Source organism: Dermochelys coriacea, chromosome 3, assembly GCF_009764565.3.
Source record: "Dermochelys coriacea isolate rDerCor1 chromosome 3, rDerCor1.pri.v4, whole genome shotgun sequence".
NCBI lineage: Eukaryota > Metazoa > Chordata > Testudines > Dermochelyidae > Dermochelys > Dermochelys coriacea.
In genome coordinates this window covers 82,719,377-82,780,324 of record NC_050070.1, presented here as the reverse complement: position 1 = coordinate 82,780,324, position 60,948 = coordinate 82,719,377, and the positions used below count along the sequence as shown (strand labels likewise).

The 60,948-nt window shown below is 41.6% G+C and overlaps 2 protein-coding genes and 2 long non-coding RNA genes across 12 annotated transcripts in view; 2 read left to right on the top strand and 2 right to left on the bottom strand.

Moving 5' to 3' along the window:
• Positions 1-1,947: 1,947 nt before the first annotated feature.
• BEND3 (BEN domain containing 3) lies at positions 1,948-24,517 on the top strand. 8 transcript variants are annotated; one of them, XM_043510760.1, is made up of 6 exons: positions 2,508-2,848; positions 4,301-4,708; positions 9,258-9,507; positions 13,348-13,392; positions 13,865-14,088; positions 17,973-24,517. In XM_043510760.1, exons 4-6 carry the CDS (start codon positions 13,359-13,361, stop codon positions 20,220-20,222), a joined length of 2,508 nt encoding a protein of 835 aa, XP_043366695.1. In that variant the 5' UTR covers positions 2,508-2,848; positions 4,301-4,708; positions 9,258-9,507; positions 13,348-13,358; the 3' UTR covers positions 20,223-24,517. The 8 variants fall into 8 exon arrangements, 7 of the variants coding, with proteins under 7 accessions (XP_038253106.1, XP_038253104.1, XP_038253111.1 ...); XM_043510759.1 differs by lacking the exon at positions 2,508-2,848 and adding an exon at positions 2,855-4,196; XM_038397178.2 differs by lacking the exons at positions 2,508-2,848; positions 9,258-9,507 and adding an exon at positions 1,948-2,328.
• Positions 11,505-19,888, bottom strand: LOC122459303. The gene is made up of 2 exons (XR_006279896.1): positions 19,751-19,888; positions 11,505-19,394 (listed from the first exon to the last, which is right to left on the bottom strand). It is a non-coding gene; the product is annotated as an uncharacterized LOC122459303 (long non-coding RNA).
• A 2,955-nt stretch (positions 24,518-27,472) lies between the features above and the next one.
• MTRES1 (mitochondrial transcription rescue factor 1) lies at positions 27,473-38,437 on the bottom strand. Of its 2 annotated transcripts, none has more exons than XM_043510762.1 (4): positions 38,201-38,437; positions 34,002-34,434; positions 33,057-33,129; positions 27,473-28,974 (listed from the first exon to the last, which is right to left on the bottom strand). In XM_043510762.1, exons 2-4 carry the CDS (start codon positions 34,424-34,426, stop codon positions 28,798-28,800), a joined length of 675 nt encoding a protein of 224 aa, XP_043366697.1. In that variant the 5' UTR covers positions 34,427-34,434; positions 38,201-38,437; the 3' UTR covers positions 27,473-28,797. The 2 variants fall into 2 exon arrangements, with proteins under 2 accessions (XP_043366697.1, XP_038253115.1); XM_038397187.2 differs by lacking the exon at positions 38,201-38,437 and adding an exon at positions 37,898-38,169.
• Positions 38,438-56,215: 17,778 nt separating this feature from the next.
• Positions 56,216-60,948, top strand: part of LOC119853335 — a 15,008-nt gene continuing 10,275 nt past the window's right edge. Inside the window, exon 1 of the long non-coding RNA XR_005292044.2 lies at positions 56,216-56,836. This is a non-coding gene — a long non-coding RNA (uncharacterized LOC119853335). The remainder of the gene's footprint in view (positions 56,837-60,948) is intronic.

The window sequence follows — 60,948 nt, the reverse complement described above, 5'->3', positions numbered from 1 at the left end:
TTCATCGGATGCATTTGAGTGCCATAAGTACTCCTTTTCTTTTTGCGAATACAGACTATCACGGCTCGCTACTCTGAAACCTGTCATATAAAAGGTGTCAGGCTTGATATCTTACTAAGTGAGCTGTAGCTCACGAAGCTTTATTGCTCATAATAAATTTGTTAGTCTCTAAGGTGCCACAAGTATTCCTTTTCTTTTTACTAATTTCAGAGGGTCACTAAATAGTGGAAGGCATTTCACAAAGACAGCCCTTTCACTCTAACTTCAATAGCTAACAGTTCTGCAGGGCTGGAAATTTGCATTTTACACACATTAAATGAGAATACTTTTTTTGGACAGTGAGAAATTATTTGCTCTCTGCCCCCCCCCCCCCGCCCCCCAATAGCATAGGAACAGTAAGAATTGCTGGAGTAATATCGGAACATGTTCAAGATACTGCAAATGTCTCTTTGTCAATACTTTTTAAAAAAAAGTTAGGATTCCTGGCAATGTGTAGTTAAGTTCGGGAAAAATTATAATATACCCAGGTACTTAACATAGAAACGATGCGATTTCCATTAACTGTAAGTCATTGCAGCCCCCTTCCGACCAAACCTGAAGCAATTGAAAAGATCCTAGTTCAAACGACGAATGCTTGATGGTATTAAGTGATTAAACTGCTGAACACTTCAGCTTGAAAGTGAACCAGACAGCATATAAAGTGAATAAATGTAAATATTTTTAAATAAGCGTTTTAAATGAAATTGCACAAGTCCGAAACTAAACTGAATGAATAGCCTTCTAAACTGGCAGTAGAAAAGTCAGAATATACCTGTTCTCTGAGGTTCTTCACAGAAGTGAGGCATACTAAGTGTAGCTTTTCTATAATTTCAAGACATCGTTAAAACTGGTTTCTTTAACTAGGTGATTTCCTTTCCACAACTTGTCCGAAATGCGATTTTTGTGGGCTTTGGCTGTGTCTATAATGTATTGTATACGAATGTCATTAAGTTCAGAGCCGGTGCAGCCCTGTATGAATCTCTTCGTATTTTTCTTATGGATTTTTCAAACAATCATAATTGGATCTGGATGTTAGTCACAGTTACTATGACTTGGCAGAGGGAGCTTATTTAAATATTTTAATCGCATGTTCTGTGCCAAACTAAATATATCCATTCTTACTTCTTAAAATAGGAGGCATGAAAGTGACCCTGATCTCTGAATACCGTTAAATGAACCAAGTTCATACAAATTTTACATTTTCACCCGGTTTCGGTGTTTAAACTGAGACAATCCCGTTGTGATGTTCACGGATGACCCCAGAACAGGGCCACTGCCTTAAAGTGCAGAGCTCGCGCCATATCAAAATGCTTGTGGGTGTTTTACTGGACTGTAACTTAGGGTAGGGGCTGCGGCCAGCCGTGGCTTTGTGCTGCACCTAACAAAGGAGGCCTCTAGTTGCTCCCGTAACATGATGAGGATGAGCATGTTACAGAACTGCCAGCAGAGCGGGCTTCCCGAGTCAGGTGTGAAGTGGGGGCGGGGGGAGCCTCCGCCGACCCACCAAGACTGAGGAGGTGGGGGAAAGTTGTTACAAATGACCGTTCAGGGAGGCGGGGAGGGAGACGTGCGGTTTCGCCTGGGAGGCTCGGGCGCAGTTTCCACCCGCCAAGCAGCGTGGAGCTGCGCGCAGCAGCCAGGCACCGACCCCGCCGTTTGTGGCCCAAGCTGCTCCCTAGCCCACTAGTGCCCCTGTTCACTGCATGTGCATCAAGCTGGGGCCGGCCGGCCCGCCCGCCCGGGCTCCCACCCGCGGTAGCCGGGGCTCGGTCCCGCCGACGCTGGCTCCTTGCAGAGCAGGGGCCGGGTTTTGTCGCTGGGGCTGGCCCGGGCTGAGGCCGGCAGGGGCAGGCTGCCAGCCCCGCTCCGGGGGGGTGGATCCCCACCCGCCGCGAACGGTGTCGCTGCCCTTTGCTCCGGACGGGGAGAAGCGGCTTGGCCCCTGCCTGGCCGCTCCGCCGCCCGCCTCTGCACAGAGACCCGGAGGGCTCGGCGGCTCCCCCGGGCTACAGGCAGCGGGGACGAGGCGGCCGTCGCGCGGGGGCGGGTATTTCCACGGGCGGTGCCGCCCCCCCCCCCCGAGGCAGGAGCCCGCGGGCGGGGCGCGGGGTCCCCAGTGGGAGCGGGCGGCGCTGGCCGCGGCTCGGGGCGCTGTGTCCTTGTGCGGAAATGACACACGGTCCCGTCACGTCACGCGAGAGCGCAGCGCGCGGACCCTCGCACACAAAGAGCGGGGGGGGAACCCGGGCGCCAGCGCTGCCGCCGCTCCCGGCCCCGCCACCACCCCAGGTGAGTGTCCCCGGGCCCGGCCCGCTCCTTGCTGCCCCCGGGCCCCTCCGCCCCGCTCGGGCCCCGGCCGCTTCTCCCCGCCCCCCGGGGCCCTTTGTTGACTGCGCTCGGGACAGGGCGAGAGCGCGATGGCTCGTGGCGCGCGGCGGCCTGGGCGACTCCATCTCCCGAGCGGGGGGGTGTGGGACGGTCACGCCGCCACCCCGCCTTCCCCGGACTTATGGATCCGCCCGGGCGGCGGTCGCACCGGAAGCCGCCGCTGCCGCGCCGCGCGCGCTGGGCTCGTCGTGGGTTTTCACCGCCGCGTGCGCAGGGGGAGCGAACGGGGCTGCCGCTGCCTCCGCCCCGGGGCGGGGTTTCCCCACAGCCCGCCCTGCGGGGCGGCGCGCACGTGGCGGGAGGTGAAGCCCCGAGGAACCGGAGTCCCTCGCGCCGGCAGCTTCCCCCCACCCCTCCCCAACCCATGGGCGCGTGCAGGGAGCCGGTTCCCCAGGCCGGAGACCCGGGGCTGCCCCTGCAGGTACCACCCCGCCCTCCTGCCGGCGCTCGGGGCCAGGCCGGATTCACACCCCGCCCTCCCCTGCGTCCCCCGGTGCCCGCAGCCGGGCCTGGCTCGCCGCCGCCCCAGGCTGCCCCCTCCCTGCTGGGCGCCAGGCCTCCTCCCTGCGTCTCCCGCTGCCGCTGAGCCAACTCGCTCCGGCCGTGCGGCCCCCGACAGCCCGGCTCGGGCTCTGCGCTTTGTCCTGCGCCCTCCCTCGCCCGCGGTGGGGATTCCCGGCTCCAAGGCAGCCTGAGCCCCGCCGGTGAGCCTAGCTGCGCTGCCCACGTCCCTGGGGGTGCCCCAGCGCGGCTCCCTGGGTGGAGGAGGCCCTGCCCCCGTCCGCGCTGCGGGGCACGTGCCGGCGTAACCCCCGCGTGTAGACGCAGGCGGCCGCGATGGAAAGCGTTACCGGCCGTTGTAGGAGCCCCCATCCCAGAGCGATGGTAGCGGGGTCCACAGAAGAATTCTTCCATCGATCTTGCTGCCTCTGCACCAGGGCTAGGGTGCTGTAGATGCGCTCGAGGGTGTGGATTTTTCATACCCCTGAGCCTGGCCACTATGTCAATGTAGAATATTAAGTGTGGACCAGGACCCCTAGTCCAGTGGTTCTCAAAGCCCGTCCGCTGCTTGTTCAGGAAAAGCCCCTGGTGGGGGGGCTGGTTTGTTTACCTGCTGCCCCCGCAGGTTGGGCAGATCACGGCTCCCACCGGCCACGGTTTGCTGCTCCAGGCCAATGGGGGCTGCGGGAAGGGTGGTCAGCATGTCGCTCGGCCCTTGCTGCTTCCCGCTGCCCCCATTGGCTTGGAGTGGCGAACCACGGCCAGTGGGAGCCGTGATCTGCCCAACCTGTGGACGAAGCAGGTAAACAACCGGTCTGACCCGCCAGTGGCTTTCCCTGAACAAGCAGCAGACCGGCTTTGAGAACCACTGACCTAGTCTATCTACCCTCTCCTTCAAATTTTTTCTCAGGACCCATTTTTACGGTAGTGCCTGCAGTAAATTAACCAGCTACATTTAACGGGATCAAGAAGTAGCTGGGGGTTGCTGATAATTATTTGAAAAGGTCAGATTCAGTAAAACACTTAAAATATTTTATTTAATCCCTCTCCATCGTCCTCTGTATGTTTACTGTTTTAAATTGTTCATGTCAAGGTCTGTTTCTCCTCTGTGTGTGGATAGGACCCACCTCATTATTACCAAAATGGCAGTAGTAAATGTAAAATCCATACAAATAATATTTTGTTTCTTTGAGCTGTTTTGCACCGACTAAATTAGGTGCTAACATGCTGACAGTCATGAATGCTACTAGATTTCAAGGACTCAACATGTATATTGATTTATTTAGGTTCTGTATCATTGCTGATAAATACTATGAATGTGTTTTCATAATTAGACCCCTACAAATCGATGGATATCGCTTTATATCTGCAGATCATTTTTGAGGATTGTGGATCAGATGTGTATCTGTGCAGGGCTCTATTTGTAATTGTGCTCTGCAGGGCAAATCTAGTCATCTTCTCAATGACCACTTAGAACTCTTTAGCAATAGAATGGAAACTTCATCCCCTGGAAGAAGCAGAGATCCAGGGACAGTCCCTGAGCTGGTGTAGCTCCATTGAAGCCAACAGTGCTATGTTGACTTAAAGCAACTGATGATCTTGCTCCAGGTCTGTAATATGATGGAAATATGGCTAGAGGATCTGCTACTACATGGATCACACTCTTCTTCTCCTCCACCACCACCCTCCTTGGGGTGAAGAAATAAGGACCAGGGCAGATGATTTATCTTTTTCCCACTCCTCTCCACACATCTACGTAGTGCCTGGCCCAGCTTCTCAGGTTGGACAGTTGACTCTGAATTTGTCTGAGTGAATATGTGCTGACATATGTCTGTTTTGCAATGTGCGATCATATTTTTTTCATGTATTGTATCTATTACACAAGTATCTTGGTTTTAAAAAAATGTAAAACCAAGATTTTTTTAAAGTAGAATAAACTGTCCAGTACAGTGTTGGAAACTTTCTGATGCAACTGGTGCCTTTAACACCTTTGTAACTGCTGTTCCTGCGGTGGTGCTGAACATCATTTGTTCTTGTCTAATTAAACTATGTTGAGCACTGGTCTAGCTGTTTACCCATGTCATTAACAGGTCATTTTGATAGCATAGGCAAGTCCAGTGGGTAAAAAAGAGAACAATTAAATATAGTTTGAAGAAGACACCACAGCTCCTTTTATCAGGGAAGCAGGAATACCGAGGTTCAAGACAGAGATTAAAATAAAATTGGAGACACCTTGTCTAAAAGAATCTTGCTGCTTTTCTCAGAAAAAACACCTAAATGAAAAGCCAAATTGTGATTAGCATGTTGCTGGAAATAAATATGTCTAGCATATTGAGCGCTTGAAGATTTAGTTGTCATTTGACAACATTTTAGGAAGAGGCAATGCAACTTGTGGGGAAAATTTCACTGGTTGAGAGGACCGATTTTTTTTTTTTTAAACTGCATCTGTAGATGTAACTAAAAATAAAAACAATTTGAGAGCATGCCCTATAAGTCCTATTGGCAAGATGCCACTATTAGAGACCATCTTCTGTGGAGCCGTGAGGCTGCCAGTATTCCACCGGACAGCAAACGAGGCTTTAATCTGCAGAAAGTATTGGTACACTTTTTGTCCATGAAGTTAACACTTCGATTTTGTCTTCAGGGGTTTTAAAAACAAAAGGGGTTGTGAGTTAAAGTTTTTATCATGTACTTAATGTTCTAGTATTGGAATAGGTTTGTAATATGCAATATGTTGTCCAAGACATTTAATTTTAAGTAGCACTTTTAGATATTCAAAATAATTAAAAAAAAAAATCCAACATTGGATTATTAACTTCTTGGATTATTAAAAGTGATAGAATGTAAACATTATTTTATTGTACACTTTTATGCAGTCTGCTTACATGCAGTTTGCTCGGCTTTGGCAGTGAAGCTGTACTGGTTTGTTTCACATTTGTTTCAACTTAAAATCTTTTAATTCATTTTTAATAACTTAATAGTAGTTTCAGGTACCAGACCTGCCCTTGAAATCTCTTGCCTTTTAAAGTAATTTCACAGTCATATTTCCCTACATAGGTGGGGATGTTTTTTCCCCCTCCAGAAAGACCAACACAAACTTCAGGGGAAACTGACTATGTACAAAGTGCTGTCAAATGTACAAAGCAAACAAAATAAATATTTTTTTGTTTCCTTCTGGTATAATCATTTTAAGTGTTACTTGTAACACTAGCAGATGAAGACATTTCAGCCAGAAGTGTAATATGCTGACAATAACCCTTTATAGTCAAAAGAAAAGGAGTACTGTGGCTCCTTAGAGACTAACAAATTTATTTGAGCATAAGCTTTCGTGAGCTACAGCTCACTTCATCGGATGCATGTAGCTCGTAAAAGCTTATGCTCAAATAAATTTGTTAGTCTCTAAGGTGCCACAAGTACTCCTGTTCTTTTTTGCGGATACAGACTAACACGGCTGCTACTCTGAAACCTTTGTAGACAATTTCTCATGCTGGATGTCATGCAGAAAATTACAAAGCTGCTTTGCTTTGAGTTTCCAACAGTAGAGGAATGTTTAAATTAAAATATATATAGTCATTAAAATTCAAAAAAATCAGTTCAAAGTAGGTGTTTATTTAAGGCAATATTTAAATATGAAAATGTTTATGGCCAAATTAAGGTTCCACTGAAGTCAACAGCATAAGCTCTGACTATTTTCAATGGAACAAGGACTTAACATTTATGAGGACCAGCTCTTCTGCTAGTGTAACATTTCATAACTCTATTGACTTCCATTGAACCACAACTATTTACAGAAGTTGAGGAACTTGGCCTTTAATGAATAACCCATATGTGAAATTTATCTGCAAGTTAGTCATAACGGTAACTTTAGTTCCTATGTATACCTGCAAAAAGATAGGAGTAAACTAGCAACCTCCTTAAACAGAAGGTAAGATAAAGTATCTTAAGGGAATTACTAATCTTCCAGGAAAGAGAAGTTTTGCATATTAAATGCGTGTTCCGATTCATACGATCTTTGCAGAAAAGCAACAGATTTGGACTAAATATACAGGGTTCTTGTGAATACACAAAAGTTTTCATACAGCTGCAATATAAACATTAACCATCACTGAACATTAATATTTACACAAGATTTTTGGTTTGCTGGTGTTCCAGGTGTCAGTTCTCTAAAATAAATATCTAGTACAGCACTCTTCTTGTGGTGTTCTGATAAAACTGCTATAGGGATAGTGGAGGTAAAGGAGGGAAACACAAATTCTTTAGTATACCAGATCTGTTGAATTTAAGCAGTGGCATCTCCTCAGGCCATCAGCTATTCTAGCCACTAATTAAGCCCCAGTACATTATCTGATCCTTTGAAAAGAGAAAGTTTTCTCCCCTCTTCTTAAAACAAGTAAGGTGGAAAAATTTTTAAAATAATTTTCAAGAATCTTTATTATCACTGAGATATACTGGTACATCCCACCCTTTGATTGAAAAAATAGAGACTCAACTTCTTCACACACAAGTGAAGCTAAAATCAGAGACATAATACTTAGGGCAGCTTTCACTGAAAGGGATAAAGTGGTGTACCACCATGAGGCCATCAGAGGCACAAATCATTCATACAATAAAGTAATATATGAAAGCAGGGGTTTTATATCATGTTTTTACAGTTAATATGGAATTAGGGAAATATGAACTGCTGCAGATATTAGTCAAATGTTTGTGGTATGATCTGCATTGAAGGAAAAATAAGTATGCACTTAACATGCATTTGTGAGCTGAACAATACAGTCAGATGCAAGGATTTTAATTGTCAGTATCAAACCTTTTCTAGACAACTAGAAACATGAAGTCTTGTATATATTAGTATAGATACAGATAATGTTTTTAACTGGCAGAATAAATGATTCTGTGTTTTAATATAATACAAAAATCAGACCCTGTATATGCCTTTTAAACTACGGAACTCTTAAAGAATGAATTTTGAGACAGAACAGTCTTGATCTTGTTTTGGCAGGAAGATGTTCTATGTGACTTTACAGACGGTTGTCGTTACTAGTTTTACAACACGCTCAAATATGTTAGGCACTTTACAGTACAGATAGACCTGGTTACTGCTTTGAAGTGCTTACACATGGGGATAGCAAACAATGGTTAAGGGCTGGAGTGACAAGAGGCAGTATGATCACAGGATTATTCAGGTTAGGCTTGTACATCCTGGTGGGTAAACTGAATATATATATATATAAATAGTTACTGACTTACATATTAAAGGTGTCATGATGAAGTGAGAAGGAAGTGTTTGAGGTAGTGATGTAGCATACATATAGAAGAAGGCATCAAGGCTAGGTCTATAACATCTGTAAGTTCCATGATTCTAAGAATGCATGTAAGCACTTTCTGTCCAGAGGATTATTTTTTCATAAAATGGAAGGTACCTGACAGTGAATATGTCTCCTTGGTTGTAATGCAGTTGATGCTATGGGGCTAAAATACATTCAGAACTTGCTTTGCTGTTGCTTCTCTGTAACGTTTTATGGAAATATCATACCAAACTGTTGAGTGTTTGAGACTTATGTTTATTTCTGACATTTTTCATAGAATGGACATCTTAATAGCTTGTCTCTTGGACCACTTCTGTTCTTGATTGCATAGTTTCTCTTTTAACATTATAGGGGAGCAAATAGCAAAGCAAATTCTGAATGTATTTTTAGCCCCATAGCATCAACTGCATTACACCAAGGAGACATGTTTTCATATGGGAGAGTAACATTAAGAAGGTACTTAGTGCATATTTAACTTATTTTAACGCAGTTTAGTAGCTGGAACAAGGAGACCCAGTGCCATATGACCAGACCATTTTCTGTGGACAAGTGCTTCACAGACCAGTTTGAAAAGTACTGATTCATTTCATATCATATCCGTGTTTAAGATGCAAGAATTTTTTTCCCCGAGACAAATGGATAAAACTATTTAAACAACTATAGACTATCTCAATCAGAAGAATGGAAACTTTTTTTTTAACTTGTGTGTCTAAGTCTTTTCAGAAATCTGAAAATTTTGAAGTATGTCTTAGTCTTGAAGACTGAAATCGCAAGCTTAGGAAAAAGGAACGTTTGTCTCTTCGTATGTGAACGCCTACACAAACAGTGGCATCTCACAGGAACAATGGAAAGCAGTGTACATACTTTACATGATGCCACCTTCACCAACGCATAGTGCCAAGAGAAGCGTTATGTTAGTCGTAAAAGTGTGGGCACGTGCTATAACGTCAGTAAAATGTTTAGTTGTTTATGAGTTAAACATTAATTACATTAAAGTAAATGCTGCATATTGTTTTCAAAGAGAAGGTTCTGATGCAGGTATTAGGAAATCCTTTTCAATGACTTATTGCTTACATCCTGGGGATGGAGTCCACTGTCAAATGGTGAGACTGCTCTGCCTCTTTGTCCTTGAACATTGAATCCATCTGAATATTGCACCTCTTCGAGTTTCTCTTTGGATGGATAACTTGAGCTAGGGACCCCAATAGAAACAAACCCGCAGATGCCTTTAATAAAGGGCACTTTTGGGTGCAAATCTGAGGAAAGATCAAGAGTAAGTATACTTGCTTCATTTTCAGCATGCAAACCCACGATCACAGTTGTAAGAACTGATTGCCTTTCTGAATAATTTTCTTTATGCTAATAGTGGGTTCTTTGGGTAACACTGTGTTAGTATTTCTATTATAGGCCTATTTTTTAGACATTTATCAATAAAAATTCTCCAGAATGAAACTTTGCACGCAGCGTATAAACCCAGGAATAAACGTTTTTTAACCAAGAACAAACATTTACAATGCCTGAACCAAGTTATTGTTTTAAATGTGTTCTAACAAGCAAAAACCCTAAAAATTGAAGGTTACCAGTTTCAGTTGTTTTTTTGTTTGTTTTGTGTAACTCAAAATGGCTAGGTAATTATAAATTAAATGTAACAAGCAATTTCAGCTAAATTCTGATACCACTGAAGTCTATTGCAAAACTCCTGTTGATCTCAGTAGCAGCAGGATTTGGCCATTAGTGTAGAGTATGGTTTTCTTGAGGTGGGTATTTGGTATGCGAAATGGCTATTGTCTATCATGCTCCCAAACCCAGTTTCCTGGGAAACGAGAACACAAGCTGCAGCTCTGATCCTTTTCCCAGCAAGATACTGTAGCTAAGGGTGGATGGCCCTGAGTTCCCATCTCTGGTAGTCATGGCTACAAACCCAAATTCCCAGGCCACATTACATAAGTACTTCAGTACTAGTATTTTCTGCCCTGCATCTGTTTATTCTTCTCTAGAACTAGTTACTCTTTTAGAGACAAAAGGGTGAGGGAGAGAGATTTAATTTTATATTGAAACGAAGGATCAGGCAACATTTCAGCCCCTTCATACACTCAGTGCAATGAGAATCAATAACCAGGAACTCACTTACCTTCTCAGATGGATTTCTCAATTTGATTAAAAAGAAAAGGAGTACTTGTGGCATCTTAGAGATTAACAAATTTATTAGAGCATAAGCTTTCGTGAGCTACAGCTCACTTCATCGGATGCTTATGCTCTAATAAATTTGTTAGTCTCTAAGGTGCCACAAGTACTCCTTTTCTTTTTACGGATATAGACTAACATGGCTGCTACTCTGAAACCTGTCAATTTGATTACTTGTTGCACCATTTTTTCCTTTTTTCTGTTGTTTTCTGTCTTTTTCCCTAGCCCATTTCCCTCTGGCTAGCGCTGGTCCAGGATTCTTCTCAAAAAGAGGCTTTGCAACTACATACCCTCTTTCCATATTCCCAACTCCAACTATGATTCTCAAACCCTCACGTACCTCTTGCTTCCAACCCACTTGTCTCCAAGTGTTCTGCCTGTTGTTTGAACAGTAGTGACAGAAGAAAAATATCATTCCATGTGTATCACCCTACAGAAGGAGGTTGCACGCTGATTTTGTTTTCTTTCTCTTTTTTCTTTATATATATTTATATTCGTCAATTCTTTTCTGTCTCTGTTCTGTGTTTGCCGTCTTTCTCAGTCAGCATGATCCCTGACAGTGCTGCCCCAAGAAGCTGCCTGAAAAACCTAGGAAATCTGAGACTTCCTATATAGCATGTGATTGTTGTAAGGATGTCTGCGTGGTTGCTTACTTGGGCCTTCCAAAAAATAAAAAATTTTCAGCAACTACACTCCGCTGTCATCTTATTCCTTGCCCCTCCCACATTTTTGGCACTGTGCCGTGTCTTCCCAAAGCTGTGCGTTCTACAATAAAATGAAATGTAATAGTCACTGGGGGGCCTGGAAGTTTAATGTTGTATATGGGATATCAAGGCAAGTTCAATTCAATTTAACTTTCTCCTAGAGCACAAGCCACAGCGCTGTCCTTTCAGGATTTTGCAGAAAGGATTGTACAGCCCTTGCCTAAACTCATAAATTGCACTAGTTGAATGAAAATCCATTTTAGAATAGATTTAGTTAAATCAGCACAAACCCTGGGGCGGTACAATTTTAAATTGGTTTAATAATTGGCATAAGCCATTTATAAACCAATTTAAGTGTCTCCTCACAGATGATTTGCACCAGTTTAACTAAAGTGATGTAAAAAAACCTCATTTTAGTTAAACTGGCATAACTTGTATGTAGGCAAGTTAAGAGTCAAAACCAGGTTCATTGAATTTAAACACCAGGGGGCGGGGGGAGAAATATGCTGAGTAAAAGGGCCAAAGCAGAGTGCTCCCCTCCAAGGACCCCCTATTAAGGCCTTGTATAGGGAGTGTGCTGAGGACAGGAGGGGTCCTGGAATAGTTCAGAATAAAGAGAGCACAAAGGGGACTTAAAGGCACTTTAGCCCACCCTCCCTCACCATGGGCTGTGAGTTCTGTGTTGTGTCTGTTAGTCATATGTACAAAATCTCACATTGAATGTATTAATTATATTTACTATTAATAGCTACCAGCTGCTAACAAAGAGAAAGCATGCAGTTACACAGTATTCAAATGTTTGTATGCAAACATGCAATGCAAAGCATTTTAATAGTACTTGTGATTCTTTTAAAATCATTTTGTATACAACTATTAGATAATAAGACTACAATTGCAATTCTTTGTATATAGTCTTTCAAAATGTCTTTTGTTTTATAAGGAATATTCATGGGACATAAATGTGTGTGTGTGTGTGCATGTGTGTGAGTGTGTGTTTAACTAGAAAATCTCTGGTTATGGATGACTTGGGCAATATTGACCCATTCAGAGCTTGACCAGGGGAAGGGTATGATTTGGTGAAAGAAGTCTATTTGGAAAATCCATGTAGTTATGAAAGTTTTTATGTATTTCAAATAAGTTTTTTTGGGGCCAAGCGAGCCTATGAGGCTAGACATGTATCTGGATAATATGAACTATGTATGGCTCATTTAAAAGGTATCCAATTGTGGTTGCCACTGTTGGTGAATGTGTACTTCTAAATGGCTAGTGAGAGCTGGGTGAGGGTGCTTGCTTTGTCTATCCTCACTGGAGTCTGAAGCCTTCTTTTTTGAGACATGTCCAGAATTTGGAGTTTATAACAAATGACCTGTGATCTTAGGTTTAGGAAAATTGAAAAATGTAGCTTAGTGATAATGTGATAATTTTGGCATGAGAAGTAATATTAAATCATTTTAAGACAGTTGAAATGTTTTGTTTTTCCTTTTAAAAAGCATTCTGATGTTGTTTGGAGGCCACCAGTTAACAATTATAAAAATACTTGTTACTGTAAATCTATAGGTTGCTGGTTTTTCAATATCACAATCCACATCAAAATAGCCGTTTTTTAATAGAAATATATTCAGACAACCTTGGCATATTATAGAATCATAGGGAAGGGACAGCAAGGGTCATTGAGTCTAACCCTTAGTTATAAAATAGTTTGTGTTGCATTTTTCAGCTGTGCTGAACACTGGAAATTGACCTGCAATGAAACTTGTTGGACACCTTTAGGCCTCCAAAGTTTTTTGGCTCTTATAACTGGTGCCCACTTAATACAGTGTGACCAAAAAAACCCATTCAGAGAACTTTCATTTGTGCACTTCCAAGACACTTCTACTTATACAGAAAGTTAAAAGAACTGAACTAAGGTTCTTCAAATTAGAAAAAATCTTCAGTGTTAAATCATCTTACTTTTCTGGCCGTCTCAGGTTGTTTTCTGTTCAGTGTACACTGTGGGGCAGATCTGCAGGTGTCCAGGAAACACACAAGAAAAGTGGCTGCCTGCTATAATGTGAATAAAAATGGAGCAAATAGGAAATTGCCCAAGGACTGTTAATATTGTCCAAGGATAGCAAATAGTTGTAGATAGCAGGTTTTTGACTTTTTTTTAACGAAAGGCTGAAAACGCAACCCATGCCCTGTGTCTAGAAAACTACTGGTGATGTCTTTTTATCTTTTTTCTTTAGAGGGCTAGAAGATGAACTCAGCTGAATTCAATGATGATGACGAAGGTAAAATGCTATATCTTGTTTATTTTCTGGTCAGATTAAAAAATACTAGTTGTATGAAGACTTTGCTTTATCACAATGCATTCTTCATCTAAATATACAAAGATTATAACAATGACTGAAAAGTTAGCTGCTAAAACATCCTATTATTATTTTTGTTGCCCATCATCCTTCTCCCTCCCCCAAACTCCTGCCTACTTTACTACCTGCCTACTCACCTGATATGTATTGTCTTTAAGTCTGTAAGCTCTTTGGGGCACGAACTATCATTTACTATATGTTTGTACAGTTCCTACCACAATGGTGCCCCGACTTGGGGGCTTGAGGCTTCAAGGTGTTGCTATTATATAATGATAAATAATAATGACACTATTCAAAAGGCAGTTTCAGAAAAACAAACAAAGCATATTGTTGTAAGGGTATCATGAATTTCTGGAGGAAGTGCTTGATTGTTCTAAACCTTCTCTCTTTCTAGTTAAAATTATAAAAAATAATCTTGTGAAAGTAGAAACAGAAAATGAAGATGAAGCACTAGACTGCTCCGTGACATCCAGATCTCCTGAGAAACACTCACTGGATGGCTTAGTTACTTGCCTACACGATTCCAACAAACGGAAACAGATCTCACTTGGTTGTGATGGTTCAGGGAGCCAGCAAGAGGTTTTGCCCAGTGTGAAGAAAAGACGCTTTATTCAAGAGGTGATTTTTCTACATGTAGCTATGCATGATGTACTGTTCAGATTTTTTGGGCCAAATTTACTGCTGGTATAAGCAGAGCACAACTCTTTTAAATCAACTCACACCAGCAATTAATTTGTTTATAGTCAGACATGATTATAATCTTTGCCCAGTTTACCTATACTACTTATCTGGATATTTTTTAATGATGTAAGCAGTATCCCATTTTACAGCATAAATTCCACCATTAATTGTTTTTATCTGAAGCAATTATTTGTTTCTAATAATCTTATAAACATGGAATTCTCAAACTGGTTTGGATTAACTGGGTCTGACAGTGATCATAGACCCCCTCTCATGTCCCTAGAGTAAAGATTTTGTTAGTGTTTTCATTAGAAATTTAGGCCACAGTTCTGCAATCAGATCCCTATGGGTTAACCCAGTTGCCAGACCAGGGTTGTAATTTTTCCAGATTATGTACAGTGGGACAGATTCTGATCTCAGTGAAATTTCACCACTCCAACTCTATAAGTTATTTGAAGTTGATAGTTGCCTTGGATTTACTATGGGGCCAGAACCTAACCCAATAATTGTCGTGAAAATTTATTCTCAACTGACTCTAATGATGAATCAGCATGTTTAGAATAAATAACCAACCACAATCTTAGTCTGAAGTTCTAACAGAACCTTTGAGAGGCTAACTTTTTTTAATACTAATGTTTTTAGTTGTGTGCCTCTCTCTACTTTCCAATTCTGGCGGTGACCAAAAGTCAAGTTGTTAAAAACTTTGAGTAAGTCAGTGGCCTGAGCCACTTTTGAAAATGAGCCTTAAAACTTGCAATGCTGAATGGAGCAAAGCCTAAATACTTTTCAAAATCTGGGCCTGTGGTCCTAAAATATAATATGAAAGATTATTCCACAAAAGCAAAATACTGCATTTCATAAAAGGTCAGCAACAGTATGTAATACAGTAGCTTCCTATGGCAGTGTAGGCAGCATGGTATTATGTGCTTGTAGCGCAAATAGAACAATCTGCCTTGTAATTTTTTTGGTAGTACAGTAAACTGATAATCTTTTTAACTGTGTATAGCAGTGGTCCCCAACCTTTCTTGTGGGAATAGCATACTGCTATTCCAAGAAGACTGTGGCGGGCGCCGGACACCCCACTGCCGAAAAGCGGCAGCGGGAAGAAGCGTTGCCGCTGAAATGCCGCCAAGAAACGGCAACGCTTCTCGGCGGCATTTCAGTGGCGGGGAGTACTGCGGGCGCACAAAAATGCCCCGGCGGGCACCGCATTGGGGACCCCTGCTTATAGCATTATCTGAAGTACATACACACATCTGTGCTTAAAGTCCCGGGTCCTTATGGATAATACAAAAGAATGTTCCACAATAGATTATTCTGACGTTTCACCAAAAATAGTCCATGTGTGCTTCAGATAATGCTATACCCAGCTGGCAATATAATCTGTACAGATTATTACAGGAGGCAAGGAGAATGTTCTGAAGGCAGAACAAGGTATCCCAGATTAACAGAAAATGCTTAAATCTAGTCCCAGATGTGGCACTAGCTGTTAGCTGAACATTGACCGTGTGTTTCTGAAATGCAGATCTGCAAATTCCTCCCACAACCAGATCCAAACATCGTGAGCTGCATTAGTGAAAGGGCAGAAGTTCTGCTGCCCTTACAACATACAGAGATCTGCCATAATTCTCAGCGTAAGCACTTCTTTTCTTCCAGAGGGCCCCATCCAACCGCAAGAATGTTAACTTTTATGTGTTCATTTTAAAAGGGCAATAAGGCCCTTTAGATGATGGCTCCGTGCTGATTAATACACTTCCCTCGTACTGCCTTGTTCCTGCCTCTTCACTTGAGCTGAGCATTAATCAGGACTACCCTCAAATTGTCATGTTTTATTGCTTCATTGGACCTACACACACACAAAAAAAACTATGGTGAAACCTGAAAAGGACTAACAAATGATTTGCTTATCATAATGAGCCTTCTAACAAAGATGGAGCCAAATTGTGCTCTTTGTATATGAGGATAATTTGGGGCAGTATCTGAAGACATGAGGTTACCAGATAAGAGCAAGTTTCACTGTATGTTCAAATCTCTCTATAATGCTTTTTTTTTTTTTTTAATCTGAAAAGCCAGAGATCCCTGTTCTTAATTCTGTCTGTTGTGCTTAGGTATTACTGAATCTTATAACAGATGCTTTATTTACGCCACATCTTCCCACATAACAAGGGCACTTCTCTGAAAAATGACGTTTTGGTGTTGCTCCATGTTTATCATGTCTCATTTAGTCCATCTCAAATGTGCTTTGTTTACAAGTAAAACTGGAGGGGAAAGTTTCTAATGGCTATTCCTGCAGAATCAACTGGGATCTGAAAATCAAGCTTCTCAACCTTATTACTGCTGATAGGATTCTGCACTCTAAATTGAACCCATTAACGCCCTCACTTATCACCTGTGCAACCTCATGGTCTTCAGTATGCTCATAAACTTGTCTTCAGTGGGGTTACACTTATGTAAATGGGCAAGTTATGGTACAGCAGTTGGAATTTAGTTTATTCTGGTGATGATGCATGAGCTAGAATAGAACCCAGCTTGATCTCCCCTACATGTTTGGGCTCTGCATTGCTTATAGGACTAAAAAGTAGTGTTAAGTTATTTTTGTCACGAGGGTAAGCAGATATGAGTGTGAATACACATAGGAAGCAGATTAGCTGAGTAAGAAGGTGCTGCCATTTTTTTTTTTACAGTGTTTTTCAGAGAAGATCCACAGTATAGGGGCCTGATCCTAGGATGGGACTTTCAGTTGCTTATCAGCCCATAATATGAATTTCATTGCTTTTTAATATTTGAATACAAGTTCTTTATTTTGTGTCTCATTAATATTCTGCATAGCAGGCTGGGGAAAAAATTCAATATGGTCAGATTCAAACTGTGTGTGTGTTCTCACATGTTTGAGTTCTGTGTATTGTAATTTTTTGTTGTTGCTTACCTACTTAATTTTCTCTGAGTTATTCACAATATCCATGTACTTGCAAAAATAAATAAATGATGAGCTAAATATTTACAGTGAATAAATGAAAACATTTGCTTCAGAACTCAAACAATGAGGAACAGTTAGGAAATGCAGTGCTTAAAAATAATTTACAGCGTGAATTCTTAAAGAGTTCACAACTAGCTGGTTTAGAACCGAGGAACTCAATGAATATAAATGTTTCTGCCTTTCAGAAACAGATCATTCTTTCATTTTTAAAAGACCTTTTCACTAATTGTATTGGGATTTTTTAAGTTGGGTTGGTATCATAGAGTTGTCCCTGAATTGGACCGCTGGGCGTAATTACTTGCATACGTTTTTCAGAGCTAAGGGAGAAAAAATTAAACACACCTGTGTCAAGGCTGTTGGACCAGTGTCCTCATTAGCTGGTAATAGGGAGAGTAATGAAACATTAAAATACAGTTGTGGGGAGTAGTGAGATTGTGGCTAGCTCACAGGATTAGGAGTCAGAAAACCTGAATTCTGTTCTTGGCTCTGTTACGGATTTACTGCCACTCAACCTCTCTGCCACCCAAGTTCCTCAGACACTAAATGGGAGGTAATGATATCATTTAAAGCTCTCTCGGTAAAAATGCAAAGTATTATAATTGTATAGTTATCCCATAGCAGAGGTCATGAACAAAGAAATAAAATAATACTTTCCCTGTAAACATGTTTGGTGATTGTTTTCCTTCAATACATTTATTAACTTGATTTATATAGCACAGTTGGGTTCATTGACGAAAATTAGGCAGTGCATATTTATTTAGTGACGCCTACCTGTGGAACACAAATTTGTAGCTATTATTTTAAAGCAAACTGTCTTACTAATACGACGTTTGTTGATTCGTAGGGCCTCATTTCAAACATGAAGAACCGAGATATTGGGTCACCCACTCAGGTAAACGTAGAGCAGCCTAACAAGAACAAGAATCCCAATATAACGTGGCTGTGTGAAGAAGAACCCTTCAATGACGTGACTACTCCATCCTATAAGAAACCTCTGTATGGCATCTCACACAAAATTACAGAGAAGAAGAGCATACCAGGGGCAGAGCAGTTTTCTTATGAGCTGTTTGAAAAGGTCAATCCAAGCAGCCCCTCCCATCTGCGGAGTTTGAGCGATCAACGCAAAAGGGATTCTGCTGCTACCATCACTGTTACAGCTTCCACTGCAGATTCTGATCCCAACATATATTCTTTGATACAGAAAATGTTTTACACCCTCAACACCCTGAATTCCAATATGACTCAGCTTCACAGCAAGGTTGACCTGTTGTCTCTTGAGGTCAGCAGAATTAAAAAGCATGTCAGCCCAACAGAGTCTGTAGCAGAGTTCAGACCTCCCCCAGAGTACCAGCTGACCGCTGCGGAACTCAAACAGATCATGGATCAGAGCACCTCAGGTGGAGATTTGGCTTGCCGGTTACTAGTGCAGCTTTTCCCAGAGCTCTTCAGCGATGATGAGTTCAACAGGAGCTGCAGCACGTGTGGCTTCCTTAACAAAAAGAAACTTGAATCGCTTCACCTGCAGCTTATCCGAAACTATGTGGAAGTTTGTTATCCTTCTGTGAAGAACAATGCTGTGTGGCAGGTGGAGTGTTTGCCCCAAGTTAATGACTTTTTCAGTAGATTTTGGGCACAAAGAGAAATGGAAAATAGTCAGCAAAGTGTGCAGTCATCCAGTTTTTATGAGGCTGAGCAGGTAGAGTCCTCTCATTTCATTGAGGATAAAGAGCAGGAAGAAGCTTTGTCTCTGGACAGGGATAATGCCACCACCTCAGATTATGTTCTGGATGCTCAGGATCTCAATGAATTTTTAGATGAAGCTTCATCCCCTGGGGAATTTTCTGTGTTTTTGTTACACAGATTGTTTCCTGAGCTCTTCGATCACAGGAACCTGGCTGAAAGATATAACTGCTATGGAGATTCTGGGAAGCAAGAGCTGGATCCTCATCGACTTCAGATAATTCGAAGGTACACAGAAATTTACTTTCCTGATGTGCAAGAAGAGGAGGCATGGTTGCAGCAGTGTGCCCAGCGAATAAATGATGAGCTTGAAAGTATGTATATGGATGGGAGTGAGTGTGAACAGATGAGAGACGACTGCTATGATTCTTCTAGTTTGCCTGATGATGTGTCTATCATAAAAGTGGAAGACAGCTTTGAATATGAAAGGCCAGGAAGAAGGTCAAAAAAGATTTGGCTTGTGCCCATAGACTTTGATAAACTTGACATTCCCCCTCCCGATTTTGATGTTCCTATCCCAGATTACCTGTTGAACAAGGAACAAATTAAAAATATATATGAAAGCAGTCTGTCCATAGGAAACTTCGCATCTCGATTGCTTGTTCACTTATTCCCTGAACTGTTTACTCATGAAAATCTAAGGAAGCAATACAACTGTAGCGGATCACTAGGCAAGAAACAACTTGATCCAACCAGGATTAAATTAATTCGACACTATGTGCAAATATTGTACCCAAGAGCAAAGAACGATAGAGTATGGACATTGGAATTTGTTGGGAAGCTTGATGAGAGATGTCGACGCAGGGATACCGAACAGAGGCGCACATACCAACAGCAGCGGAAAGTTCATGTGCCAGGACCTGAGAGGAGAGAATTTCTTACCTATGCAATAAACCCAGAAAGATTCAGAGAAGAGTTCGAAGGGCCACCACTGCCGCCAGAAAGAAGCAGCAAAGATTTTTGCAAGATACCACTTGATGAACTTGTTGTTCCTTCTCCAGACTTCCCTGTGCCTTCTCTGTACATGCTATCTGATAAAGAGGTAAGAGAGATAGTTCAGCAGAGTCTTTCTGTGGGAAACTTTGCTGCCAGGCTTCTAGTAAGACTCTTTCCAGAGCTCTTTACTCCAGAGAATCTTAGACTGCAATATAACCATTCAGGTGCTTGTAACAAGAAGCAACTTGATCCCACCAGACTCAGATTGATCCGTCATTACGTTGAAGCAGTTTACCCCGTGGAGAAAATGGAAGAAGTGTGGCATTATGAATGTATACCAAGCATTGATGAAAGATGCCGACGTCCCAACAGGAAAAAGTGTGATATACTGAAAAAAGCCAAGAAAGCGAAAAAGTGACAGGCTCTCTAAATTCTTCAGACTTTGACCACTAAATTATTTGGGAAGAGCATATTTTGTTCTAGACTGGGAGCCTGATCTTACTATGGAATCTAAGGACGATCAGCCCCTAGGAATATTGGGCGCTAAGATTGTTACTTTTTAATACGTGTGTTGCACACACAAGGGCACTGCAACAGTGGGCAGTGGTTTACTACATTTGTACGTGATAAAGACCATAAATGATCAGTGATGAAGTCACTAATGACTCATTAAGAGCATGACTTTTGCTGGTGCAAATACATGTATTAAGTGTATTAGTCCTCTCCCCACTTTTGCATCTTCCATTTTTATCACTTTTTTAATAATAAAAAACCTTTTTAAAAATCATTGTGCTCTTCAGGGGCAGTTTTGCATTAAACCCTTTTAAACATCAAGGTTAAATAATTTGGAATCTGAATTATTTTTTAACGTGCAAATTTTGTTTTTGAAAGTACCATGTTCATTGAGAACAATTGAAACATCTGACTTGGTTACTACAGTAATTACAGCTATCCCTTTGTTTTGTTCTTGATGATAATGAAAACAACACAAGGTCAATACTGGGTCAAATGTAATTTCCTTTTTAACTGTTACCCATGTATTATTTCCTTTGCTATAAGAACTAAGACTTGATTAGACACAATGTGTTTTTACACTTAGACCGTAGACCTGATCCTTCACCCTTACTCATGTACGTTATTACATTGTCTTCAGTATGACTACTGGGAACTGCTTCAGTGAATAGGGTTACAAAACAGAATCAAGTCCTTTACCAGCAGACTGTGTTGCTATTGCTTGTTAGTCTCTCTTTAGAAAAAGTACTTGAAACAAGGAATGTAGAAAAACATTTAAGTCCTTATTCTTCATCAGAATTATGATTCCAAAGTTTCCAGTATTAAATCAAATATGTAATAAGTAAAAGGTAAATACAAAGATTTGATTCTGTGGTAGAGTTGAATGCTGCAGGGTCCCCACCTGTTAGCAGTGGTGATAGGGTGTGTTTGTGTGAATACAGCACAACCTGGAGTCTCTGAATGTCATAGGGATATTGAAAATTCCTTTGATTATCCAAACTGATTTAGTGTAATTAATAGCTATCTGGAAGTGTAATCTTGTATGATTAACTTAGGTTCAGATGATCAAGATTGCATTGTTAATATTATCAGTTATAAAGAAGAACATCCTAACTCCATTGTGACTTCACAGTTTGTGATCTGTCCTTGGAGAGTGCTACATTAAAATCAGAAACTGATTTTCCTCTCAGTTACGTAGCAGTAAAGCAGGATGTCCGTTGATGTCAACAGTGTGAGAGAATCAAGCCTTCCATTAGATTTAGTCATGGCAGTGATCATTTAACACTGACCATCCCTTGAACATCTTGAGATTTGTTGAGGTTTTCTGTGGTCCTCTTGTTATTTACTTAGATGGGTCATAGTATCACATTTCAGTTAAGCCCCAGTGTAAATTTTTATTTTAGCAATTATATTAAACTACAAAATACTTGATTTTTTACTTTATTTAATTTTAGAATTTACTGTTCTCAGAATCATGTTGACCCCTTCCTTTTAAAAAAAAAAATATTTTTTTTCTAATGGCAAGAATTAGCAAAGTTATTTTACAGTGTTAAAGCAGTAGTAAGTCACAGTAGATAGAAGTATTCACTCATTTTTCCCTATGTGCTAGCAACATCCTAAAAGAATGTATGATGAGAGTCATGATTGCCCTGAATAATCTAATACTGTTTAAATTCACTTAAATGTTTCCTGTTGGCATAATAGCAGACCATGTGCAAAATGGAAATCAGCACAAATATGGCTATTAATAAAATGAGAACATTTTACCAAAGATAATGAACTTATACCACAGTCTCTGCAGCCTATCTTTCATTTTAGTACATATTTTTAGCAAACTGAATTTCAGAAATGCAAGGTTTTTTATAATTATATGCTACCTAGAACCTCTTTGTGAACTATTATACATGCATTTTTATGGACTATATAAAATGTCATGAAAATGGTAAAAGTCTTTTAATTTAGAGTGGAAAATGGCTAGCATTTATTCTGCATCCCAAAAGGTAAGGAATGTTATATGCAGATTTTCTTTATAGTTTATTTATCTTAATGTCACATTTGTTTCAACAATAAAGTATGTCAAATCCCGTTGAGGACTTAAACATATCTTAAACTTGCACATGGTTGGTAAAGAGATTATGTGAACGTACAGAATTTTCTACCTAACAACATACAATTTTAAGATATGTTGACATTTTTAATGAGTTTTGACATTCATTTGGTACAAATGAATCTGTTTATATGACACACTGATCAATATATGAGGGGTTTTATTTTTAAAAAATTACATTATCAAAAGTGAACATGTAATAGCTCAACAGAAATGGTCTTTTTCTCAACTTCTAGTCAAATTACTGTAGTCTGCTTATATATTATACATCCTTCTGATTTGATTGTCTTGTTGGATTGCCCACAATCTTTTTAAAATTGACAAGAAGTTTGACATTCTTTTGAAAGGCCATTTGATATAAAGGCAATATACACATGAAAAGTGACGGTTAGTTTGCAAAAGAAATTCCTTGAGGTGCATTTGGAAGTGAATTCATCCAATTGGTTACGTAATGAAATGTATATATTGTTACAAAAGAAATGCTGGCTCATGATTGGCTATGAACAGACATAAACTGTAAGTTTCTATTATTTAACTTTTCTAAGGTCTGTTACTAAGATCTGGAGTAACATTAACCAGTCAGACTGAATACACAAGTGAGGGCATCTTGATTAGCTGCAACTGCTCTAATGTCATCTCCCGTTTAGAATATTATTTTAAAAGGACAAACACTTACTGATTTCAAACTTAGGTTATCCGGAGAGATTTCCAGATATTAAATGAAAACATTCAGAACATATGTAACCATACACACACTGACTTCTTATTAGCTATACATTGTTTTACTTCAGTAAATCCTGTTGAGATGAATGTCAAAAGTCTAAATATCTGCTTATTATAACTTTAATATAACACTTTTGGTAAGTATTGAACAACTCTCTCCTACAGTGATTCTCAAGGAAACAGCATAGTATTCAATGACTATATTTTCCAGTGTGACTGTCAGAATTTTTCCAACAGAAAAAGGGTCTGCAAGCCTGCTATGAAATTAATGTAAAATTTTTTTTTATTTTTTTTTGGTGTCTCACCAATTTCACACAAATGAAACACTTAACTAAGGAACTGTGCAAGGGTTTAAAATATATGTATTCTTTTCTGAAATTTGAAGGGGAAAATGAAACTACTGCTTAGAAGTTCTTGCAGTTATCCAGGGAATCTGGCAACTGTATTAGCAGGGAAATGCAAATAGCATGTTTTTGAGAGGGAAAAATACTTCCTATTTGAAAGGATTATATTTGATTACTATTAAGAGTAAGATGTAGCCCTGAGCATTTTGTCATAATTTTGTGTTATTATGAATAAAAAAGTGCTTTCTCATCTTAGGAACAATGTTCAGAAGCAGTTCTATTTTTCTATCTTCAAGTTAAGATAGTTTGTACATCAATTTTATTTCTGAACGCATTTCTTTTAAATTCAGCCATATCTTGTTTTACTATTGTGTAATATTTTTGTTCCAGTGGTACCCAGAGGCCCCAATCAGGATCAGGGCACTCTATTGCTCAGTACTGTACAAACACATGAAGACATCACTGCACTGAAGATCTTGAAATCTAAGAAAAAAACCTGAGACTAGTTCAAGCTCTGACTTCAAGAGTAACTCACTGAAATACGGGGGATCGCTATTGACACAAATGATGTATTGTTTGGATGCTATAACTTTCTTTTTCCAAGTCAGTTGTTCTCATTGTTACCACTATTCAGTTGGCTGCTAATGCAAGTATAAACTTTTTCCATCCATATCCCAAAGATGCTCTTTCTTAAAAAGTATGTTTTGGGTGCTTTTACTGCAAATCTGAATCCTGTTTTTGCTCCCTCCCTAACTCCATGCTCCCACGTGATTATCATCCATTCCTGGGAATCTTTTCTTCATGTTGGGCACTACTGCCTGTCCATGGACACTGATTCTACAGACACATTTCAGTTGTGAATCAGCTGTCTACTGTCTCTCTTACCTTGGCACATAAGGTGTGCTTTCATTACCTAGCCACAGCAAATCTGAGGAGAGAACTTCAAGATCTGCCCTACAGTGCTTTCATAAACTTCATTTTGTTTCTCTCACCCCATGAGACCCATTCAAATAAACCTATCATTATTAGTGAGTCTTCTTAATTTCTTATTAAAACAAATTATTCTAATAGTAAAATGTTAGTCATTACGTTTGTCCATGGGTTATACAACTCCTATTCTGAGTACCTGTCAGTAAGCATATAATTAGTTCCTTCTCCCTACAGAGAGCTGTCCCAAATGCAAATAATCTGTAACTAAAAAAGATCAAGTTCCCTCATTCTCCAAGAATTTGATTTTTCTAGCTTTATTTCACCTGCTTGCCAGGATGTAGACTCCCACTTCACAATCTTTTCATGCATCTTCCTTATATAGAGCTATATGCTCTCTTCCGAAGGTGTCTTCCTGGTCCTTTGAGACTTGACCTGCTGCTGCATGGACAAAACTTCTACTTGTCCCATTTCCTGCCCTATCACACAATGTGACCATGGTTCATGTAGCAAATTTTCTCCTTTAGTAATCATTCTGAAAGGGAAATCTTCATTGTCATTAGAGAAGCAGAGCTTATAAAAGGGATCCCCAAAAAGTAGAATGGCTGGGGAATGATTTTTTTCCTGTGAAAAATTTTGATAAAACTTAAATTTGTTTTAGTCAAATTTTTTTCTGTGGAAATGTTTAAATTTTAATCTAAAAACCTTTTCAGTTTTCACCAACCAAAACTGAAAAAAATGCAGTTGATCAGGTAAAATGTTTTGGTAGAAATAAAAAAAAAACACCCTTCAAGACATGCCAACATTTTGTTTTTTGGTTGCTGAAAACCACACACAAAAAAACCCAAACATGTTGCCTGCCAAAACCTGAAAACTTGCAAAAATTGACATTTCCTGCAGAAATTTCCCTTACAACACAATAGCCATTTTCTGTTAAACTTGAATGGAAAAATTTCTATGCACAGGTGTTTTATATTGGTCTGGTACAGTAATTTGGTGATTCTGCTGAGCTTCCTTCTCTTTAAGGTGATCAGGGACAATTATTCAAAACTCCCTTTTGTCCTTGCCCTTTCAAAGGAGTGTATCCGTTCATTAACTGAGACTTAATTGGCACAAAAGTGAGAGAGACAAACCCTTCAGGTATCTGTCAGAAGTGGATATGTGACAGCCAGAACAGGGTTATGCCCTGTGTTTAAGTTTTGATCCCCCGAGTGGGATCCAGTGCACTGTCTACTCAAAGAATTTCTTCCTCCTGTTCCCAGTTTTCAGCTTTGCACACAGTTTCAATCTCTTATGTCACTGTTCCAAAGTATCCATTTTAGTTCTAAATTATGCTTTAACAGCTTTTAAGCAAGATTTTAAGAATTATTGATTCTGACTACTACCCAATTTGACACCTTAATAGAGGCCTGATTTCCAAAGGGTGGGGGCTCTGCACTTTCTGAAAATCAGGCCCCCCCATATTACTAATTGCTTTTGAACACCTTAGCCTGTCTCTTATGTCAGTCATGATCCGCATTGCTCATTAGGTTATGCAAAGTAGTTTTGACAGCACATTCTTCCATGTCACAAGTTCTTTGAAAAATCGATGCATCTCATTTTTCATTGTTTTTTATCTTGGACATTTAATTACTGTTTGTGCATCAGGAACACATCCGTCTTCCCTGTTTGGTTGCTTGGGAGTGGAGTTTGCACACTAAGGCCTTGTGTACACTACAGAGTTTTGTTGATGCAAGTTATGCCAACATACAGCCACCGCTGTAATTACTCCATTGTTCCATGTCCCCATTATGCTCCTTGTTCTGCAGCGGTCAGCTGTGTGCGCCGGCTAAGTAAAGTGCTTTACAATGTGTTAAAGTATCGCTCGTGATAACATGATCGAATAGGCATTGCAGAACACTAACATAAGTCCACACAAGTGAGAGAGCGAGAGAGAGCACGAGCGCCAGCTTGTGTTTTGGGGGAGTATGAGAGAGAGACTGTGTGTGGGTTGGGAGAAAGGGAGTTCACACAGCAGCCAGAAACAACCAATCCTGAGGCAGAAGCTGTTGAACAGACAGCTGGTATCCACCCCCTTTCCCCTAGCTCAGCGGAGACCAGTACATGGGCAGGGAAAACGCTGAATCAGCCCCTGGCTCAGCACGAGTCTCCCCCTTCCCTGTAGTAGCAGCCCGCCCTGCCTGTCTACACTGCAGACCTAGTGCTGGGGAGAGCAAGATTACATGAGTTCTCCCCCAGCCTCCTCTCCCCACAAACCAAGGAGATCCATCCCCTCCCTTTTAGTCCAAGCAGGAGGGCGTTTGCTGCCGGAACCGGCTTGCTCAGCTCGAGGGCGGGGTGCATGCATCTATAGCTGGATGCAGGGCAGCAGAGTTCAAAACAGCGAGCAGAGCCGTCACAGAGGGCATTGTGGGATACCTCCTCGAGGCTGGTTACACACACAGCATCTACATGGACACTTCTGTCTATCTAACTTTGCCACAGAAAGCTCTACGCCTCTCATTGAGGTGGTTTTCTTTTGTCGGCCAAGCAGGCAAGTTTTGTCAATGGGAGGAGCATGGTAGTGTGCACACCTCCACTGTTTTGCCCACAAAAGCTGTCTTTTGCTAACAAAACTGTAGTGTAGACAAGGCCTTAGAGCAGGTCCCTCCAACTGCTTTTAATACAAACATCAAGCGCTTCCTTATATTTCTGCAGCTTGAAGTCTTGTGGGAGAGGTTTCTCAGGCCTCACAGTCATTTAAGAGCAGATTCTTAAAGTTGTTCAGATACCTCAAAATGCAGGGAGGTCCCTAGTGGAATTTTTAAAAAAATAGTTCAGTTGGATTAGGCACCTTAGAGGCTAGTGGGATTTTCAGAAGCACCCATGTCCATCTTTAAGCACCACAATACCTTTAAATATCTGGCTCCTATTAACTTCTAAAGATTGCTGCAGTGGAATTGCACTTTGGAGCAACTATTTTGACTAGTTGCATAATGGAGCAACTAGTGCTGCATTATCTAATTTATCCTATTTCCTTTCCCATTTCTACTCAGTAACACCAGAATCAGGAAATCTGCTAAAAATACTATGCCAGTGTGGCTCTACAGTTTATTGAAAGAAAAGGAGAAAAATAACTAGGTTATTGTGTAATTATATATTAAGTCAGATTATTTCCTTTTAGAAAAAGATAAATAAATTACTCTAGTTCATGCACTATGTTCTGTTACAGTGATGCTACTGCCATCCAGTGCACTCTTACTCTTGTGTTAATGAAGAATTTGAATCTGGAGGTCCAGATCCTGCAGTCTTCACATCATTGACAAAGTAATGAGAGATTTCCCCAACCTTTAAGGATAAGAAAACTTCCTTTTTACTTGTTGTTTTTTCACTTAAGATATTAAATAGAAGATCATTCTCATAATAGCAATAGCATGTCTATGATTATGTACAACTGTCATTAAATGAAGCATTTCTTACTAAGCATTTGTGCTAAGAAAGAAAGATGGACATGAGATTTTTAGCATGTTTTTTTCCTTTTTATTGTCATCCTTCTACAGTGTTCCTCCAAGACCTGTACAACTAACTCCCAGTTTAAGCATTAAGTACTCTCTATTTAATATTCAATTAATTGAGGGCATGAGTCTGAAATCTTCCACTCATGTTCTGCACAGCTACTATACGATATAGAGTGATAGTAGTATAAACTCCCTCTTTCTGATCTTCCAATGTGCCTCACAGTCATGACGCGAGTGTCTCCTCAGCCATTCTCCCGGTCACTCTAAAATAGCCAAACTGGCCAGTAGTAATGTGGACATGACCACCAACACATTTCACAGAGGCAACTGACAAGAATCAGATGGTAGTGACTCTGTCACTATCAACTGAATCAGATTCAAATCAGTGACCATAGGAGGGAAAAAGCTATTAAGTCATCCTGTCTCCCTCCTTAGGGTTTTCAGATTTGTGAAAGGTTCATCCTAGAGTGACACCCCTGAGGTACAAGATTAGAAAACTGAGTTAAGTAGTCTCACAGCCAGAAACATTCTTCCACTTGTTATGAGACCAGCCTTAGTTTCAACATAGTCATTATGATTAACAAAATCAGAGACCACTGTCAAGCAGTTGAGATCTATCTAGCCTTTACCCAACCATTATATATCTTCTTTAGGGAAACTGTCTGGAAATAAAGCTTTTTCCAAATTATCATGAAACAAAAATGAATAGAACAGAGTAAACTGACAGACTATCACAAGATATGAATGGTGCATATGGCAAGGAGGTAACAATCACAAGCCCTTAAAAAGGATGCAAGAATTTTGTTTAACCAAAATTCCTATTTAGCAACAAATGAAATGGTTTTCCACAAGAAGTCTCATGCTGCCATATACAAATCCTTGTCACTTAAATACATCCTGCTTGGGCACTTTTAAATTTTTCCAGCGCCGCAAAACCACTTTGTATTTTTCACTTTCAGTCTTTTCTGATGCTTTTTTTAAGACAACACGCATAACTACAGCAGTTTCTGTTTCTTTATCTTCCCCTACTATCAGATCCAGTGTGTCACCAACTTTGACCTGAAAATAGAGGCAGAGAGATGTAATTAACATTCTTTTGAGGAAAATAACCCAAAAGTTTATGTGCAATTTAATTGTCTTCCTCCTCTTTCCACACGGATTATTCTTGTTATCTTATAGGGAAGTTGTTAGAAGGCTATATAAACTGTGTCTACAGTATAGCAGCCATGTTCCTCTAATCCAGGCCTGCAAGTGAGTGATGAGGAGTGAATCCCTATGAATCTCACCATGGCTCCACCCTGGCTGTGTTATTATCATTAATTGGTTTTGGTTTTTAGTTTTTATGTATTATAAATGCAATTGAATGAGAGTCCAACTTCTTATTACTGCCTTCAAAATTCAGCCCCCAATTCCATCTCTTCTCCCACTATTCCCATGTAGGCCTTTCTAGTCCCCAACTCTGCAAGCCTCCTTGCTCTCTTTATGTCCTCATTCCACTCTTACCCTATACTTGGATCAACCCTCAAGCTTCCATTTATTATGCAACTTCCCTCTCTGCCCAGTCTCCCTCCTTCAAAATCCACTACTTTCAGTTAGCTTTCCAACGCTACACCTCCCCTCCAATCTTCTGTGCCTACTCCCACCCCACAAAAAATATACAGCAGCTAGTGTGAATGTTGCATAACAATCTCATGACTTCAAACAAACAATAATCTTTCCTTATACCAGCCTGTGACTGCTGTTGCTTCTCCACTTCTCTGTGTCACAACTAACCAACAGGATAGGCTTCTAGGAGCAGAGACTTGTCTTATTTGACTAAGGCATTATGTGTGTGCTTACGGTTCAGTAAATAACCAAGCAGCAGTACCATTGCCATATTAAAGAGAAATAGAGCCAACGGTTTTTTACATCTTTTTTATATGCCAGCCTGTAGTAGGCTACCACTACAGGACAACTTCCATCATGCAAATGAAAGCCTAGATTTTGGTTTTAATGTGTAATCCTCCCCAAATTCACTACATGTACGAGAAAAGTCTTAATTTCACATTATCATTTTGTACAAGTTATACAAAGTATTTGAGTATTAAGTTAAACCTAACAATACCAGTATTAGGTATATTGTTTCTCCATTTTACAGATGGAGGAAAATGAGGCAGAGAGGTAAGCAGAATCATAAAGAACTACCTCAACTTCAACCAGTGAGCTTGTGGGTCTGGTAATAAGCCCACCCAGAATCAAGTTCAGCAGATATTGTTTTATATTCTAGATAACTTAATAATGAAGTATTAATCCAAATTCCTATTTGACTTCAAGCAGACGAACCATTAAACCTTAACAAAGGCAAGTGTTACTGGAAGATGACTTCTTCACATTATACTTGATGATTCCAGCATTTTTTACATCCAGTGCTTTACACTGTATGATACTACATTGACTTGTTGGGAAGTACATTAACGAAAAGTATTACATTTTGTTTGAACCACAGATCTTTATATTTCAACTCTTGTATTACTGAATACGGAGTGGTAACCAGGTTGTTCAGCTGCAGTCGGACATCCCCTTCCGACTAAAAGCAAATATATATTTTTCAGAAATCTAACACTGGTGAGAGAACCAGAGGGCAGAAAGTTTTGTTTTAGAAGCCCCTGCCTGCTTATGGGCTGCTAAGCATACAAGGACAAATTTGGAACTCTTCACTCAGGCAAGCTTCCCATTGACTTCTATAGAGAGCTTACCCAAGGAAGAGACTGTAGGGTTTAGTTCTTGGTATGTGGTTTCTAATGTGATATTAAAGTTTAGATAGTTTATTATTCTAAGGTCACTTCAATAACCAAATATAAAAAACTTAATTCAAGGAAAACTACAAAAATCACTGATTAATTTATTCAAAATTTAAGAACTAAATGTTAATAGAAAATACCCTAGCAGTCCAACAGATAAAATTACCTTTTTGAAGTGCCTGCTATCTAATGTAACTAAAGTATATATGCAAATAGGCTTGCATTGGAGTACATGAATATTATATCTGCTTCATTCTTAATTAAAGTAATATATGTCTGTTCCAGGACAGGTTTATTTTAAAAAAAATTTTTGCATGCAAAAATCTCTACCAAAGGACTCTGAATACAAATTGCATATTGGGATTTTTGTTTTGCAAGATGACTGATTTCAAGCAGAGTCTGTGTACTCAAATTAGAACATCACAACTCTTGATAATAATCTCAAACAAAAAATGTAGTTTAATATTAAAGTTGCTCTCATCAGTAAAATTAAACCATGAACAAAGGAAATAAAAAGTTAGGGATTAAAAGGTTGAGTTAGGAAATGCCAGAATGAACGTTGGCCATGCAACTTTAATTAGGCTCCCTTGTGTGTATGCATGATAATATAGGATTTGATTACATGCAGAAGTGACTACCTGTGAAAACTTTGATGTAAATGATTTGTCCAGTGTCACATAATAACTTGGTCACAGAGGCAGGGACTAAGGCCAGTCTACACCTAAAACTTAAAATCAGCCTAACTACATCACTCAAGCCTGAAAAATTTCATACCTGCATGGCAGGTAGGTTGACCTAATCCCCACTGTAGAATCAGCTCAATTGATGGAAGAATTATTCCATTGACCTAGCTACCGCCCCTCAGAGAAGTGGATTACCTACATCAACAGAAAACCCACTTCCATCAATACAGGAAGTATATGCTACAGCTGCATATACCATACCTCTGCTATTGTAGCCACTATAGTGTGGACATACCCTGAGCTCAAGGATGGTATTCAACTGCTCTAAACACAAAACCATCCTTTCTCTTCTTGCAGTCCCCTGCCTTATTCACTACAACCTCCCAACTTCTGTAACAAATGAGACAGGGCTGCTACAGTCAGAAGACTCCTTCACTGCACAAACCCAATTCATCCCCAGAGCAAACCAGGCATGCTTATTAAAAAAACCGGTGAGACACTGAAGTACAGACCCTGTACAACAGAAAACTCTGATGCAACCTTAACTATAGTCTTTGTACTGCAAGACCATAATATCAAGTCTGTAGAAACTACAAATGAAGTGTTGCAAGTGAGGAAAAAGTTGTGATGGTTCTGTTGATGATTTATAGAGACAAAAAGTGTCAAAAAAGCAAGACACGCTATAGGAGATACAAGGATTTGCCATAGAGATGCCATCTTTATAACGCTCCCATTATATGATACTTTCCAGGCATTCAAAACGCATTAATCCCTGCACCAAATAGCTCATACTGCAAGGACAGAAAGACAACTAGACAAAGGTTAAGGAAAGGGAGCAATCAAAAAAAAAAAAAGATTCACTATAGGCAGTAGCGGATCTTTAAGGACTTCAAAACAGAGGGTACAGTTGCCACAAATAAGAACATTCAGAGACTGGGGCTTATAAAGAATGATATCCTGGAAGAGAATTTGAACAGGAACAATTCCTTTAAATGATGACTGGTGCTTCCTGATAAGAAAACAGATAGGAGTTATTTAATACTGGGGGAAAGTGTCAGTGAAACTCTTAAGAAGGGATGAAGTGTAAGTAGGAAGTAACGATAAATGTATGGATCATCTCCTACTTACTTCCTTATAAAAATATATTTTAAAATAATATTTTTCTCTAAGTGGCTACACTAACCCATGCAACCTTAATAGTGGATAGGCTGCAGGGATTACAACAACAAAAAAGTAAACATTTGTGGGGGTTAGTTAAGAATCAATAAGCCTGTTTAATGCAGCTACAAGTACCCTCCTCCCCCATCTCTCTGGCAAAGTCTTTTGGGGGGAAGAGGAAAAGAAGCTGTACTCCTCATCTTGCAGAACTACTTCTACTACCTCTGTCAAGATGGAGAAGTAGACATACAGTAACTTGTTTTGATTCATCCATCCCCCAGTTAAACTATATATACTTAAAATATCCAGGTTTCATTAAGTTTCTGTCTTCTTACATAAGTCTCCATTTTTTACATTGTGTTATCTTTTAACCCCAGGTATAGCAGCTCATATGTTACATGCAGGATAACTCATTGTTGTATAGCCTTTTATAATGCCTACATGAGTGCTATCAGAATAGGGGGGAAAAGAAAATGTCAGCCTTAGTTATGGTTTTTGTTTTGTTTTTTAAAAGCCTTACAGTTCTGCTTTTCTTCCACAATTTCTCTCCATTCAGCCTGAGTTCACCATTATAGAATGCATCTTCCACTTTGCTAAAATAAAAAAAAAAAATAAATAAAGTTTGCTTTATAGTGTTTTTATAGTGCACAGTAAACAAGTGCAATTGTTTCCTAACAGACAGGCAAAAACACAGTTCACCTGCAAAGTGTGATCCAGAAGGAGAATTTGTGCATAAAGCATACATATGTATCTGTGAGGGTTATTTAAAGATTGACTTAGGATATATTTCAGAAATGCTGAATAAAAAAAATCATTCATAACTGTTCTGTACCACACATACAAGGGCAGTTTAAGAGTGTTTATAACAGATAACACCCCTTTTGTATGCCACCAGTCATTTTAAACTTAAGAATGTTGTCTTTGGATATCAGCTTCAAGTCATACTAATGTATTGTAACTAACAGGCTTCTTAAATCCTCTGTAGGTTGCATAGCTTATACCTTGTGATGGACTTGGTTAATAAGGTTTATGTATACCTGATGAAGGTAGGTGTGGCAGGTTTATATTTAATGTAGAATTGGGTTAGACTCTTTCTTCTAGTCAATCTAGGCTATTTTTTTTTTTAAATTCTTCCACCAACTAGCAGAAGCTTTTCTATTCTTAAGCTCTTTCTTTTTAAGTCAACAGTTAAAAGCATAAATGCTACATATTGATTAAAATTATCACTGTCTCTTTAAGTAGTCTTAGCATTGCAGACAGTGATAAGTAGCAGAATTCTGGAAAAAAACAGATCCCAAGAGACAAAGTAACAATGCACCTCCAAAGACAAATATGGACTTAAGTTAAAAAAAAATTCTTCTTCACTAAGTTACTGCGGCAAGAAAAAGGACATCAAAAGAACATTTAACTGTTTGCTATACGACAATTTCTTTATTGGTAAGCTATATAAATCTTTCATACTTACTTTCTTGCAATATCTAGACCAGCTTTCATTATTATATCATAACGAAAAGACTGGACTACTTTGTCAAGATCCTTGTAATCTTTCACTATATTGGGGTCATTTTCAAATTCATCTTCTGAATCACTTCTCTCTTCATCTTCCTCCTCCTCCACTTGCAGGGGTTGTTTTTTCTTTCTAGAACTTTTGTCACTTTTAAGTCGTAAACAAGGCACTGAAATGCATTGTGAAGGCGGTCTTAAAAATACATCATGTTTCACAGGAGAAATGCTGAAGTGTTCTCTGTAGTTTATTATACTGGATTGGTGGCTAAAGTATAAACATCTCCTCCAGGACACACAGAGTTTATTAGACGGGAATTTCTCCCAGACTCCAAACCAGACATTTAGTTTCCTATAGGCAGTGATGGGCAGCCTGAAACTAGTCATAGCATACCCTGAAATAAAGAGAGAGATTCAATTAGTATTGAAAAAATTGGTCAGCAAACAGCATATTTCTAGTAGTGACTACTAAGATCAGCACCTTTTTTCCTTTTTGTAATGATGATATAGTTCCTTTTGCAACCATAAGGATTTATTGTACCTTTCTGTGAAATGTTCTTTTTTCTCATATAGCAGGATAGGTAAGTTGCCTATTCATAATCTGCATTTTTCATATTTAGTTCCTCATTATAAATAGGCAGCATGTTACACTGAAAATTAGCAATGGAAATTCCAATGCAATACTCTATATGAAACTCTCTTTTTACAATTTGTTAAACTACTAACTTTCTTATGGTTTCTTCCTTCCATTACTCAAATACAATATTTTTAAGGTCATAATTAACTTCCAGCCCATGCTATTTAACAAAAGCAGAGAGATGCCAGAGGCTACATTTATTAGGGATAGTTCTTGACAGAAATTACTTGCCCAATACCAGAAAAAGAAGAAAAACCAGGAATAAAAGTCAAGAGTTTCTGAATTCACCTTGTGCTCAGACCACAGAGCCAGTAGATGAGAAAATGCTGCTTCTCCTAACCAGACCTTAATATTACTGAAGCATTTTCAAGAGAAATACTCTTTCCTGCTGCAATATATTTATTCATCCTCCACTAGAAGAAGAAAGAACTATCCCTTAGAATCATAGAAAATCAGAGTTGGAAGGGACCTCAGGAAGTCATCTAGTCCAACCCCCTGCTCAAAGCAGGACCAATCCCCAACTAAATCATCCCAGCCAGGGCTTTGTCAAGCTTGACCTTAAAAACCTCCAAGGAAGGAGATTCCACCACCTCCCTAGGTAACCCATTGCACTGCTTCACCACCCTCCTAGTGAAAAAGATTTTTCCTAATATCCAACCTAAACCTCCCCCACTGCAACTTGAGACCATTGCGCCTTGTTCTATCATCTTGTACCACTGAGAACAGTCTAGATCCATCCTCTTTGGAACCCCCTTTCAGGTAGTTGAAAGCAGTTATCAAATCCCCCCTCATTCTTCTCTTCTGCAGACTAAATAATTCCAGTTCCCTCAGCCTCTCCTCATAAGTCATGTGCTCCAGCCCCCTAATCATTTTTGTTGCCCTCCAGTTGACTCTTTCCAATTTTTCCACATCTTTCTTGTAGTGTGGGGCCCAAAACTGGACACAGTACTCCAGATGAGGCCTCACCAATGCTGAATAAAGGAGAATGATCACATCCCTGGATCTGCTGGCAATGCTAAGAGTTGTACAGCCCAAAATGCCATTAGCTTTCTTGGCAACAAGGGCACACTGTTGACTCATATGCTTTTGCAGAAGATTTGCAGAAAATCATTCCAAGAATATAGTTTCCAAATGGGGGGGGAGGGGGGGAAACAGTAGTTACCTTTTGATAATCTTAGGGGAAAACAGATTTATGATCTTAGGTAAGGATGAAAAACAGTGTTATAACCCTAAATTTCCACACGTTTGCATTAATCTTTTAGAATGAAATTTCTATGTTTTTTTCTCTATCCCAAAATGAATTTTTGGAAAGTTTGAGCAAAATTTTACCTGTTTCAGTGAGTGAAGGGGAAAAAAAAACCCACTTTCATTATCTTTGTTCATTTATCTTTTTAAATGCAGACACAGAACTACAATAGCTGAAGTGTGAAATTTGGCATGGCCACAGTCCTCATTAGGACTAATAATTTAGGGCATATTAGTAGTATTACTATAGCACCTGAGAACCCTATTCATAAACCAGGACCCCATTCTATGAGGTGCCGCACACCTTTGCTTGACTTGGGAACAACTTTCTACAATGGTTATGAGTGATTTTTCAGTACCTAACATGTTTAACAGCATCTAATATTTTAATAGGACCTAATGAAGCCCTGCCCACTCTGTCACAGGACCACTGCTGGGACCATTTATGTGAAAGAGACTGAACCCTCTTTCACATAAATGGTCCCAGCAGTGGTCCTGTGACAGAGTGGGCAGGGCTTCATTAGGTTCTATTAAAATATTAGATGCTATTAAACAAGTTAGTGATTTTTCAGTAGCCATAACCATTGTAGAAAGTTGTTCCCAGTCAAGCAAAGGCTCCCTCACTTTACTGTAACTGCATTTTTGTTAGGTTTCAGAGTAGCAGCCGTGTTAGTCTGTATTCGCAAAAAGAAAAGGAGTACTTGTGGCACCTTAGAGACTAACACATTTATTTGAGCATATGCATCCGATGAAGTGAGCTGTAGCTCACGAAAGCTTATGCTCTAATAAATTTGTTAGTCTCTAAGGTGCCACAAGTCCTCCTTTTCTTTTTGCACTTTTGTTAAACATCTGCATTGTCACACCATGTACTTGCCATATGTTCTTCCACATTAGTGGGGGGTGAAGCCCGCAAATATATGCAAACTTGTACCAAGAGAAGTGAAAATGGATTTTAAGTTCTATGTACTGTGTTGCGAGAGCACTCCAAAATCCCAGTCAGGATCAAGGCCACACTGTGCTAAATGCAGTGTGTCTATATCCATATACGTTGAGTGGTTCTGATCACAGACTGGTTTCAGATGGGGGAAGAGATTACCTTTTAAAACTTGGTTTTTTCTGCCAAAATCTTCTCGTAAGCAGACTCACTCTCCCTGCCATGCTCAAGGGTCTGATTTCAACCCCCACCAATAATGAAGTGGTCAGGACTAACCTGGAGCACACCTCCCCTCTGCCACCCTCCCCCTGGCTGCGGTTTGGTTCCCACCGAGCTTTTCTTCTAACCAGCCCGCCCACGCACCCAGCCCTTGGGACAGCCGGCTCCCTGCCAGGAAAGCAAAGGAAGGCGAGGGGCCCAAACCACACTAAAAGAAAAGGAGGACTTGTGGCACCTTAAGAGACTTAACAGATTTATTAGAGCATAAGCTTTCGTGAGCTACAGCTCACTTCATCGGATGCATTTGGTGGAAAAAACAGAGGGGAGATGGATATACACACACGGAGAACATGAAACAATGGGTTTATCAGACACACTGTAAGGAGATCATCATACACACTGTAAGCTTATGCTCAGATAAATGTGTTGGTCTCTAAGGTGCCACAAGTCCTCCTTTGCTTTTTGCGACTCCAGACGAACACGGCTGCTCCTCTGAAACCCGCCAAACCACAGTCACCCACCCCCACCTCTTCCCGCCTTTCGCTCCAGGCCCGCAGCGGCGCCGCCTCGGGGCTAGGGAAACTCCCGGGTCCGCCGCACCAGCCCCGGCCCCGGCCCCACCGACTGCGACCGCGACCGCGGGGCCGCTCTGCCGCCGGCCTGAGGGAGCCCGGCCGGGCCCGCTCGGCGCGGGGCAGCCGGAGAGCAAAGCTCCGCTCGGGCCGCGCTCCCTGCAGGCCCCCACAGCGAGGCCCGGTCCGGGCACATCCCCGCGGCCCGGGCAGCCGGACCCCAGCCGGAGCCCGGGAGGGGCCGCTGTTACCTGTGTCCGCCGGACGCTGCGGCCCGGCCCTGCTAGTCCCCGGCCCCTTCCCAATCCCGCCGCCGAGGCGCTGCGCGGAGAGCGGGGCGGAGCCGCCGGCCGGGGCTCTCGCTGCTCCGTCCCAGCCAAACCCCCTTCAGCGTGTGCGGCGCCCGCCGGCCTCGGCTCCCGGCAGGCCGTGGGGGGAAGGCGGATGCGCCCCTGCAGCCCCCTTCGCCACGCGGCGCCCGGGGAGCAGAGGCCTGGCTGGCAGGCGCGTGGGTGTTTGCAAACGGTGGGGCCTGCCCGCCCAACTGGATGCACCTTAAAGGGGCCGGGCTTTCCGCGCGGGAGTGTCGCTCAGGTCCCTTTCCCGGGCCTCAGGCTGGGCACCCACGAGCTGAGGCAGCCGCGGGAGGGAGAGGACGGGTCCTCCCGCCAGCTGCTGGGGCTGTTGTTATTCCTAAATCCCCTTTGGTCCCTTCTCCTCCTGTGTGTAAAGACAGAGCTGACTAGGCTCAGGGGAGAGGCCTTGTCTCTTCTCAGGGGGCACGAGAGCTGAAGTCACAAACTAGTCTGCGGGCTGAGCCTTGGATGGGGTGTCAGAGGAGCAGCCGGGTTAGTCTGTATTCGCAAAAAGAAAAGGAGGACTTGTGGCACCTTAGAGACTAACAAATTTATTTGAGCATAAGCTTTCATCCGATGAAGTGAGCTGTAGCTCACGAAAGCTTATGCTCAAATAAATTTGTTAGTCTCTAAGGTGCCACAAGTCCTACTTTTCTTTTTGGATGGGGTGTGAAAGCCAACCGTCCTGAGCCTGCCCCTCGACCCAGCCGAGTCACTAGAACTGAACTCCCTAAGCCTGGCCTATGCTGCAAACTTAGAATCAGAGAATACCAGGGTTGGAAGGGACCTTAGGAGGCCATCTAGTCCAACCCCCTGCTCAAAGCAGGACCAATCCCCAGTTTTTTGCCCCAATCCCTAAATGCCCCCCCCCCCCCCGCCCAAGGATTGGGCTCACAACCCCGGGGTTTAGCAGGCCAATGCTCAAACCACTGAGCTATCCCTCCCCCCCAGCTTATGTCAGGATAAAAGAAAAGGAGGACTTGTGGCACCTTAGAGACGAACGCATTTATTTGAGCATAAGCTTTCGCGAGCTACAGCTCACTTCATCGGATGCATTTCACGAAACGTGTAGCTCACGAAAGCTTATGCTCAAATAAATTTGTTAGTCTCTAAGGTGCCACAAGTCCTCCTTTTCTTTTTTGCGAATACAGACTAACATGGCTGCTCCTCTGAAACCTGTTATTATGTCAGTATAACGATGTCACCAGGGGGAGAAATCCACACCCTTGAGCAATATAGTTACATTGACCTAACCTCTGGTGTAGACAGCACTATGTGATGGGACAGCCTCTCCTGTCAACATAGCTGGTCTACACTACTGCTTATGTCAATGTAATTTAAGTTGGTCAGAGGTGTGAAAAAGACACTCCCCTAAGTGATACAAGTTACAGTGACCTAAGTGCTGTCTACACCAGCACTATCAGACACTCTCGCACCGACAGAGCTTCCACCTCTTGCAGAGGTGGAGTAATTATGCCAACAGGAGAATGTGTCTTCACCAGATGCGTTACAGTGGCACAGCTTCACCGATGTAGCACCATGGTGTAGACTTGGCCCCGTGGAGGTAGTGCAGCAATATTGAAGGGAGAAGCTGTCCTGTCAGCGTAGGTGGCATCTTCACTAAACACTATAGCAGTACAGCTGCTCTGGTGCAACACAGTCAGTGAAGACAAACCCTAAGACGGACAGTGGAACCTCAGAACACGGCATTGTAGCTAAAGGTAGCACAGTGGATGAAGCATATGCTTGGAAGTGTTAGATTTTTATTAGTAAACATCATTTTCACCACCCACCCACAGACGAATGGAAAATATTTTTATTGATAATCAAAAATGTACAGATAGGCAAAGTAACAAAAAAGCAGCTTGAGAACACTATTAGAGTTTGATTTAAGGATATTTATGTCATATAGTTTGCCATGATGATGTCAATCTATATTTTAATGGTTATAAAGCTTTAACTTTTGAATCTCATCATCTACTGTTATTATATAATTATTGTCTGAGCCTCCCATAATTTCTTGAAACTGTGAAAATTTATAAACATAAAAATAATGTTTAAAATCTACAATTTTGCACAGCTTAAAAAAAGTCAAGTTCTTCCAAGCCTAGACATGCAGCAGCATGAAGGTGCCTCCCACCCAGCAAATCCTTGAGCTCTGATTACTAATAGCTAGGGTAGGTGGCCATGGCATAATAGGACCAGACCAGACCAAGGACACATCAGGGAATCGGCAGAGTGGGCAGTCTCAGAAGCAGTAACAGCCAGTGCTAGAGGTCTCACCCACCCTCACTCATCCACTTGCGGAGCAGCCCTGGGATTCTGGGATTTCACTGACCTCAGACAGCATACCATGAGTGGGATGCAGCAGAGGAAAAAGAGGAGTGGCATGTTAAAGGGAAGTAATTGGACTTTCACACCACAAGGTGGAAAACTGACGCAAATGATTACTGCTCAAGATATTGTGGGGCGAATGTTTTATCTGTTATCTGAATACTTTTCAGTCATTGTTGCTGTATTCCCTTTCCCCTTAATAGAAGTTTTGTTGTTGTTATACACAGGCTCAGTGTTTGCAGGTGGAGAAGTATTGCCTAGAGGCACACTGGGAAGGTATTTAGTTTTCCCAGATTTCTGCATGGAGGCTCAAGCCAATTTTGTTTTGTAATTTTAGCAGGAGCCCTTAAATAGGAGCCTGACCTTTGTACTGCTGACATCACCTGTGAGAAGGGTTACACAAGGAAACAGTGACATATCAGTGCATTGAGTGCCAATATGGTGAAATCTGAAATTACAAATCATTATGGTTCTTTAAATTGGGCAGTGAGGTAAAGGACTTGTATGGATAATAATACATCATGGTGCTAAGAACACCAACAAAGCAGGCGCACCTTCCTCTGTAGCTTAGGGTTGCCCTCTTATGGGAGTTGTTTCCCAGCTATCTTTCTGGGGCTGGCCCTTTAAAATTGGCAGAGCCAATAGCCTTAAATGGGCCATTTTGTTACTGACCGTCAGCTTTCCCTCTTCCAGCTGGTAAGTATTTATCTGCTGTGGTTTCTTTTCCTTATCCTTGAGGAACTTGTGCAGTTTCACATGAATTTAATCACCAGGGTGGCTTGGTGCTAAATTTCTGTTGTACTAATTATATAGTTTTAATTTATGAATGCAAGAGTAATGCTATTTAAAACTTTTTTTGTTTGACTGGTTTATTATGAATACTCTTACTTAATAATATATGAAATCTGGTAGGTTCCCAGCACAGAAAAATGCTGTAAAGAACTGATTTGTTCCTGACATCATAGGTGCTGACTCTGTGGGTGCTCTGAGGCTCGAGCACCCACTGGCAGCCCCCCATCAGCTCTTACTGCCCACTGGCAGGCCCTGTGGATCAGTGCCTCCCTCTCTGAGCCTCCTGCATGCCACAAAACAGCTGGGGGAATGAGGACCCGGTATGCTTGGGGAGGGGTGAAAAGGGGTGGGAGGAGGTGAGGTGGGAAGAGGCAGGGCACAGTGGTGCCTTGGGGGCGGGGCCTGAGGCAGAGCCAAGGGGCGAGCACCCACTGGCACATTGTAAAGTCGGTGCTTATGGCTGACATCTCTCAATAAGTTTCTTCTTTGTTTTAGTTACCTAGTTTGTCCTTTAGCTGATAAAATTAATACCAACAAGAAGAAAGAAAAGTTGTGTTTACAGATTTTTCACTTGATTAATAGATAATATATTTTTATAGAAGTAACCCTGATAAAGTTCCCAAATGACCCAAAAATTGGGCAGTGGTAAACAATGAAGAGGACAGGTTGCTGATTCAGTGTGATCTGGGCTACTTGTTAAACTGGGCACAAGCAAACAACATGAATTTTAATATTACTACATGTAAATGTGTACATCTAGGAACAAAAAAGGAAGACTCTCTCCTGGGAAGCAATTACTCTGAAAAAGATGTGGGGGTCCTGGTGGATAATCAGGTAACATGAGCTCCTGCGGTGATACTGTGGCCTAAAAAGCTAATGCAATCCTGAGATTCATAAACAGGAGACTCTTAAGTAGGAGTTGAAAGATTATTTTACCTCTGTATTTGGCACTGGTGTGTCTATTGCTGGAATACTGTGTTCTGTTCTGCTGTCTGTAATTCAAAAAGGTTGTTGGTAAATGGAAGAGAGTTTAGAGAAAAGCCATGAGTATGATTAAAGGATTTGAAAACATGCCTTATAAGTAATTGAACTCTTTGAGTATTTCTATAATGGTCTCTTCAGGGTAGCAGAGAAAAAGGGTATAAAATGATCCAATGGCTGCCAGTTGAAACTAGACAAACTCAGACTGGAAAAAAGTTGTAAATTAACAGTGAGTAATTAACCAGTGGTAGACTCTTCATCTCTGACAATCTTAAAATAAAGGGATAAGATGCTTTTCTAAAAGGATATGCTTTAGGAATTATTTTGGAGTTCTACAGCCTCTTTTTTACAGATAAGATAGATCAAGGATCAGCAACCTTTGGCATGCGGCCTGCCAGGGTTTGTTTGTTTTACCTGCCGCATCTGCAGGTTTGGCCGATCGTGGCTCCCTGGCCATGGTTCACTGCTCCAGGCTAATGGGATCTGTGGGAAGTGGTGGCTAGCACATCCCTCAGCCTGCGCAGATTCCTGCCGCCCCCATTGACCTGGAGCGGTGAACTGTGGCCAGGGAGCCAGGATCGGCCGAACCTGCAGATGTGGCAGGTAAACAAACCGGCCCAGCCCGCCAGGGGGCTTACCCTGGCAGGTCATGTGCCAAAGGTTGCCTAACCCTGGACTAGATGATCACAATGGTCCCTTCTGGCCATGGAATTTGTGAATCAAGTTTGTAGCCCGAGGCCATCTGTTTTTCTTGCCCCATGCATCTGGTCTGTGTCTAAATCCTGACACTTATTCCTCAAGATCTCTGAGATCTACAAGACTTGTTTACACAGTCACTTGCATGCACAAAAGTAGTTGTGCATGCATGTTGTACCTGGACTTTAGATCTGCATGTTTGAAATTTTAGCCAAAAGTGTTAAATTTTCAAAGTAGTGCAGTGAGGATTTAACTGTGCAACTTTTTTTATTCTCACTGAAAGCTGCATGATTAGTGCATGGCAGCTCTTTTAAAATGTATCCTTTTTAAAAAGAGTTTTTAATCCTGCATTATGGTATGCAGATAGAAATAGTGTATAATGGGAAATGGACTACTGTACTTACACAGCCACAGATATAACTGGTTTCAGAGTAGCAGCCGTGTTAGTCTGTATTCACAAAAAGAAAAGGAGTACTTGTGGCACCTTAGAGACTAACTTTTTTTTCTGTCTGTATCTGTACGAGTTTTTTCATGAAGTTGATGATTTCCACTCTATACGGCTAATTTCAGTGCCTTGCATGACAGGTTTCACAAGTACTCCTTTTCTTTTTACAGATATAACTGCATACTTTGAATCAGAAGAGGGGATCAAACCTTACATGGGGAGAAAGGGGTACATCCCATGTACCAGTATGTATAGAATATTGTCTTGAATGAATATTATCTCTAAGATCTGACCTTTTCTCTCAGTTTCTATAGCTAAAGCTCTCATTCAGACCTTCCTCTTCAGCTTTCGCAACCCACATTGCTCTCTTCAATCTGTACGAAATGCAGCTGCCAAATTCACCTTCCTTTCAGATCTCTGTGACCATATCAATTACTGCCCTCCCACACTCTTAAATTCTTCTGTCTCCTCTACCACTTCAGTTTAAACTTGGTTCCTCCTCTCCCATCCTTTCCCTTGTGTTGACCCCTTGGATCCAAAAATTATACCTCTACACAGGGAATGTACTTCCTGCACTGATTCACGAGGTCACTATCCCCTCTTACCCCAAATCCCTCTGAAAGCCCTACTTCTACCATGATACCTACAAAAAATTCAGACTAATAGTGGCAAAGCAGAGAGGCCATTGGGGATAGTTTATTATTTTTAAAATTATATCAGGTAGCCACAAGACATGGTCAATAACCACCTTGATATCTACTTGTTTGTTATATCCCTTTCCCTTACCCTTTGTGTGTCTGCCTGTTTTTGGAACCATGCTTGCCTGCCATTGTTCATACATTGTGGGTGCTACCAAAAACAAACTAATAATAATTGCCCTTTTGTTGTCAGGGAAGCTATATAATTTTTGCTTTTCAGCCTGTCTTAGCAAATCAGTTGCTAATCACTCTTTGTCAAACTGAGCCATATTCATCCCTAGCTGTTCATAGATGAAAAGTTCCACATGCTAATCCCTGAGGTGCCTAGTCTTCTTACAGCGAGTTTTGTTCATCCTTTATTTTACCTTGCTCATTTACTTGACATTATCTAAATTGTAAAGACTCTCTCTTAAAATCACCCATTTCTTTTGAAAAAATAGGCTTAAACTATTCATAAATTATGCAGAAAACCTGCCCAATACTTCTGGCTTTGGCTGTTGCCCTGAGGGTTTATCTAGCTAAAGTTAACAGCAGGTGATTGATGCAATGGAAGGGGGAAAGCAATCAAATTAAGCATTAGGTTATTTTGAATTTTCTTATTAGCCATGACAGCTACACATTCCATGAGCAAATGTTAGTTTGAATTATTTGTTTACTTTTGTGTTCTGTGTTGATTTTAGATCAATTGCTTTACTACTGAGAGTGTTTTCACTAATTAATGGTAACTAATATTAAATAAATAAATCTATATGCTAGACTAACAATTAGTTTGCAATGAGAGAAACTGTTCCTCCATCTGTGTGTGTGTGGGGGGGGGGGGGGAAATCGCTTTTCCTGTTAATTTTTGTAAGGGGTTTTTAAAAAATTACTTTGAGTACTTCAAAAAGAAAAGGAGGACTTGTGGCACCTTAGACTAACACATTTATTTGAGCATAAGCTTTCGTGAGCTACAGCTCGCTTCATCGGATGCATTTGGTGGAAAATCAGTGTCTCTAACGACTGAATGGCAAAGTTCCCTTTATTTAGGACTGAGGAGGAAATGCCTATCTTTGGGATTTGGGTTGTAGGCACTTTTGACATAACTAATGTCACAACAGGAATGTTGGAACAAGAGAATAGTCATACTGGATCAGACCCAAAGTCCATCTAGTCCACTATTCTGTCTATGAGAGTAGCCAATCCCAGATGCTTCAGAAGAAGGTATATGAACCCTGCAGTCGGTTGATGTGGGGTAAATAGCCCTTCATGAAACTCTTCTTCTTACCCTTAATAGTCAGAAGTTGTTTTAAGCCCTGAAGCATGAGTCATTACATCCCTTCCAAAGCTTTTTTTTTTTTACGTACTTACTTACTATTCATGTAAGTGTCCAATCCCTCTTTGAATGTTGCTAAGATCTTTGCCTTGATATCTAGTGGTAATGAGTTCCATAGTAAATTATGTGTTATAAAAGGGAATACTTTCCTTCACGCTGCCCCCCCCTTTTTTTGAGATGGGTAGATCAGACGCTCCCAATATACTTTCTAAGTTGTATTCATTATTGTATCATGTCCTCTCTTATTTGTCTCCTCTCTAAGGTAAACAATCCCAATATTTTCACTCTCTTCATGCTCCCAATAATTCTTGTCACCCACAGCTTCCCACACCCCAAAACCAGAAAATAACCAACCAGAGATTAATTCAAACCCAAATAGTACCTGTAAGACCTAATGGGTCTTGAAACCAGGCCTGCCAAGCTACCAGGCAGCAAATACTCTAATGCTGCAACCCAGTAACAGTTGCAACCAGCTTGTACCCTATCCACAGCCCATTGTGGACACAGACCACAGAAAGTCCCACCTCAAAGACTCTTAACAGGAAGCAGTCTCATAGCTCCTGATTGGCACCCTACCCAATATAAACCCAAGGGACATTCCAGGAAGCGTCCAGGCAACAGTGTCTCTCCTATAGCTACCATGGTCATTCCTGCTCTTTAATCCCTTAGCCTTAGCTTTATTTGGATTCACCTCCTGACCTGCACCACGAAACCTGACTCGGACTCTGATCTTTGATATCAACCCCATCCTGTAGTTTGACTATGAACTCCTCCACTACTCTGTCTCAGGTTTGACCCTTCTGTGACCCTTGGTCCTGACTGCCATTGTCAGGATCTTGACAATACCCTAAAATACTAGCCCTTATGTCATTCCCCAAAAGCCTTGGTGAAGAGTGAGGCCTTGCAGGATGAATTCAGGCTATTTCAACCCAAGGGTGGGAATGAAATCCAATATTGAGGGCCCCTCCCAAAGAGCAGATTCTCTTATATGCAGGCTGTTTGAGCATCTTTCCTGTTAACTTGAGTTACAAGCCTATTCTGGTTCAGTGGTGAAATAAAGGCAGCAATTAGAAATAATATATAACAAATGAGAAATGGATAGCAATAAATATAAATTAGAAGTTCTGAAGTGTGGATTAGGGAAGTTAAAGATGTTAGGAGAAAAGTCCATGGCTGGCAAGGGTTAAGGACAATAAGAACATCAGTAAGTATAGTAGAAATAAAAGAAATTCTAAGTGCTGTAGGCTCTGTACTAAATGGAGATGGTAAAATTGTTAACGATGCAGAAAGGCAGAAGTGTTCAATAGTTATTTATGTTCTGTAACTGGAAAGAACAAGAATGATGTACATGTGTAATATGAAGATGATAAAGTACTTTCCAGTCCATTAGCAACTGTGGATGATGATAGAATACATTTACTGCCAGGAATAAACATTTTTACATTTGTAGGCCTGGGCAGTTGACACCCAAGATTACTAAAAGGAGTTGACTGAGGAGATCTCTGGCCTGCTGGTGTTTAATTTTTAATCTTGGAATAGCAGGGAAATTCCAGAAGACTAGAAGTGTGTTAATGTTGTGCAAATATTCAAAGCAGAATGACCCAGATAACTGTAAGCTGGTTAGCCTGACATCAGTCCAAGCAAAATAATGGAACATCTGTGTGATGGGGTTGGGACTCACCACCACAGCGCCTCCTGTTGGTAACTCTGGGAATTAGCTCAGTGTATGTGGCAGTGTCCCATCCATTCTCTCACCCTCTCACTCCCATCCACTGGCAGTGTCCCATCCATTCTTTCACCCTCTGTTGGCATTTGGAACCGTGTTGCTCCCTTCTCGCAGCATCTTCTTCAGGACACTGCCCTCCGGCAGTGCCGCCTAGTCCACGCTCACCCCCTTCCAGGTGGGGGTTAACAGCAGTCTTTTCTTTTCACCCCAGCCACAGTGGCCAACCACATCCGCAAAGTCTAACCCCTTCTATCAGGGGTCAGGTGCAGTCCGCAATGGCCATTTCTAATGTCCGGGTGTAGTACAAGGGGGGGACCCAGGCCCACCCTCTACAGTGTCCTGGCCCAAGGACCCTCTGGCAGCAGCCTCCCTGCCCTTCTTCGCTCCCCTTGTCCACCTCTCTTCCCTGGGCTGCTTCCCCTTTGGCCCCCTTGCACCTTGTAGGCCCTTCTATCAGGGCCTGCAGCCTGGCAGGTATTGGGCTGGAGCTCTCCTCAGCTCCCACAAGTCTGCCCTGCCCTGTGCTCCTTCACTCAGGAGACAGACCTTCTCCCTTGAACATCTGGGAGAGACTGACTACCTCTTGCCTGGGCAGCCTTTATATAAGGCCTAAGCCTGGCCCTGATTGTTGGATCATATTAAAGAAGTTCTGTATTAAAATCACAAATGAGTTTGACTCCCCATAGTTTAAATTCCAGGGTATTACTAATTAAGAGGTCTCTTGGTTTTACTGTTTCTCTCCCTTTCTGTGTGAAACTTGCAAGCTGCTAATTGTGTTAGTACATCCTAAGATAGTGTCAGTTCTCAAAGCAATACTTTGCAATAACTACTCAGAGAGAGAGACTCAAAGCGATACTTTGTAACAACAGAAATAGCACACTGACTCCCCGCCCTTTTGTTGTATTTATTTCGCTTTAACAATTGTGATTTAAAATAGAGATAGAGGATGTATATGGATGGATGCTTGGTGTGGATCATAAATGAATGATCAGGGAGGTGCCAGCCTAAAAATCCAGTGTCAATCAGCTGAAGAAGGTGTCAAGTGGAAACAACCAGAGGACCCCTGGAGGGCAGACTGGAATCCAGCCAACAGCTGCAAGGATGGGAGAAACGAAGAACAAAACATCTGGCAGCATGGAGCCATCGGGAATGTGCCATCTGCTGATTGATTCAGCAACAGCATGATGAAGCAATTCCCATAGACTGGCATAGGAAGAAATTCCTATAAAAATGGACTCTAGGAACTGAGAACTTTGGGGTCTGATTCTCCAAACCAACTTCCAGAAGCATCAGATGTGCATGTGACAAGGCCCTGACCAGTGGCTTGGCACGAGCAACTCTAAGGCTGGTAATTATAACAAACTTGCAGAATGTGTGTATGAAATGTGTGAATAAATATGAAATTGAATGGAATGTTGTAGCTATAACTAACTGCTTACTATGATTCTTTCTGTATACACAATAAATGTGGTATTTTGCCTTATTCCCTTTAAGATCCTGCTGGTTCTTATTTTATTGGTATAACATGATAGGCGCTCTGATTGGCTGCCTGTCCGTGCAGCTGCTCTGGCCTGCTGTAGCCCAATCTGTCCTGGGAGGTGGGGCATTGCCCCACCACAATCTGGTACAGGATTCCATCAATAAAGAATTAAATGATGGGAATATAATTAATGCCATTCAACGTGGAACATGCCTCACTTTATCCTGCAGCAAAAAAATTTCAGGACCAGACTTCAAAGAGAAACTGCTGAGCTTCAGTTCATTTGCAAATTTGGTACCATCAGCTCAGGATTAAACAGACTGTGAATGGCTAGCCAACTACAAAAGCAGTTTCTCCTCCCTTGGTGTTCATACCTCAATTGCTAGAAGAAGGCCTCCTCCTCCCTGATTGAACTAACCTAGTTATCTCTAGCCTGATTCTTGCTTGCATATTTATCTCTGGAAATTTCCACTATATGCATCCAACAAAGTGGGTATTCACCCACAAAAACTTATGCTCTAATACATCTGTTAGTCAAAAAGGTGCCCCAGGACTCTGTCATGTTTAATGACATTTAATTTGGTTGCTAAAAATAACTGGATACATCTAATATATTTAGACTTTTGTAAAGCACTTGACTTGGTACATGCAACATTCTGACTTAAAAAATTAGCACTAAACTATATCAGAGCACACATTAAATGGATTAAGAACTGGCTGGCAGATATCAAAGTAGTTAATGGGGAATCAGCATTAAATGGGGTTTTTCTAGAGGGGTTCTGTAGGGCCCAATTAGTACTAGGCCAAATGATCAACATTTTCATTGGTGATACGGAAGTGAATATAAAGTTAGTTGATAAAATTTGTGGATAGCATAAAGATGGGTAAATAATAATGAAGATAAGGCAGTCACAGATTGATCTGGATTGCTTGGTAAGATGGGCCCATTCAAACTTCATGTGTTTTTAATACAGTGTGACAAAGTCAGGCTGGATATTTGTGAGAGAGTGGTGGAAGACAGGTATATTAGTGTAAGTAGAGGATGGTACAGCTATTGTGGGGAACTTTCCAGGCTTATGCACTACCCTGGTGAAATGGGTTAGCAACAGAATCCAAGTCCTTGCTCCTACTCCCTTTACCCAGAGGCCTGCCTGACCACAAGGACTTGTTAATTGTGTCCCTTTTAAAACAAACAGTCTCTAAGCTGCTAATGGCTTTAACTCCAAAAGCAAGCCAAAAAGCATCTGTGGTAATGCAAATTACCTAACTAATAAAGATAAAAGCCATTGAAACCTGGCCTGCCTATAAAACAAACAAAGGAAAATATGGGGATAGTTCCTTTGTTTTGCCTGCAATCAGGAAGGGTATTTATAAATGTGTATATATAATTTTAAGCAGTAATCTGCTACCCCCAAAGGGATAAAAATATGGGGTTTTGTCTTTCAAAACAACAAAAACTAATACCAGCTAAAAAGCAACCCAAAATATTGAATCTGTCACAATAGAAATTGTGTTTTGTGTTCTATGTTTTGTCTTGTGGTGTTTGTCTTGTTGTCTAGCACTGTTGTGTATCAAATGCTGTAAAAAACCCTCCTCAGGTAGCAGACGCCATATTAGGAAAAATTGGTTTTAAAGCAAAAACCATGAATACTATAAACCTAAAAATTAAGCTCTCTGTCCCAGCTACAAAATAGCCTAATACAAAACCAAATAAAAAAATACTGCTATGAAATGTACTATGCATATACTTGCTTTGTTCACCTTTTAAAACATAAAATGTTTTAAATATCAGAACACTAAGGTTTTAATACACTTGCTAAAGCAAAAAAAATCACTATTTAATACTTATCACTATGAATGGATGAAGTATGTTTTTAGCATAGTAAGGCCAAACCTTTGAATTAAAAAAAATATTAAAAACGCACACCAACAAGCTCTAAAAGCAAAAATATGGAAAGTTAGCCCATTCCTCATAAGGCACATGGAATCCTTCTGGCTACCCCAGACCTAGAGCCAGTGGGCTGGGGAGGGAGGGAAGCTATTGGACACCAGGGGTTGTATCAAGTGGACTCCTCAAAAGTGGGTGTGCTTGTCCTTGTCTGTTGCTCCAAAGCCCTGTAGTAAAAATATTTTACTAAAATCCTATATATAAAATAAAAAAGCAAAATGCTGTATAATATGTATATATTAATTTAAAAGAAAAAGTGTTAGGAATCCACTAATAAACAAATATAAAAGTACTATGTTTATCAATAATCACATTTACTATTTGCCACAACCAAAAAAGTCTCAGCTTTGACCAGTTGAGGGAGAAGCTATATAAAACCCACAAAGCCATAAAGGCTGCTTTAAATAAAAAAAAAAAAAACGCTAAATCTAAAAAAATTATTAAACATCTAAAAATAGAAAATTAAAAATTACAATAATATTGCAAAAGCTGGGGAAGGTGGCCCACACTCTGGATGCCAAGTGGGTGGTCCATACCCTATTGTGAATCCATCTCCCTGGTAGTGTACCAGCTTCAGCTACCCAGTAAATTAAAATGGGTGCATGCCAATCTGCTCAAAACATACATTTCTCCCTAGATTTCTGGTCATGGCATCGTGGGCCTCAGCTGTAAACCAGCTACCTGTCTGGACCATCCAGGTTTCCAGCTGTCCATAAAATTATCTGAATAATTATAAATGCTAAGGAGGGAAAATAACTCCAAAGGTTTTCCCTGGCTCGAGCTGCTGATGGGGCCCAAGTCGTAGTGTGGCAAAAGGCTGAAGGGGAGGTGCCTTAAAAACAGTGCATAGTCCGGATAGACACAGCAGGGCCACAGCAAAATACCTGGTGGGTGGCTCCAAACCTCCCCTGGTCCTATGGGGACAAACCCTGTTCCTCCTGTGGTGGCCTTGAGTAGAATAAAAGGCCCTTTGGTGAGCAATAGCAGCCCCTAATCCATAGGCACAACATTATTGTTGTAACCTCCTAAACCAGGTAAACAACATCCATAACCAAAGCCAGGAAGGGCTGTAACAGAACAACTAATGATTTAGGGAGTTTTTCATCCATGCCTCAGTTTCCCCAATAGGCACATTTGTGTTGTTCTGTTTCTTTCCCTCTTGCTTTGTTAATAGATCAAGACAGTAATAGCAAGGGCCCAGGGACACCCTGAACTGGAGTGGTGGGACTGCTCTTGCTGCTTCAGGCCTGCCAAATTGGTTAGTGTAATACAATATATGTATAATGGCACATCTCTATGGGAATCCTTGGGTGTCCAATGCTTTTGTCCTCCTTTGTTAATTTTACCACTGTTCAGAATTGGCCATAATAATAAAAAGTCAATTATCCATTGGTGGCAGTGGGGGGGAAGGGCAATTGTGGCTTAGCATCCTGGGAATGTGGTATCACATATTATCAGGAATAGAGTGGTTCATCTCAATGTGTGGGAGGTGGCTCCCCCAAGGACATGGCCAAGTGGTATGTGCTGACTACATCTTCTGACTATCAGCACATATAAAATGCAAAGGGCAACACTTAGCAGCTGTGGCCAATAAAACCCCCTCAAATAATCTATTTAAAAAAAAAAAAGGCAATGTCAGGCCGCTTTTATAAGGTAGGCCAGCACATCTGCTGGGAAGAAAAGGCATAAGAATATGCCCCCACTAAGGCCCATGTGTTTACCAATACCTCCCTGTGTGTTTGGAGGACCACCTACCCCAGGGTGCCCCTTAATTTGTTGTTACACTCTCAGGCACAAGATTTTTCAGTGCATTGGCCCACGGTTGTGCAAAGTATAGCCAATATCTCCAACTATATTGTGCTTAATTTTTCATAAATCACACCCAATGTTTTCGCAAAAAGAAAAGGAGTACTTGTGGAACCTTAGCGACTAAAATTTATTTGAGCATAAGCTTTCGTGAGCTACAGTGAGCTGTAGCTCACAAAAGCTTATGCTCAAATAAATTTGTTAGTCTCTAAGGTGCCACAAGTCCTCCTTTTCTTTTTGCGAATACAGACTAACACGGCTGCTACTCTGAAACTCAATGTTTTCCCACCCTTGACGCATACCTGGGAACAACTGACCATGTTCCAGACAGTGGCCTCCTCCTTTACTGTGCTGCAGCACACGTTTAATCTGGAAAAAAATCTGCCTTTGCCACAGCCATCCGGATGGGGCATCTATGCCAACAGGGGAACGTGTTATGCTATGTTATTAATAAAGCCAGAAGCCACTACGGGCTAGTGCATGCAATTATTGCTGCCTTAACCATTTTGTTTGTACTATATTGCTGTTCATATATAAAAAACCCAGTAACCCTAGCCACCGTGTCAGGGAAAAAAAACAAAAACCCTAAGTAGTGCCCCTTCACAACAAAATGTTGATTTGGGGTCAAGGGGTGTAACGTCACACCCCAATAACCCCCTCCACTCAGGGGGTCCCCTGGGAGAAGCAAATCAGCATTGTATATTGCTAACACTCTTGCAAGCTTCGCAAGGCATTCTGAGTGGTCAAAGGTGTAAGAATGGAGTGGAAGATTCCTTTGCAGGCTGCAAGAGGCCAAAGAGGGAGGAAGAAAAAGAGCAAAAAACTGGTTAACTCAATACTTCAGCTAGCTCAGTCTGAAAATAAGACGCTAGCTTCAGTCCAAGATCACAGAGCCCGTCAAGAAGCGTGCATCTGTGTTCATATCTTAGCTAACCCCAGCCAGCCATAAAAAAAGAAAAACTAAGCTGCGCAAAACTGTAAAAATTGCAAAAACAAACAAAACAGCAAAGGCCAGCAAAAGGAGAGGGGGAAACAAAATTTTGCATCCCTAAAGCCAGTGTGTTTTTAAAAAAGCCACAAAGACCTGGTTTGGACTAATACAAAAAGCACAAAAAACAAAGGTTGCTAAACAAAATGCCCCCCAAAAAACCCAGAACTTAAAAACCCTTCTAAAAGCCAAGGCAAATAAAAAATCAACAGCGGAACCTGAACAACCTGTGCACACAGAACAGAACTCCCGTCCACCTCTCCCCCTCTTCTTCTTACATTACACCCAGGCCTGGCCAGCCTGGGGTAGTGCAAGTGTGAGTATGAAAGTGGGTTAGGGCTTGGGGCACTAACGCTTTCTTCCTTCCTCTAAATGACATGGGGACCACCCACCCAGCTCTCTCCACTATTATTTTATCAATAAAGCTTTAAAACTCAGTTACTTGCTGTGCTCCGTCATCTCCTCTCTAAAAATCCTGTGGCCTCAGCCTAATCACCTAACACCCCAGGCAAATTAGTAACAAAAATCTGTCACAGACTCCCCTTCCATGCTCCTGGGTGGCAGAGAACTTATAACCCTGACAAGGCTGGGCCCAGGATTCCTGTGGGGGCTTGACCTCAATCTTGTCATTGTCACTTACGACAGGGGCTAGGGTGTCCCAACTCCAGGGTGCTCTCTCTGCAGTGGAGACTTTCCTAACCCACTGATCATTGCATATAATTCAAAATAAATGCAATTTATTGAACAGCAACTAATTTTAAAAAAAAGGAAAAAGTTAAAGGAAAACACATACATTCCACAGATGATGTTTGTGGTTTCCCTGTGCCAATGAGTGGGGTAAGGGCAGTTCACAGTCTGTTCCTCACATGTGCCAGGCCTCCTGCCCAGGCCCTGGCTGTGCTGCAGCAATGGTGCAGGTCGGACACTTGCTCTGGCGGTGGCCACACGTCCTGAAGCTCTAGGTGGCAGGACCCTTCTTCCCAGCATCACCCCCCCCGTTGGGGTTATGATTCCCCCTCCAAGTCTGGCAGGCCTCTTGGCTGGGCCCTCTGCCCAGGTTCCCCCTCGCTCTCCCCAGCTACTCACCGCATCCAGCTCCGGATTGCTCCAGCCCCAGCGCTGCTCCTGTTGCTCTGCCTCCAGCTCCCTAGGCTGCTTCTCTGGCTCTTGTTGCAGCTCTCCTCCCAGCACAGATCTGCTCTCTGGCTCTTGCTGCTGCAGCTCTGCTCCCAGAACTGACCTGCTCTCTGGGCTCTTCTCTAGCTCGCTCTGGCTCTAGCCAGCATGGCTCTGCTCAGCTCAGACTTCTGGTCTCTCCTTAACTCAGCCCCACTGTGGCCCAGGCAGTTCCAGCTCACAGGGAGGATGGGATCCTCCTGACTCCCTCATTAGCCTGCCTTATCAATCAGGCTGACCTGGAGCATTGGCCTCTCCCCATTGCCCCTGGGGACTCTCAGCCTCATAGCCCTGATTTCCCTTCAGTCCTAGTTCTAGTCCTAGTCCTTCCCCTTCTTTTGCTACTGGGAACTAGCTAACCAACCCCCTGCCCAACTGAGTTTTAGTAAGGGGCTAACAGTCCCCTTAAATTAGCCCTAGAGTGATAAAGGCCCTTTTACCTACAAGCTGAAAAGAGGTTACCTCAGGTCAACTAGGGACACCTGCGCCCAATTAAGTGCTGCCTGGGACCTTTAAAAACTCATCTTCTGGGAGGAATGAAGAAAGAGAGACAATCTGTTGTAGGGTTAATGGCAGCAGGGAAAAAATCTTCTTCAGAGTGAGAGGCTGCTCTCCTTCCTACAGGGAAAACAACCAGATTGCCTACCTGTTTAGGGGAAGGCCTGGGGCTAATAACAAAACAACACTCCTCACCCCCCACAGGGGCTACGAAAAAGTATCCCCCTTTGTTTTGTGTTTGGGAATTTGTTTCTTTTGTTTGGTGGAGGAGCACTCCTACCCCAAGGGCTACCTTGAAAATATTGATAAATAAACCCAGAGTGGGAAAGAGAAACATTGTCCAGAGCGGGGCTGATTTACCCCAGGCCCTGGCACTGCCAGAGGAGGAAGTGCTAAGCCCAGTAAGATGGAGAAGATGCCCTGTCATAACAGCCAAATGCAAAGTTACATGTCTAGGAACAAAGAATGCAGGCCATAACTACAGAAGGGGAGGCTGTATCCTGGAGAGCAGTGACTCTGAAAAGGATTTAGTCCTCACCATGGACTAGCAGCTAAACATATGTAGGGGCAGGATTGTATAATTGTACTATAAGAATGAAGGTATCAATGTATGATTTGATCATCCTGCCAGCCACCCTTTTTGAATAGCAGAAAGGAATGACTCTCAGGACATTGGTAGAAATGTATCCTGACAGACTGCGGGTGCTTCTTATAACATTTTTGATGGAGAACTGCGAAAGTGGGAAGAGTATATGTGCTGTAATTATTGACAATACTGCTAAGTGATTGATCATTCAGGTGTGCACACACCTGGTCAGAGAGATACCGGGCAGTAAAAAGGGAATCAGGTGTGGTTAATATTGTATTCACTGTTGATATTTTATGAATTGAAAATTTGTATGATTAAGAGATACACAAACCCTTGGTTGTAGTAGAGCTGAGAGACAGGAGAGAAGTTTACCATCCCTCCCCTTACTGAGAAACTTACTTATTACTGAGAAATAATTGGAGGTGGATATACCCCCAGTTATAGTATGGTCAGACAGTAGGAGGACTTAAAGATCCTCACTCCAAACTGAAAGAGAAAAAGAACTATAGGTGCATACACCATTGGCTGTAGCATGACTGAGTATAAGAGGAGAGCTTAGGGTTTCTTCCTCTGTCCCTGGGAGGGGTTTTTATATTTGGTGTATGTGGTGGGGGAAAGCCCCACCCTCTGAGAGAAGGGCTGAACTAGGCCAGAGAGACTGCATGAATCAGCAGCCAATCAGTGAAGAGCCAATCAGGACCAGGCAAGGTCCTATATAAAGGCTGCCCAGCTAGGGCACAAGGCAATTTCTCCCTGGTTGGTAAGGGAGGAGGACTGGCTCCTGACTGGAAAGGTAGTACCTTGGACAGAGCAGTGCTAGGGAAGGACAGAAGGAGTTGGGGAGCTTTGGCTAAGGAAAACCCCAGGCTTCAGGCCTTGCTACAAAGGGCTGAGTAGGTACACAGGACTGAAGGGGAAGTAGCCTAGGGACAATAGGTTGATAAGGGGAGAGAAAGCGGGCAGAGAGGCTGCTGGTAGAGGGTCCTGGGTCAGGACCTAGAATAGCAGGTGGGCCTAGGTTCCCCCTGCCTTTCTCTTGTACTACACCTGGCTGAGGAGGAGGGTGGCCTGATAAGGCTGTGGCTAGCACCTGCGACAAAGGGGTTAGACTTTGAGGCTAAAGTCGGCCACTACAGCTCGTGTAGATTGAAGACTGCTGATAACTCCAAACCCCTGGAAGGGGGTGAGACAGGAGCAGTGGGCACTGCCAGAGGGCAGCATCCTGAAGAGGATGATGCAGTGTGGGGAGCAATGCAGGTTCCCAAAGCAGCAGAGTAGACAAAGGGCAAGGCACCATGTGCAAAAGATGCTCCCTGACTGGACAGAGCTAATTCCTGGAGCAACCAGCTGGAGGTGCCAATGGTGGTGAGTCTTGACCCCCATCACAGTGTATAAACCCTCTGGGGTAAAAGGCCAAGCAATACAGAGGGGGACTTAGCGTTTCTCCCTCTGGCCCAGAGTGGGTTAAAATGGTAAGCCCTGGCATTGGCATGGGCAACACAGTAAAGAAAGGAACTTGTAAGCCCCAGCACTGGCACAGGCAAACATAAGATCTTAATTAAAGTGATTAAAAATAACAACTAAATACCTTAGATACAAAATGCTCAGACAAAAAGAGTCCCCTAAGGACAATACTCAGGCAGAGCTAAAAAGAAGCTGTCATGTGTGCAAGAGATCACTCCTTTTAAACAGATCTTGCTCTGTTAAACCAAACTCTGAGGGTTATAGGAGTTTGGGCAGTATAGTATTTTTTGTGAGTGATCTTGTGGTGATTTCACAATTTGGAATGGCCTGTGCCCATGGGAAGGGGCGATTCAGCAAGGAAAATAGGATTGGGCCCAGGCAGACAAAAGATAGATTGAAAAACAGGTTGGGAGCCCTGAGGGGCATAGTGGCAGGAGTAGGAAAAGAAGTGAGTCTAGACATGGGAAATTCAGATCCCTGGGACAATAGTTGGAATGGTAATTTAAGCTGATGAAGTATCATTTTGGGAAATAAGCAAGTGATTTAAGAAGAAAAGAGTAAGAAGTTAACTCTAGATGCTGGAGGGAATTAAGCAGTTAAACTTTGTGAAAATGATAAAAAGGAAAAGTTAGAAGAAAAATAATTCTTGGGTTTTTTGCAGCCATTGAGGAAAAGTGGGTCCTTTTTCCAAAGGAATGTCTGTAAATAATCCAAGCAAAGAAACTATCTGATTAAAATCATTTGATTATGAACAATTTAGTCAAATTTGCTAAAAGAACATGAACATTGGAACTTAACTGCCCCAAATGTATAAAGGGAATGTAATCTATGTACAAATGGAGCAGTGTAGAAGGGAAAGAAATTTCCTTTTAAGGAAAAAGTGTGTGTGTAAGTATGTACGGTTCTAAGGACCAATTGGTTTGGTATTTAATAATGCCACTAAAAATCCATTTTGACACTTTAATTCAAAGTTGCAAGACTGACAGACTTTTTTGCTGGACACAGGTGATTAGTGTTTAGCATTGGGATCTGGCATTTAATCCTTAAGAGGTAACTCAATGATTTACAAAATCTAAAATTTTTTTTTTTAATTGTGGCTGCAGCAGGACAGTCACAATCAGGAGACCAGGGAGAGATTCTGGATTTTGTTTTTTGTAACAAAATCGCAGATGAAAGCTGTTCTTAAAGAATAAGAAATTAAAGACCGTACCCCTCTGAAGCAACAGCAGGGGTGAGGTACATAAAACCAAAAGAAGCAATGTTAGAAACACTGAGCCTTAAGATGGCTCTGAATAATCAAACTGTCACTTTAATAAAGGTACTTGAAAACACTGAGAACAAAAGAAACGGTTACACCTTATGTAAAAATTAACAGGACTAATATAATGTTATAGCAGTTAAACTATAGCAGGAATGTGCATTTTCCCCAGGACATGTGCAGTGTATATTGTAGAAGGGGTAAAAGAAATGTGAAAAAATTCCATTCTACTTAATTAAAATGCTATTAGGGCTCCAAAGGGAGACACAATAGGTTGGGTTTTCCAGATTGCTGTGTTTTGAAAGTGGGAGTTGGAAGTGGAAAAAGTAATTGGAACTCCGGTGAAAGTTGATTGTGTCCCTTTTAAGACAAAGTCTCTGAGCTGCTGATGGCTTTAGATCCAAAAGCAAGCCAGAAAGCATCTGTGTTAATGCAAATTACCTAACTGATAAAGAGAGCAGCAAAAAGGAACTGCAGAAAAAAGACCTATCTGGTCAGCAAACAAATTGTCTAAATAAAAGGCATGGTATAACAAGAGTGTTACAGGTGTACTTATTAACATTCAATGTATAGTGTGTAGGATTTTTGAAAAAAATCCTTTAAGGTCATGTGGTAATGATGCTTCTCAGCTATTACCTGTAAATAAACTTAAAGCTTAACACAGCAGGAAAATTATTATAAACTTGGTCTGCTGTATAAGAAGAGAAACTGAGGTACCTGACCTCATGGAGGTAATTAAGACTAAATCAAACTCTTTGTCCCAGCTACAGGACAGCCTAATACAGAAACAAATGGAAGTGCTGGAATAATTGGAGAGGATGTAGAAAACAAATTTTCAAGGGCTGGAAAAAAGCCTTGCAGTGGGAGACTTAAACTAAATGGATTCAGCTCTTTATCAAAACAAAAATTGAGAGGTGACTTGATTATGGTGTATGAGTACCTTTTTATGGAGAGAAAATACCAGGTGCTAATGGGCTCTTTAACCTAGCAGACAAAGGCATAACAAGAACCAAAGGAAATTGAAGCAAGACGCATTCAAACTAAAAAGAAGGCACTTCACACTTATAACAGTGAGGCTGATTAACTGTTAGAACAAACTACCAACCAAAGTGGTGTGTATCCATCTCTTGAAGTTGTGACAGATTTTTGTTGCCAATCTGCCACTGCATCAGGTGATCAGGCTGACACCATAGGATCATTGTGGGGGAGATGACAAAACACACCAAGTGGCTAAATTTTAAAGCTTTATTAATAAAATAACAGCAGAGTGTGCTGGGAATGCTCCCACGTCACTCAGGGGAAGAAAGAAAGCGTTAACACCCCAAGCCCTCACACACGCACTACCCAAGACTGGCCAGACCTGGGTGTAATGTCAGAAAAGGGGGGGAGGGCAGAGAAGGGTGGACAGGAGTATTATCCTGGGCCCAGGCTGTCCAAGTCTGCTGTTGCTCTCAAAGTTGCTCCAGCTCTCAGAAGGGTTTTAAGTCCTGAGCTCCTTGGGGGTATTCCACTCAGGGACCTCTGCTCCTGGTGCTCTTTGTTCCAGTCCAAACCAGCTTGCTGTGGCCTCCTCGGTTTCCCAAAACATCCTAGCTCTGGTGACTGTTTTCCCTTCTATTGGCCTTTGCTGTCACTGTCTCATTTGTTCTCACTGCTATCTCTGCAGCTCTGCTCAACTTGGTTCTCCTCTTCTCACAGCTGGGCAGCTACTGATTTCTCATCAAGCCCATGACCTTGGGCCGGGGCCAGCATCTTATCTTCACACGGAGCTAGCTGAAGTGTTGAGTTAACCCATTCTCTGATCTTCTTCTTCTCCCCCCTCCCTCCCGGCCTCTCGTAGTCTGCAAAGGAAACTTCCACTCACATACCTTTGACCCTCCCCAAAATGCTTTGCGATGCTTGCAACAGTGTTAGCCACATACTATGCTGATCTGCCTTCTCCGGAGACTCCCAGAGGGAGGGGGCCATTGGGATGTGGCAAAGTCTTCAAATCAAAACTGGGATGCCCTTCTGGAAGATGTGCTTTAGCCAAACACTTTATTGGAGTCAGTACTGGAGTAACTGAATGAACTTGCGTGGCCTGTGATAGATAGATAGGTCAGAATAAATGATTTAATGGTCCCTTCTGTCTCCATATCAATGACTCTCAACCTTTCCAGACTACTGTACCCCTTTCAGGAGTCTGATTTGTCATCTTGTGTATTCAAAACCTACTTGCTTACAGAATCAGACATAAAAATACAAACATGTCCCAGTACACTAGTATTGAATAATTGCTCACGTTCTTATCTTTTTATCATATAATAAAATAAATCAATTGGAATATAAATATTTACTTACATTTTAATGTATAGTATATAGAGCAGTCATTGTCTTTATGAAATTTTTAGTTTGTACTGACTTCGTTAGTGTTTTTTGTTACTTATTGTAAAACTAGGCAAATATGTAGATGAGTTAATATAACCTCTGGAAGACCTCTGCGTACCCCCAAGGGCATGCATACCCCTGGTTGAGAACCACTGCCCTATATGACCTAGGGAGAGAGACTAGTTTCCGAAAAGCCACTTTATTTATCAAAGGCTAGTTTTCTACTAGACGTTATACTTAATCCTCTTTGAGAATGCATTGTAAAGACAGTCTGCATTTTGCTTCAGCTCCCAAGAATCGGGGTTATGTCTGCAATTTTGTCTCTATTAAAAAGATGGAAACAAAGCATACAATTAAATATATTTTTAAAAGCCTTTGAAATATTTTT

What these genes read in the sequence shown, in the direction of transcription:
- BEND3 (XM_038397176.2), top strand. Translation starts at nt 13,359, where the DNA reads ATGAACTCAGCTGAATTCAATGATGATGACGAAG. An exon ending in ATTCAATGATGATGACGAAG is followed by an intron (nt 13,393 to 13,864) that starts GTAAAATGCTAT and finishes CTCTCTTTCTAG; the next exon opens with TTAAAATTATAAAAAATAAT. An exon ending in AAAGACGCTTTATTCAAGAG is followed by an intron (nt 14,089 to 17,972) that starts GTGATTTTTCTA and finishes GTTGATTCGTAG; the next exon opens with GGCCTCATTTCAAACATGAA.
- MTRES1 (XM_043510762.1), bottom strand. Translation starts at nt 34,426, where the DNA reads ATGACTAGTTTCAGGCTGCCCATCACTGCCTATAGGAAACTAAATGTC. An exon ending in GGTCTAGATATTGCAAGAAA is followed by an intron (nt 33,130 to 34,001) that starts GTAAGTATGAAA and finishes TTTTTATTTTAG; the next exon opens with CAAAGTGGAAGATGCATTCT. An exon ending in TGTGGAAGAAAAGCAGAACT is followed by an intron (nt 28,975 to 33,056) that starts GTAAGGCTTTTA and finishes CTCTATTTTCAG; the next exon opens with GTCAAAGTTGGTGACACACT.